At 38.8% G+C, this 72089-nt stretch overlaps 2 protein-coding genes and 1 long non-coding RNA gene across 3 annotated transcripts; all 3 read right to left on the bottom strand.

Annotated features, from left to right (window-relative positions):
• Positions 1–4246: 4246 nt before the first annotated feature.
• On the bottom strand, positions 4247–4684 carry LOC147503338 (uncharacterized). The gene has a single exon (XM_086604795.1). It carries the CDS (start codon positions 4682–4684, stop codon positions 4247–4249), a length of 438 nt encoding a protein of 145 aa, XP_086460921.1.
• Positions 4685–4992: 308 nt separating this feature from the next.
• Positions 4993–5607, bottom strand: LOC147503337 (uncharacterized). Its single transcript, XM_086604794.1, has one exon. The coding sequence runs from the start codon at positions 5605–5607 to the stop codon at positions 4993–4995; it is 615 nt and encodes a 204-aa protein (XP_086460920.1).
• A 32362-nt stretch (positions 5608–37969) lies between these two features.
• Positions 37970–39603, bottom strand: LOC147503336 (uncharacterized). The gene is made up of 2 exons (XR_015220170.1): positions 39408–39603; positions 37970–38916 (listed from the first exon to the last, which is right to left on the bottom strand). It is a non-coding gene; the product is annotated as an uncharacterized LOC147503336 (long non-coding RNA).
• Positions 39604–72089: the final 32486 nt, after the last annotated feature.

The raw sequence follows: 72089 nt of genomic DNA, 5'->3' as shown, positions 1-72089 counted from the left end.
TTCTCTGTGCCAATCATATTTAATTCATCAGTTTGTGTGTGATGTGATGGCAATCATCTCGCGCGTTTTCTATAGCCCCTCGTACCTCGAGCTTCCACGTGTCACCCTTTGGCTAGATCACTTGCCCGACTCTTCAATTTTCCCAACCCTCTGTAATTACCCTTTTGCCCTTCCCCTATTTAAACTCTTCTCATTCTCCTCCCTTTCTCATTTTTGCTTTCGCCATTTTCCTTCGTTCTCTTGCTGCTCTGCCAACTCTCCCATCTCCGATTAGTCTCCGGCTCGCGTGCATGTTCTCTCTTTCTTTGGCGCATTTCTTTCCCTTCTAGCACTCTCTTCAGGCTCGTCATTCCTCTCCTCACTTTCGTAGGTACGTTTTATATGCCCTTCTTTCTTTTGCTTGCACTGTGTATTTGAGTTGATTCAAATTCTCGTGTCTGTTCCTCCCCTTTCCCCATGTCGGGCTACGAATCCGGTGGCTCTTCCTCTTCCCGATTCGATAGGGTAACGTCTCCACCCCCTCTTGCCCCTGCTGCGGTCCCCTACACCTCTAGTCGCCATGTTTCCTTATTGCTGCCTCCTTCTCGGTGTCGTAGACCTAATTTGGGTGCAATTAGGGCTGCCTACGGAATTCCAGTCGACATAGTTCTAGAACACATGCCTTCTATCACCCATTACCCTCACCTGGTTCCTCGACGCCCGGGGTGTCTTCTCATCACTGTAGACCAATTGTCGTCGGTCTATGGCTTCCACTCACCCTACTTGACGTCGAGGTGTGTAATCACTTCAACATCCCCTCCTGCCAAGACATAGGGAATTTATGGAGAATCATGTATGCCGCGAACTCATATAATAAAACCGGAGAACCTAAGATTACGAGCCGCGATATCTTCTCTCAATATTACATCAAGAAAAGTACCAAAGATGTCGGCGTGGGGTACTAGTCCTTTTGTTTACGCCCTCAGAAGCAATCCTTCGTACTCCGTGTCACAACCTCAGATAAAGTGTGGCATCACTACCCGTTATATGTATCGGGGCAATTTTTGTCTGCAGACATTCCTTCTGATTTAGCTCTTAACCATCTCACCTTCAAAACCCGTGGTAAGTGTGTTATCTCTTCCCTTCTCTCTTGATGTGCTGCCCCTGTTATCACTAAACTGCGGTTCCTCTTTGTTTTGTAGGTTGGTGGCCAGATTCCAAGTCCAGAATCTACTCCGACATCGCGTGTCGCATTTTTCAAACCCTCCGTGAACTTGGTCCTGCTCAAGCCAACCGCCTGGGTATCCATCCCACTACCACTACTCCCCTGTTGCTAATCCCCGATCTACACAATATCGGCAGTTTCTCCGCCCCATTTTATCGTCCTCCCCCTCCCAAGGAGCAGAAACCTAGAGGATCTCCTCCTCCAAGGAAAAAGCCTCGCACCCATACCTCCCGCCGCCATCATCCCCGAACCTCCTCACACTCTCCTGCCTCCCTTGAATCTCAGGATCCTCCCAACTCCTCTGCTCCTGAAGACGTCCCTTCATACCACTCTATCTCCAATTGGGACTATTAGTACACTTCTCCCCACTCCCCTCCCGACGATATGGATGTCCACAAACAAAAACTCTTCGACAGTGATTCCGATGATGATGAGGTAAGGGTGGTTCCCTCCACAGAGGTTCGGGCTCCTGTTGACAAGGCTCCATCCAAGAGGTAGAGGACCTCAATATTTGAAGAACCTGCCCCTACCACTCAGTGGACCTCCGCATCCGAAGAACTTGCCCCTATCACTTCACCCTTTCATCCTGTTGTCTCTTCCCCTACACAAGTCGGTATGGCAAATAACCAGTTCTGCCTACTGCCTCGGCATCCAAGCTTGCAACTGCAGAGGACTTTTGTCCTATTTTCAAGGTGCGCAATCATTGGGTGAACACTGCGGACTCCGCTCTGGACAATGCGGCCGTAGCCTCCTCTCTATTTCATAATGCTCACTTGCCCAAAGACATGGCATATGCGGACGGGGTTCCTTTGATCAGCACTGTACTTCTCTGTATACCAACTGGGAGAAGGTACAACCTTTTTTTTTTTTTTTTATCCATCTTCCTCTTTGATCCTAGGTGAGCCTGGATATCTCCTTCATGATCCATGGCCTTTTCAGTGCCAAGACCAAGGTGGCATCCCTGGAGAAAGAACTTAACGGCCCTGCTGGACTAAGAGCTGCCTATGCCGGCCTCCAATCGGATCTAGAAGCTGCTAATTTGGCTAAACTCAAGGCCTAAGACGAGCTCAAGTTCGCAGAGTCATCTCACGAACAATACATAGATAAAGTTAACGAACGCTTGAGCCATCAAAGGGAAGTGCTCCTCTAACAACACCAGCTCAATCTGGATGCCCTCACTCAACAACATAAGGAAGCCGTAGACGCCAAAAATCAGAAGCATCAGGATGCTACCGCCGAACTACTGCAACAGCACCCAACAGACATGGTTGTACTTCGCGACCGCTTCAAGCTCCTGGTCGACAAGAGGGTGGCCAAGAAAATTCAAGAGGAACATGCGCGGCTCATACAGGAAGGTCGGCTTCTCCTCGAAAGGCCTACCACCCTGGTGATCGAATCCCCCGAGGTCGCAATGGAAGAAGTGTCGGCCACTGATGTCTGCGGCGGCCACTGATAAGAACACCGCTGCAGCAATTAAGGAAGCAATTGATGAGATGACCGATGATGAGCCCACCTTGGGGATGCCCTAGAAATCTTTTTGTATTAAGACACTGTTACAAACTCGTGATTTGTTTTGCTCCTTGTTTAGCGACTATTTTGCTACCATTTCGTTTGCGACTATGATGTTTGATTTTGCTCAGTGTGAATGTTGCTTTTTATCTTTGGACTCTATCTACTTTTTTAAATTGCAAAGTATCTCCACATATAGCTTTTCACGTCTTTGGTCAGTCCCTTGCCCTCTCCTTAGTGCACTCTTGAAGTTTACACCCCTGAAGCCTTCTGCACCTTATTAGGGCACTCCGCTGCCTCGGCTGGGTCATGCAAAGCATGCCCGGGTTGGCGGTGCAGCCTGATGAAGGCAAATTTCTTTGCCCCATGTGTCTCTTGCATTGCTTGTCCGCCAGAACACCTAACCTTGGTCTAGGCTCTCTCCAGCATTAGTGTCAGCGAAGGGTTCATCCCCTCCGCTGCCTCTCCCTTTGATGCAGCCTGATAGGGTCACTCTCCTTGCCCCAAGTGTCTCTCACATCTCTCGTCTGTGGAGGGTTCACCCCACTCCGCGGGCTCGCCTAGACCCCGAAGCCTGCTGGAACAACTCATCGTGCTCCATGCTCCTTCCAGCACTAGTGTTAGCGAAGGGCTCATCCCCTCTGCTGCCTCTCCTTCTGATGGGCGTAGAAGCCTGATGGGGTCACTCTCCTTGCCCCATGTGTCTCTCGTATCTCTGATCCACGGAGGGCTCATCCCACTCTGCGGGCTCGATCAGGCTATGAAGCCTGTTGGATTAACTCATCTTGTTCCAGGCTCCCTCCAGCTCTAGTGTCAGTGAAGGGCTCATCCCCTACGCTGCCTCTCCCTCTGATTGGCTTGGAAGCCTAATGGGGGTCACTATCCTTACCCCATGTGTCTCTGGCATCTCTGATTCGCGGAGGGCTCATCCCACTCTACGGGCTTGATCAGGCCATGAAGCCTACTGGAACAACTCATCTTGTTCTAGGCTCCCTCCAGCTCTAGTGTCAGCAAATGGCTCATCCCCTCCACTGCCTCTCCTTTTGATGGGCGTGGAAGCCTGATGGGGGTCACTCACCTTGCCCCATGTGTCTCTGGCATCTCTGATATGCGAAGGGCTCATCCCATTCTGCGGGCTCGATCAGGCCATGAAGCCTACTGGAACAACTCATCTTGTTCCAGGCTCCCTCCAACTCTAGTGTCAACGAAGGGCTCATCCCGTCCACTGCCTCTCCCTCTGATGGGCGTGGAAGCCTAATGGGGGTCACTCTCCTTGCCCCATGTGTCTCTCGTATCTCTTGTCTGCTATCCGCATTTTTATTTAGACATCATACATAGCAAACAAATTTCTTTTCATAAAAGTGTCGTGGTCTTATATATTTACAAACATCTCTAGTCCTTTGCTCTGGACTTTCATTACATTGCTTTGTAACTTCATTACATTCAATTGCAAAACTTTTTCAACATTCTTACATTCCAAGGCTTTTCTATCAATTTGCCCTTCATTGTTGGTAGCTTATAAGTACCAACCCCTCATACTTCCACCACGGTGTATGGCCCTTCCCAATTTGGACCCAACTTCCCATCTTTTTCCCTCTTTGTACTTAGAGTCACTCGGCGGAGCACCAAGTCTCCTATCTTGAATTGCCGCGGCTTGACCCACTTGTTGTATGGCCTCTGTAATTGCCTGTGATACTCTTCTAATTGAATGTGGTCTGAGTCTCTTTTCTTTTTTGCCAAATTCAAATCCCCTACCAAGATACGCCAGTTCGATCCCTCCTCCACGGCCTTGGTTTGCATGGTAGCTGCCACAATCTCCGAAGGAATCACAGCCTCGACACCGTAGGCTAAGGCAAATGGGGTCTCTTTGGTGGTTGTCCGAGGTGTAGTTCGATAAGCCCAAAGAACATGGTTCAATTCGTCTGCCCACGCGCCCTTCTTATCTTCCAACTTCCTCTTAAGGTTGTTCATTATTGTTTTGTTAGAAGATTCGGACTGTCCATTGTCCTCGGGGTTGTAGGGGGCAGAGAACCCCTATTTCACCTTGTATGCCTCCAGAAACTTAGTCACCTTTGCTCCTGTGAATTGTGTCCCATTGTCCACAATGATGGCATATGGCAGCCCAAACCGACATATGATGTTCTCCCATAGAAACTTAATCACCTGCGTCTCCTTCACCTATTGCAAGGGTACAACTTCTATCCACTTGGTGAAGTAGTCCATAGCTGCCAGCATATATCTCCTTTTGCCGCTAGCCATGGGTAGTGGTCCTACGATATCTATCGCTCACATAGCAAAAGGCCACGGACTTGAGATATTATGCAGAGGTTCGTGGGGGTGAATATCCGCTGTGAAAATCTCTGGCACTTGTTACACTTCTTAGTGAATTCCACCGCATCTCTTTTCATGTGGGGCCAGAAGTAGCCCTGTGTCAATAGTCGGTGTGCTGTAGTCCTCCCGACGGAATGGCTCTCACAGTCCCCTTCATGCAATTCTGCCAGCACCTCTAAGGCTAACCGCGGCCCTAGACATTTTAACAATGGCCCATTGAAGTTCTTTCGATACAGTTCACCTTCCAGCATAACATATCTCTGAGAAACCTGTTCCAACCTTATTCTTTCTTTCTTGTCTGTCACCTCCTTTCCCTCCAAGAAATACTTAATAGGATCCATCCACCCCCCTTCTTCTTCTGTAATCTGACACACCTCTATCACCACCTCTGTGCTTGGCTTCTCCAATCTTCCTACCCGTATTATTTCCTCTGAACTAGGTATGGCTGTAGCCACGTATGCCAGGGCGTCCGCATGCCTATTCTCACCGCGACCAAAGTGTACAAATCTGAGCTTCGCAAACTTGTTAGACCTTTTATGCACCACCTTTAAATACTTAGCCATTAGCAGACATCGAGCAGCGAACCCTCTATTTGCCTAACACACCACTAGATTAGAGTCAGAATACACGGTCAATTCCTTCACCCCTAAGTCCTCGGCCATTCTCAATCCCGCTATCACTGCCTCATACTCTGCTTCATTACTTGATGCTGCGAACCCCTAGTTTCATGGTTTGTTCTATTCTATTATTATCAGGTGTACCCAACACAACCTCTATGCCGCTGCATGCGTCAGTGGCAGATCCATCTGCGAATATTCTCCACCCATTCCTCTTATCCCAAGGGCGTAGGTCGGGCTCTACATCCCTCTCCAGTTCCATGACCATCTCTTCTCCCCAAGTGGGATCTTCTGTGGGGAACTTTACTAGAAACTTTGCTACCGCCTGTGCCTTCTCTGTGGTTCTTATCTGATATCATATCTCGTACGAACTAAGTATCACTGCCCATTTCAACATTCTGCCTGACTTCTCTGTCCTTAATGCTTGTTTGAGAGGCAGGTTCGTCACCACCACCACCGAGTGTGACTCGATGTAGGGTTTCAACTTTAGGGTTGAGAAGATTAAAGCAAGGGCATACTTCTCAATTCTACTATACCGCGTCTCTGCATCCAACAATATTTTGCTTTGAAAATACACCGGCTTCTCCATTCTGTCGACTAGCCGGACATGAACTGAACTAACTGCATACTCGGTGGCCCCCAAATACAAGTATAACTTCTCCCCCTACTCTGGTTGTGATAGTAAGGGAGCTTTGCTCAAATACCTCTTCAACTCTTGAAACACCTCCTCACATTCTGATGTCCACAAGAAATTTGGGGTGCTTAGTAAACGATACAGCGGTGTACATTTGTCAGATGACTTGGAAATGAACCTATTCAAAACCACAACCCTACTAGTAAGCTGCTGCACTTCCTTGACATTCTGCGGTGACGACATCTCCACCAAGGCTCTTATCTGTTCGGGATTAGCCTCTATTCCCCGATGAGTAACAATGTATCCCAAGAACTTTCCTGTGGTCACTCCGAATGTGCATTTCTCTGGATTCAACTTCAAATTGTACTTTTGCAGTATCCCGAATGTCTCTCTTAAGCCCTCTAAATGCTCCTCCTCAGACATACTTTTTTTCCACCATGTCATCTATATATATTTCAATCCCCTTCCGAATCTTGCTTTCGGACATTTTCTTTCCCAACCGCTAGAAAGTGGCTCCGGCATTCTTCAATCCAAATGGCATCCTTGTATAGCAATACATGTCGTCTTCTACGACAAATGTTGTCTTCTCCTGATCCGGTCTGTACATCGTGACCTGGTTATATCCCATAGATGCATCCATGAACAAAAATATTTTGAATCATGCTGTCCTATCCACCAATTCATCCACCCACGGCATGGGATAGCTATCCTTCGGACACTCTACATTCACATCTGTAAAATCGACGCACATACGAACCTTGCCATTCTTTTTTGGTACCGCGACCACATTGGACAGCTAATCTGTGAATTCCACTTCTCGTATTATTCCAGCTCCTTTTAACCGCGCAACCTCTTCGCGAATGCCCTCCGCATACTTCGGTCTAATGCTCCACATCCTTTGCCTCACTGGCTTGGCATCTTCCTTCATGTGTAACAGATGACACACGAACTCTGGGTCTAATCCTGGTACATCCTCAATTACTCACGCAAACACATCTTTGTTTTTTGATAAGAATTGTATTAACTTACTATTCCACTCCTCCGGCAAACTGGACCCTACCGACGTGAACCTCTCTTCCTCCCCCTCCCCAATATTCACTACTTCAATCTCATCGAGCATCTTCAGACCCACTGTTGACTCCTCCTCCCCCTCCATAGAGGCATACTGTAATTACTATGCTTGCCTCTTCCTAGGGTTTGAATTATCCCTTCTGGTTCGCAGATCAACTATTTCACTATACCTCGATGACTGTTCTTGGCCGTCACCTGATCTACGTGAACTTCATACATGCCCGTCGGGGTGGGAAATCGTATCACTTGGTAGTACGTCAATGGGACAGCCTTCATCTTGTGAATCTACCGCCTCCCTAAAATCGCATTGTACTGAGAAGAAGAATCTACCACCATAAACCATGCGAAGACTGTCACTGGTCCCATGGTTACAGGCAATAAGAGTTCTCCCATAGGCTCCGTCATACTCTCATTGAACCCATATAAATTGGTTCGCGGATGCCTCAATTGCCTAGGATCAATCCCCATTTCTTCCAAAGCTCCTTTGAACAACAAATCCACTGCACTGCCACAATCGATCAACACCCTCTTCACCATATAATTGCCCATCGCTACTGTGATGACCAACACGTCTTCATGGGGAGAATCCACTACCCGTAGATCTGCACTGCTAAAGACAATCCTGTCTCTGTCCTCCGCTGACCCTACCCTTGGTCACGGCCTGTCTGTCCCGTCATTGATCTGCTGGATGCTCGCAGTTCTCCTCACCCTATCTCTATGAGCATTATGACTAAAAATCACATTAATAGTTCCTAGTATTCGGTCCTAGCGCAGCAAGCGCTCCTCATTCTGTGCACCCTCACAAACTCACTCATCCTCCCTTTTTCCACCAATCTCTGAACCAACCACTTTAGTGCGTAACAATCGTCAGTCTCATGATTTTGTATCTGATAATATGCGCAGAAAGGTTTATCAAGTAGTTCTATTGGTGTGTTCCGCGGCCCTTCATATCCCTGCAGGTTCTTAATCAACGTCAATATTTCACTCAGGGGTGTATTCAGCGGTGTCACTTCTATCTCGCGGTATGGCTTCCTTTCTCTGTTCACCCTTCGAATCCCTTCCGGCTTCTTTCTTCCCTTAGGGGGTATCCACGATACCCACCGCTTTCCTTTTCGGACGCCTCCGCCTTTTGGTGTTCCCTGTCTTTCTCCAACGATAACACTGCTTTTCCTAATCTCTTAGACTCCTTATGTATAGTGTCCTCATACCTGATATATTTTTCCACCCGCGGATATAGCTCATACAAGGTTGCAATCTCGTTCTTCGCCATAGACTGGTGTACTCCTTGTTCCTGGCCGCAACCCTTTTTCAGATGCGATCATTGTGGTTCTCTCATCCAGATTTTCAACCTTCAATGTCTCAGCCTTGAATCGACACAGATACTCCCTCACTGACTCCGCGGATCTTTGTCGAACATTGAATAATGTTGCGATATCCACCACTCACTTTTTCTGGTGTATGAAGTGATCTATAAACACCTGTTCCAACTCTTGGAAATTATTTATGCTTCCCGCTGGCAACCGGTAATACCAATCCGACGCCCCTCCTTTCAGACTAGCCGGGAACATCATACACCGTAGTCCATCATACCGAGCCTTTTGTCATAGAGGCATCTGTTGTCGGAAATGATGGATGTGGTCAGCCGAGTCTCCTTTGCCATCGTATCTTTCGAACCTAGGTTGGTTGAAATGCTTCGGCATCTCTGACGCCCAGATGTTGTCCACAAATGGATTGCGCGATTCAGTCTGGCTACCACTTGGCTAGCCACTCCCCCACGACCCTTTGCTTGCTGCCGATTCGCCTCTCTATCATTATCTATCATCTCCTGAACTTGTTCCATGGTCAAGCCAACCACCGGGTTTTCGACAAGGTTCGGCCCACCCTCTTCATCGTCAGACTCCTCACTTGCTTCTTCCCCTTCTTCTTCCTCCGCTCTTTCTTTTTCGCTCCTCAGTTCATCGTTCCCCTCTCTCAGTCTCACGATCTCCTCTCACATAAGCCGGGTCTCTTATGTTTCATGCTCCTCTTCTTGATCTCCCTCCTCATCAATCACCGCCTCCAGTGTTGGCTCTTGCGCCACTGCCCTCCTTGGTTTGCCTACTCCTCTCTTAACTTTCGGTGCCATTTCTGCCTTATACAATCTCTCCGATTCCCACAGACGGCGCCAAATGTATGAACCTAAAAACTACAAGTAAGAACTGAAGAGTTAAAAACTCAACCTAGACCTAGTCTCTCTCTTTCTCTCTTTTTCTTTCTCTCCTCCTTCTCTTTTCTCACTGTGCAGCCTCCCCCTTTTTTCTCTCCATCCCGCTTCCACCCTGCATCTGGATCGTCTATCTGTCTCCTCATCTCGCGGTTCTCCTTCTCGCCGTACAAATGCCACGTCCGCGGTCACGATCCACTGCTTCCCGAATCCCCCTATTATGTTACATGTCGTTCTTTGTCCCATTGACCTAGTCTATTTCTCTTTATTAGGCCACTACACAAACCAAAGTAGGTTTCCTAAACATCCATCCCAAGGAGCAACTAATCCGAGCCCGGGTTCTACAAAAATTATTTGTCGATATAGTTGTATTTATTTGTTTTTTTTTTGTGACTAGTGTGATTTAAATAATGAATTTGAGGGGGGTTCAGAATATGCCGTAGAGGGAAAATCCAAGTTCCGTGGTATGTGTTAAATTCTTGAGCTCAAAGAGTCCTCGTTGGTGAATAGGGAAGATCAAACACCGATGTAAGGTGTACGAGTTATTTTGAATAAGTAGGATGACTTTTATCCAACTATCAATTTGTTGACCTCCTTGAGTTGTAACAGAGGTCCCAGTTCCTCTATCAAATGACTATCCTTGTTATCTTCTTAAAATTTCATCATTAGGTTATAGTAAACAAAATGGCAAAATAGTTCTGGTACATAGCACATCTCCACCAGAAAGAATGAAGGAAAGTTTCAAGTTGGGTGCGGGCACCACTTCAGATGAATGAAATCACCTGTTCTCCAATCCCTCTACACGACAAGGATTTGTTAGTACTCTGTTCCGAGTAACAATAATTCTCTACCGTCATTGTTGGTACAAGCTATTATACAAGGCTCATACTAGCACCAAGAAGAATAGTGTCAACTATTGACACATGACATTAGCCCATTACAAGGCAAGATGGTCAATAATAGAAACAGAGCTGTATTCCAAAGTGTTACGATCAATAACAAAGTAGTAAAGAAGAATATACATGAAGGCTTATAGCGACTAATCCTGTGTTGACGTATCAGCAACCTAAATGAATAAAACATAGATAGCTGTTTGTTCTTCTGCTATTTACATTATTGTCCCTAAATCATCTCGTAGATGGACACAAAGGACGACCCCTTCCATTAGCTCATACAAGGCAAAAGGTGTTGCCAATTGGCGTGCATTCCTCTGCTGATGCTCATAATGATGAACACAGCCCTCTGGTGCAACAAAATGGTTATTAAATGAATTTGCAAGATTTATTGTTGAAACAAGAGAAGATGAGATGTGACTCACCATCATCTGACAGTCAGCTAGTTTTTCAAGTGCATCAATAATAGCTCTTTCTTGCTCATACACCAAAATCAAAAGTTCAGATGGTATGTAACGATTATGATTGAGAAAATGATAACAAAATTACTTTGCAATTTTGCCTTCTCTACTTGTACCGGGTCGGGGTATTCTCCACTGTAGATCAGCTTCTCAACCAAAGAACAATTTCAGATTTATTAAAGGAACAAAAAAATAGAGAAAAAAACAAAAAAAGAAGAATATCATTTATAAATGACAGATGAAGTGAATCCTACAGATGGGCAACTTGGGGAAGCCTAGCTGGCAGGAGATACTTTATCAGTGAACACAAGCAAACTCTGGTATTTACCACCTGGTGCACATACTGCACCACTTAACATTATAGTCGAAGTAGTTGATATTGATTCCCAGGAAACTGAGCATCCAAATCAAAGGCGTCATGTTTAAAACAAAAGGATGCCATTCATAGGTCAGATAACACGAGAAACTTGAGGCAACTTCTAATTACTACTATGATGGTAGGACAACAGGGAAAGGCACCCCTGTGGCGTGCACAGGGAAATAAATACTTTATGTCAGGGCCTTACAGAAGCTCGACAATCTGGCAGATAGACGAAACAAATTTTACTAGAAAAGATAATTACTTGCACAATTTACAGGACCGAGTGAAAACAAAACAACTCTTGACACATATGGGCTCAAATCTATAAAACACCTGATTATAAACTACAATATAAAGTAGTTTTCTCCAAGATAAATCCTAGGAAACTTGTGCAGTTTCTATATCCTAGTGCAAGGTTATGATTTTCAGAAAATGAATCATTTACAATTAATACTACCAAATAAGTGAAATTTATCCGAGTAATATAAGCTACTTACATTTGATACAAACAATACTATATGCATTTATAATGCTAAATGAAATATAACTCAGATCCTCCAAAAACACAGAGAAAGGCTAAAATGGGCGACCCTGAGAAAGAACAAACAGAGCTAAATGCCTATAAGTCTATACACAATGGAATAATCTCCTCTCAAATATGAGAACATAAAAGGTGTCTGAGAGCAACAAATGAATGTGGAAACCCCAATTTTGCCAATTTTTTCAGACAGGATTCTCCAAACTAAATATTGCTCTTCAGAAAACACAACTTACAACTTTAGCCAAATTGTGCAGTGTGTATTCCACCATCCAATTTTCTCTCCAAGGATATCGTCCACAATAAATATAGAAGTCTCAAAGCTATGTTGCCTGGACACGGCATGGACACCGCTTTGATACTTGATACAAACGGAGTATCAGGTAATGATGCAGCTTCCATATTGAAATAACCATGCAACAGAGCCTCAAAGACTTACCCTACAAGTAGAATTTAATCTTCTCAATGGTTATTTGAAATCCAAAAAAAAAAAAGACGAAAGGCAAACTATTAAAAAGGAAATCGCTTATACGAAAACCATTCATGAATTTAAGGAAAAAAAAATCTTGTTAAGTTTATTGAGAAAAATGTATGTTTGCTTTTTAGGAGATAGATAATTCACTAAAGAGAGTTAATATATAAAAAGGATTATATGAAAATAAACAAGGCTCTTATAGCTTACAAAAATATATATAAAAGATTAAAAAAAAACAAAGACTTACATGGTTGCATAATCCCAAATAAATATAATAAATAAAAAAGAGATCAACTTGAAAACATGGTTCCAGTTTTGAAGTTTGAAAATCTAAGAGTTTATTAATGGAAACATACACTCATAAAACAGCCCTTGACAAGACCTTTCAAGTTATAATAGTTATAATTATGAGTTTATAAAGTTGACATTAGATGTCATTGTTAAATTGACAATTTCTCCATAAGCTCGAACTTATATAAAGGGTCAATTATATTAATATGAGAGGAGGCCCGGGAAAGAAATAAGCGGGACACACCTAGAAATTGGGGTGAAATAATCTCAACATTCTCCCTCAGCACGACACGCTGGAAATAAATTGATGTATACTCGAAGGCAGAAGCAATCTTCGATGATAAACACCAATGAAAGTTTATGGAAATACCCAAAAACTAGGGTTTGAATAGAAAAATGGATTCTCTTAATTCAATAGTAATAATCAAGTCTGAAAATCTTAAGGTTTACATTTGCTTATAAAGAGAACTAGTTGCTAAAAAGAACAAATCCTAATCATAATAGAACCTGGGAAACTAAAATAGAAGCTAGTCTAATTCTAATTAACTAAGGACTCAAAATAGAAATAGAATAAAAGATAAACTCTAGCTGTAGCATTATGCATGTGTTGTGCACATGATAATCTATGCGGCCCTCAAGATCAATCCCCGACTTGAGAAGAGCTCGTCCTCAAGATTAAGTCCTTGTACTTCTGGTAGAAAGTAGGATCCATGAGTTGAAATGCAGCATCAAAAATCCATGAATTTTTTGAAAATGGGCGGTCACACCACTTCACCAAATAATGATCATAAGTACCCTAGCGAGTCGTAGTAGTAGAGACATCAATGACAGTTTCAATCCGATCTGTAGTAGTAGCAGGAACTACACTATGATCTACAGGTAGGGGAATAGGTGGAATACTATCGCCAACAAAAGAAGTGAGATCCGCTACATTATGAGTGTGAGATATACGCATCTCGGGAGGGAGGTCCAATTCATAAGCATTTTCTCCATGACGGGTGACAATGGGAAATGGGCCAAATCGTCGCATCATTAACTTGTGAGATGAAGGCCAACATTCTTTTCTCAAATAAACCATCACCAAATCACTAACCTCGAAAGTCACCAAGCGCTTGTGTTTGTCTGCATTAGTCTTGTACATGGCATAAGATTTCTCCAAACACTTCTTGACATCCTCATGAATAAGTTGAATCTGGGAAGCAAAGTCCTCTGCAGAAGCACAAACAGGAATAGTCGATGGAATAAGAGCAAGATCAAGAACCGTAAGAGGAGTCATTCCAGTTACAATTATGAATGGAGAAAGGCCTGTAGAACGGTTGACAGAGTTATTATAAGCAAACCCTGCTTGTGCTAGAATAAACTCCCAAGATTTGGGATTATCATCAATCAAACACTCAATAGTTCTCCCAAACTACGATTTACAACCTCAGTCTGTGGGTGTAAAGTTGTAGAAAATTGAAGTTTACTCTTAAAAAGCTTCCATAATGTTTTCCAAAAATAGCTAGTAAACTTGATATCTCTTTCAGAAGTGATAGTGCGAGGTAAACCATGCAAACGAACTATCTCACGGAAGTATAAATAAGTAACCTGTGCAGCATCTGTAGTACGTGTGCAGGGAATAAAATGAGCCATTTTGGAGAAATGATCCACAACCACAAAAATAGAATCCTTTCCATGTGTAGAACACGGTAAACCTAACACATTATCCATGGAGACATCAACCCAAGGTTTGTCGGGAATCGGAAGTGGAGTATACAAACCAGCATTAGTGTGCTTACCTTTTGCTGTCTGGCACACATAACATTGCTCAATAAACCAGTTAATATCTCTTCGCATAGTAGGCCAAAAGTACTTCTCCCTAATAGAGGCAATGGTCTTTATGATCCCAAAGGGACCACTCAACCCCCCAGCATGCATTTCAATCATAATCTGATCACGGAGGGAAGAAACGGGAATACAAAGCTGTGAACCCCGAAATATGAAACCATCATGGAGAAAGAATTCACCAGATACACCATGATGTACTAAACAGTCGGCATGAATAGAACCAAAATAGGAATCCTGAGCATATAAGTCGCATAACTCATCAAAACCAAATGAAGAGTAACCAAAAGATGCGAACGACGACTCAAAGCATCAGCAACTCGATTATCCTTTCCAGCCTGAAACTGTAAGTGGAAAGTATATGTCTGCAAGAAAGAGTTCCACTTGATATGTCAAGTACTGACATCCTTTTGAGTATTAAGATAATGAAGAGCTTCATGGTCTGACTTTATCAGGAATTCACGATGAATAAGATAATGATGCCAATGTTGTACAACTTGTACAACTGCATAGTACTCCAAGTCATATGTAGAATAATTCAATTTAGCACTAGTAAGTTTCTCACTATAGAAAGCAACCAACTTGCCATTTTGGCTCAAAACAACACCAATGCCGTGTTTACAAGCATCACATGTCACCTCAAAGAGTTGAGTGAAATCTGGCAAAGCTAAAACAGGAGCAGAAGTCATCTTATTCTTAATAAACTCAAATGCCTCATTAGCTTCAGGAGTCCATTTGAAAGCTTTCGCACTTGTCAAAGCAGTTAAAGGAGCCATAATACTGCTGAAATTATGAATGAACCGTCTATAGAAAGAAGCTCATCCATGAAAACTACGAACCTGAGTCACTGTAGAAGGAATAGGTCACTCAATAATAGCCTGGACTTTGAAGTCATCAACATGAATACCATCAGCAGAAACCACAAAAACCCAATAATATCACAGAGTCAACCATGGAAGAACATTTCTTAAGTTGTAAATAAAGCTTCTCAGTATGCAAAACACCCAAAAGAATCTCAATATGCTTGATATGTTCTGACTCAGAAGAACTGTAAATCAAAATATCATCAAAGTAGACAACCCATAATTTATTCAAATAAGGCTTCAAAGTAGTCATAAGGCGCATGAATGTAGAAGAAGCATTAGAAAGACCGAAGGGCATGACCAACCACTCATATAAACCATCCTTTGTTTTAAAGGCAGTTTTCCATTAATCTCCAAGGAGGATACGAATGTGATGAAGTCCAAATTGCAAATCAAGCTTGGAAAACACCTTAGCACCATGCAATGAATCAAGCATATCCTCAAGGCGTGGAATGGGGAAGTGATATTTCACAGTGATTTTGTTAATAGCCCTGCTATCAACACACATCTTCCAACTCCCATCTTTCTTAGGAGTAAGTCAAGCTAGCATAACACAAGGGGACATACTCTCTTTGACAAATCCCTTAGCTAATAACTCAGTAACTTGCCTCTGTAACTCGGCATGTTTAGAAGGAGCCAGGCGATAATGTGGTAAATTAGGGAGGGGAGCTCTAGGGATAAGATCAATAGCATGTTAGATATCTCGTAAAGGGGGCAATCCTCCATTAGCAGGCTCAGTACAAACATCAGAATATGACTCTAGCATTGGTTGTAACACAGGTGGTATAGTAGTAGGGTTTGCAAGAAATGACTCAGTAAGAGCAAGAAACATACTACAATTATGTCCATATGCTAGAAAACCTGGTTTCACTGGTGGGCGTGGATGAGAAGGTGGGCGGAATGGAGTCAGTGGTGCCAAAACAATTTTCTTGCCACCAGAAGTGAAGTTATAAGTGTTCTCATGCCCATTATGAGTAACAAGGAGATAATACTGCCAGGGACGACCAAGTAACAAGTGGCATGCGTCCATGGGTGCAACAGAACACCAAACATCATCCTTGTATTTAGGATCGATGGAGAAAGAAACTAGATAGCGACAAGTAACCTTGACTGTGGCACCATCCTGTAACCAAGAAATGGTGCAAGGTTCAGGATGTGGCTCATCCTTGAGTTTGAGCTTGTCTACCATATCTTTAGAAACAATATTATCACTGGAACCGCTGTCAATGATAACATTACACAACATGCCATTTGAAGTGCAGCGTGTACGGAAGATATTATGGCAAAGCCATGCCGTAGGATCATGCTTAACAATTGGAGTAACTAAAGAATGACGAACAATCAATTGGGGACAACTAGAATCTGCATAAGTAAAAAAACCATCAATCTCAGTAACTTCTTCCGAATGGGTGAGATTTTCTTCATCCTGTCTTAAACCCACACCTTTGCGCTTACGACATTCACTACGAACATGTCCAATTTCCTTACACTCATAGCATGTGATTAGACCCACTCTGGTAGGAGGAGGTTTGGATAGCGAAGTAACATGGGTAGAAGTGGCACTAGCAGTAGTTGAAGGGGATGAGCGAAGCAAATCTTCAACTTTGAGAGCATATTTAATGGCACCGGACATATCATAAACATCTTTAAAAGCTAATGCCTCTCGAAGTGGTTTGTGCAAACCATTCAAATAATGCCCAACTTTTTGATCGACAGATTCAGACAAATCAATCCGTGTGCACAACAAAAGGAACTCCTCAGTATACGCAGTCACACTTTGAAGCCGTTGTTTCAAGTTTTGGAGGCGCATGAATAAATCCCTTTTATAGTCATGAGGAATACTCAGCGCATCTTATCCCATGTAGTAATCTGGCGGTAGTGTGAGTGTGCACGGGTTTGTTGTAATTCATCCCACCAAACGAGTGCATAACCCTTGACTTTGGTGGCCACCAATTTAACGCATTTAGGATCTTTCATATTCTTGTAATAAAAAAAATTCTCAATTTTGTTCAACCAATCCACAAAAGCATCAGGCTTCAATTGACCATCAAATTCTGGCACATCTAATCGTATATCACCCATCTGAGTTTTTTCTAAAATTCGCAATAAACGGTTAATATCAAAAGTACCTATGGTATCTTGCAAATTTTGTGGAAGCTCGTGCCTTTGGTTACGACCATTGTGCTTATCGTGCCGTGGTGGAGAAGGGTGACACGCTGGAAATAAATTGATGTATACTCGAAGGCAGAAGCAATCTTCGATGATAAACACCAATGAAAGTTTATGGAAATACCCAAAAACTAGGGTTTGAATAGAAACACGAATTCTCTTAATTCAATAGAAATAATCAAGTCTGAAAATCTTAAGGTTTACATCTGCTTATAAAGAGAACTAGTTGCTAAAAAGAACAAATCCTAATCATAATAGAACCTGGGAAACTAAAATAGAAGCTAGTCTAATTCTAATTAACTAAGGACTCAAAATAGAAATAGAATAAAAGATAAACTCTAGCTGTAGCATTATGCATGTGCTGTGCACATGATAATCTATTGCGTCCTCGTATCATAAACACAGGTGGACACTTTTAGTTTTTGTGCCACTTTTACCTGGCAAGACTTGAACCCGAGACCTCTTATAAACCAGAGGCTCCAATACCATATTAAAGATGGGCATCCAACTGAAAACCAATTGGTGATAAGTGGAGCGGCCCAAGATTTATATATTGATTGGCTAGGCTTTAGACTCCCAATGTGGGATTAATCTCAACAGTGATGTCATGGACTCCTAGTATGATCTTACAATATTGTCTTTTTCCCCCTTCATAGACCAATAATGGAATACCCCTCAGAACTTAATTATTTCTCTCCTGCAGCAATTCCTTGTTCTTAACTTTTTAGATAATAAATCATGTGTGTTTCTCACTGCTACATTGACAAGAAATGGATGTTCAACTTTATATAATGATATGTGATCTGCTACTCCTAGCTAACTTCCATAGCAGAGAGGTTGGCATTATTTTGTAGTTTACATCCATCCAAAGAGTGTTGGTTAAGGTTCCATGACACGCTTACGTTTTCAAAATAAACCACTATTTCACATCAAACTCAACACTAAAATAAGCCTAACTTTATAAGCTTGATAACACTGTCTCACCTCATGAATAAGCTTCATTGTTGCACGAATCTCAATTGAGACTGATGTTTTTTTGGCATTGTCAACATCCAAAACTTGATGACCCTTCTTTGATTAGAGTATCATGCCTTTGCCCACAGCTAACGCTTGCCCGTTATGACATACTAGATTCTTAGGCTGTGCAACGCTTTCTTTGCTTGAAAATATAGCTACCTCACCATCATATTGACTACTAAACTGTGTCTGGATGCAGAGGTAAAAGATATGCTATATACCACAAAAGTTTAACAGTCATCTTAGACTTTATGCAGTGCACCCTGAGCTACTATGGATATTACCAGTCAAGATTCCTAAGTTACAAATCACAAACTGATTATTGCTAACTGTAGTGGCCCATTATATAACCCAGGATTAGGTCAAAGACAAAGGGGGGAGGCAGTGTAACAAGGTAGGCTGGGGAGTATGGGATTGTGTCTGCAAAACCTTATAGAATGGATGTGGCACGGGTACGACTGTAAGATGGGCCGAGGGATGGAAGGAAGAGGGACGGTCTAGATGGGGACGTTTCAATGAAAGAGCAAAGACAAAGTCAGCGGGACAAGGAAGAGAAGCAGTTTAATACGCTACCCCAGGGAGCAGGAGAATCGAGCTGCGGAACCCTAAGGGCAAACGTGGCCGAGGTACGGCTAACAGGAGAACCGTCAGATGAGGGGACAGATGGATGGTCTAGAAAGAGAGGGGAGGGGTAGAAAAAGAATAGAAGGAAGACATGAAAAGGAGGCCACGGAGAGGGGAGAAAAAAGAGAGGAAAAAGAAAAGAGAGAAAAATAAGGAGGAGAAAGAGAGAATAGAAAGGACTTCGTTGTTCTATTTGAGAGTTCTTTGTGCTTTAATCAATTGGGGGTTTTTGGTTATTACACTAACCAAATAAATGATCCAATAAAATGCAGCATTAAGATGCAAAGATAGTAAAAAGGGCAGATAATATATTTTGTAAATTCCAATCACCAGACAGTATTGTGAGACCTACTCATGTTCATGCAGTGGCCGTAAAAGGGGGAGGGGGAGCTTGTAGCATCCCCAACTACTTTATCAAGGACATGGACAAGAAAATTTTCCCCAAATCAATAAATCTCTACTCTACAGATTTAAAAAATGACCGAGGCCTATGTTTCTATATCTTCATGCCATGTGTGGACCTAAGCTTTAAAGTTTAAACCCTGTACCTAGAGGTTATGTTGAAGGGTTCTTAGTCTACATTGGTTGAAAGCTTAAACAGATCCAATGCATTAAAAACAACATGACATTCCCTAAAAGTATAATCATGAGTTGACATCAACTAATATATCTAGCAGTCCAGCACTCTAGATTATTGGTTATCATGTCCTTCAATAAAAAGTAGTAAAATAACATCAAACTTCTTCATTTCATTTTACTCTAATGGACTCTACTAATATATCTACTTTTAAGAATGCAGAAGCTAGTTCTAAATTTTGAGAACCGCAAACCACATAAAAACCAATGTCTTTTCTTAATCCGCAAATTTTAATACAAAATATAGCCATGAAGATTAATTACATCAAGTCTTGGACAACACCAAAGAGCCCCCATCACCCCTGATACACCCATAACCAACAATAAGAAAAAGAAAAAAACAACAAACCAAAAACAAGCACGCTTAAAACCTATGGTAATTATAATAGTTAAGAATAATCCTTTGAAGACGGAAGAGGGGTGGGTGTGTGGTGGGGTGGTGTGGTGTGTGTGTGTGTGGGGGGGGAGGATGTCCTAATATAGCCATTTAGTGCAATTGAGTTATCACCAAGAAAGTGATTGTACCCTATATTTAACCAAGATCAATACATTAAATACAGCTAGTGCTTACGTCTTCACATACTGCTTTTGAAGAAGGAAGAGCTGCAGGTAAAGGTTGAGCTATAGGTGAGAAGATTTGATAGGATGATGACAGAGGAACATGCGCAGTTTTCAATCTCTTAGAGGAAACACAGCTCATTAAAACAACTGAAGGAGAAACATATATGTTATTGGAATGCAATTCTTTCTCCCCGACCATGCCTTGCCGCCACTGCCTGCATCAAATGAGAAAATTGGCCTATAATGAGCGATTCACATGCAAAAGTTACCAGATAAAACCAAACTAACCTTAAGAAATAGAAATAAAATAAAAGCACAACAAAATAACAATACGACACCTTACCATAATGACAGAGTTGTCTGACTGCACTTTTGCACGGAGTTCTCTATGTTCAACATCTGAAATCCTAAGCTCCTTCCTCAGAGGAATGGAGTTTTCAATTTGCTCCTAAGAGCATTCCCAATGCAGGGGATTATGAGGGGTTTGTGAAAAAAGTCACCAGTTTTTGGGGAAAATGGGTGTGCAATGCAGAGGTGAAAAATTGGTGACTTTTTTCCCCAGTTGATTTCATGGTAAACCTTTCACCGAGATAGTGGCTGACTTGTTAACTTCGGACGGGATGTTGGATTCCATCTCGTGTGTTTTTTTGAATTTTTTCGGCTTTTTTTTAACTTTAGATAAAATACCAGACGTGATGTTACATTCCATCTCGATCAAAAAGCCTCCAGACGGAATCCAACATCCCATCCAAGATTTTTTTTTCACCTTTGCATTGCACAACTTCACCTTGTTTTTCACCAAAACGGTGAAAAGTTGGTGAATAAACTGCCTACGTGGCGGTGATAAGGGGGGGATTATTTTCACTTGCATTGGGAATGCTCTAATAATATTGTAAATAGATATTTTGTCAAAAGTTGATAAATGTTAGGATGGACAACTATACATACTATGAGAAGCAAACAAATACAACAACAAACCACCATACAAATTCATATCAAACCTGAGCTGAACAAAAGAACTAAGGCAAAAATTAAAATTAAAATTAAGCTGAAGTCCTTAACCTACCCAGGTAGGTCCATCTTGAGCCCTTAGAAAAGTAATGTATGCCTCTAACTCGATAGAATGTAACTGAGAGTCCACGTCAGGTGGGTCCATTTTGTGAGATATCGCCAATGGAGTACCTCTCATAGATCCAACACTTTGCAGCCCTGGTGTTCCTGTCAATACTCAGCATTGGAAAACCTTTATCAGTTTCCCTCATATTGGTACTGAAGACATAGTAAATACATACATTTGACAAAGTATTGTTTAAACACAATAGCAATGTTTATTTTCCAAAACACAAAAAAGACATTACAAAATGTAAAATCTAACAGTCAATAAGATACAGAGTTAAATATCTAAACAAGTAAGAACAATTAAGATATCAAACATGTGTATTCACTCCCGTGCGTCAAGATTTTTTGGTGTTGGCTATCATATTTAATTTCTCTTATGTTGATACCCTTGATTACAAAAAAACAAAAACAAAATGAGGCCTAAATCTTGTTGATTAGTTTTCAACTCGTAATTTACGACGTAGAAAATCTAAAACCCTACAATGCCTAAAACCCTAATAATTAACGCAAATCACAATCACAATCACAATCACAAGAATCTCTTAGGAAATATTATATTCCATGAAATAAAACAATAAATGCAAGAAACACATTCAAACAAGAAATATATAAATAAATAAACAAGAAATGTATTATTAACAATGTTGTATGCTAAACAACTAAGATGGAGATGATCACAACATAGCGAACTTACGTGTGATAATGTGCGGGGAAAGAAAACAAACCCAAACCCTAAACAACAAAGGTGGTCAATTCATGATGGGGTTTTGCAGAATGAGGAGTGTTGTTGTTTGGTTCTTCTTCGCACGCCCATGCGAAAAACGATGATCTCCTCTACGTCTAGATTGTCTTTGATCAGTAACGGGTGGGTTATTGACTTCATTATTCTCCTTATCACCTTGATTTGCATTAGCACTTGTAGTAACCATGATTTTGAATCAAAGTTGAGAGTTTTTTAAAGAACAAAGAACCCAAAAAAATTGGTGGGTGAAATAACCTAGAATTGAAAAAAATTCAACTAAGAAATCAAATCAATTCTGTATGGTTCCTGATAAGAGCCCAAAACTGTAGTTTTAACCCTGTAACAGTCATACTATTAGACCAATTATGTGAGTAATAATTAAGAGTTAACACTGATTACGTGTTTTTATGCATTTTAGCCTTCAAAGTCTATTATGTGCAGAAATGTGCCACTTTAGTGAGATAAAGGAGCAAAGGTCGGTTACTAAGGAGTTCTGTGATTAAAGGCCAAGATTCAAGAAAAAAAAGCCTTTCTAAAGCCCGGTCAAAAGCTGAAAAGTCGACGCTGGGCGTAAAACAAAGACACAAGTCAGCAGAACTTCCGAAGGCCGTATCTTTGGACTTAGCCCTCGGAATGGGGCCTACCTTATGTCAAAACGACCAGCTCGGAAAGATCTTTCCAATGGTCTAAGCCTTGATCTAATCAGAGGAGTAGAAGTGGACGAAACGTCTGTTGAAGCCAACTGCAGCTGAAGAGGCCTTTTTGGACTGAAAGAATTGGGTTTTGGGCCTGATTCTCTGGCCCAAAACATGGCTCCAAGCCCATGCACGATTTTTGAATCTGAAAGTATAAAAACCAAAGCTTAACTCTTTGTTAATGGTAGCTAGTTAGACCTAAAAATAGAGATTAATTCTAGATCTAGTTTTCAGTAGATTAATTAAGTTTAGTTCCATTTTCAATTCTTGTTTTAGATTAAGTCTTTGAATCATTGTTCTTGATTGATTAGATAAATAAAATAGTTATTTTGTCAATTTCAATTTTTGTCATTTCAATTTATAGATCTAGTTTTAATTCTTGTTGATTATCATTTCGTAGTTTAAATAGATTGAAACATTGTTAGTTAATTTAGTTAAGTTAGAATTTTAATATGATGTGTAGTTCTAATTCAATGGGAAATGATAGGTTGATGACTCAAGGCTAAAACCTCCATTAGAGGGGTTGATGAAGCTTTGATGAAAACTTAGTTGTATAGTGCAGAGTCGTTGTAGAATCTATTCCATTCTAGAAGGTCGTGATTCGCCATGAGAATGGGTGGACGACCTCACATGCTAGTTAGTATTTGGTAGAAATGCCATGAACACTAGGGATTAGAACTCGAATTTCTTGCTGTAAGAACGTAAGAATCGAGATACAAGAATCTATGCAAGGTTATTAAGTTAGATTCGAGGTGGAATAAATTCCCCTCTAATTCTTTATCTAGATTCAAAAACAATCATATTTCCATAGCATTCGTAGTTTAAATTCAACATAATCAATTTCATATTGTATCCTAGTATAACACCCTTCGTAAAGCTCTCATTAGACTTAAGACCGATTAATTAGACATAGAAAACATTCCATGCTAGAGAACTAGGAGTGGAACGAATTTGTTACTCCACTCTATTTTGATAGAATTGAGAGTAGAAAACTTTGATAAGCAATCTAGCATCGTAAATAGTTTTAGTTTACTTACGTTTTAAGTTTTATCATTCATTTCGTAGGTAAATTACCTTTTTATCGTTTATCAAATGGCGCCGCTGCCATCTTAGTTTTACTTTAGCATTGTTTTCAAAGTATAATTAGTCATTTTTAAGTCCCATTAAACCCACCCACCCTTGTTTGATTCATACTGTGGTTGTCCGTTTCAGCGTTGAAAAGTTCCGCGACAAAATTACACGGAGCACGACCGCGCCCATAAGCCTGGAACCTTGAGCGCGACCCGCCCCCATGTTGAGCGCGACCCGCCTTTAAACACTGTAACTTCAAGTTACGGAGCGACCCGCACTGGCGAAAATTTGGCATCTAAGCTAAATTTTTTCGGATTTCTACAGGTTTGTTTCGAACTTCGAGTTTTAAGTTTTTCAGTGTTCTAACTTGTTATTTACACTGAACACGCGTAAACAAGACGTTATTCATACGCGAAGCAAGGACGCTATCAGGTATTCCTTTCTTCCATACCTCGCATCTCAAGTTAGAGGTTTATACTAAAATATCAAGATTGGTTGGAGTGTTGTCGTGTTTTAGATTTAGACTTTGCATGAGATTAAGGTGCCGGTGGGAGAAAAACACCGAACATAATTAACCGTCAACGTCAACATACAAATCTATTGAGTATACCAATCACTACACCTCTAGCTACTATCCCACCAACCACACCTGACATAATGGCTGAAGAAAGAGAGACTCCTCTCTCCGACTTCTACAAAGCCTTGAGCGATAGCCCTAAATCTTGCATCGTTCTAGCAAACCTAGTGGGGGATTTTCGAATTCCCCCAAACATATTTAATTTGTTACCCGTTTTCCATGGTTTAGACCATGAAAAACCTTACCAACACACATCGTAGGATTGAACAAGTCCTTACAACATTCCATCATCCTACGGTTGGTGCGGAACAAATTAAAGCGAGGGTATTTCCCTTCACCTTAGCCGATAAGGCAACGCGTCTTGGTTAAGCGCCTGGCGCTAACTCTGTGGACTCATGGGCTAAACTTGTTCATTTGTTTATGGAACATTTTACCCACCCCTAAAGACGGATGAGATGCTTTCCAAGATTCATTTTTTCCGGCGAGAATCCTCATGAATCATTTTCGAGGCTTGGAATCGTTTCACCCGATCCGCTTATAGAGTGTCCACACCATAACCTAGCAAAAGACACGTTAGTTCGTGCCTTTTTCAAAGAACTTCAACATCACCATAAAGAAGTCCTTGACATAATGAATGGGGGTAGTTTCCTAAGTAAAGGAGCCTCGGAGGCTTACAAATTTTTAGAAGAGCAAACTAAACGTAATAACAATTGGGGGGTAGTGATGATATCCCCCGCCTCTGCTAGTTCTTCTTCAACAGTTTAAGGCGCGCGGTATGTTTGAGATGAAATCCGATCCAGAACTTAAAAATTTAATAGAATCTCTAACTAAAAAGGTTGAGGCTATTTCTGTTCAACAAAAGCCTATCCCCGTCATGAATGTAAACTCCAACCCATGTAATTTCTGTTTAAGTCTTGAGCACCCTGACACCTATTGTCCTCTCGCCTATGAACAACAACAATTAGAGCAAGATAATGTTTGCTCCATTAATAGCTATCCTATTCCTAATGCCCCATGGAGACAACATCCCAACTTTAGTTGGTGAAACAATCAACAAGTTTCACCTCTAGGGTTTAATAACCAAAATGTTAGGCAAGAAAACAACTATAATCAAGCTCCACCTAGGCAAGGACAGGGACAAGGTCAGGGAAATTATAATAATTATAACAACCAAGCGTAACCACGACAAGGTGTAGCACAAGTTCAGAGTAATTATAATAGTTATAATACCAATAGAGGTATCGTTCCGGTTAACAATAGTAACTATCACAACCCACCCATAAATAATCAACGAGAGATAGTTCCAGTCGCACCACCTGTGACTACTACACATACACAACCGGATCGTATCGACGCCTTTATACAGGTTACCCAACAACTTTTCCAATCAATGACGCAATCAAACCAACAGATCTTACAATCCATAAATCAGGGCATACAACAGTTAGCCCAAGAGAAAGCCCAACCAAAAGGCGTGTTTCAGGACAAGCGATACCAAACCCTAAAATGGCAAACACAGCCTTTGAGGTAAACGGTAATACTAGTACGGAAACTACAATCGTAGGTGACCTAAATGCTATCACCACTCTCCGTTCTGGAAGAGTGGTTGATAACAATGTAACTATGCCTATAGTTATCCCATCAGTACTCCCTACACCGGATATCGAACTAGATACCAAAATAGAAACTGAAGAGCCTACCACTGTAGAGGTACCAGTTAAACCACAACCTAGGAAACCAAAAGCCAAGGTTACACATCAAGTCGAGCCATACGCGAAATATAGAGCGAAACCACCGTTCCCTAAAAAATTAGCCATGCTAACCAGGGATACAAACTTTGAGGAGATTAGGAACGTTTTCAAGAATCTAACGATAAACCTTCCTTTTCTCGAAGCTATTAAAAAGCTACCTAACCACGCTAAGTTTCTTAACGAGTTGTGCACTACTAGGTGTAAGACCAACATACCTAAAGACGCCTTTCTAACTGAACAGTTCCCAACTTTATCCGAAAATAATGGAATTGTTAAGTACAAAGACCACGGGTAGATCCCTATGTAAAATGCACCTTAGGAGATTCCTACACGACGACCGCGTTATTAGACCTGGGGGCGAGTGTTAACTTACTCCCATATTATTTGTATAAACAAATAGGTCTACAGGAAATGCAACCTACAAAAATAACGTTGCAATTAGCGACAAAGGTCAATTAAGTATCCTAAGGGTGTAGTGGAAAACGTGCTTGTTAAGGTTCAGGATTTCTACTATCCTGCTGATTTTGTTATCCTCGATACATAAGTCGCTAACGACTCTGTACCGATCATCTTAGGGCGCCCCTTCTTGGCCACTGCCAACGCGCTTATAAATTGCCGCGATGGTAAGATGTCCTTATCTTTTGGCCATCTTACTATTGAGGTAAATGTTTTCAAAATGATGAAACGGTTACCAGATTCGTCTATAGATGGGGAGGTTAGCATGATCGAGAGCTTAGCTCAAGATTATTTTAACAACACGTTTCCCGAAAACAATATGTACAAATTCCTTTCTTTTGAAACTTCAGATTTTGTAAATGACTCCTACTTAGAGGAAGTCAACACCACCATAGAGTCCACACAAATTGTAAACCCTTCGGTTGCTCCATATACTGAGTATGAAGACTTGCTACCTAAGCAAGTATTCATTATGCAAAATGAAGACCCAGACGAAACATCTATTGATTTTCCTTCCACCCCAGTGCTTAAACCTCTTCCCCCGGACCTAAAATATATTCAACTTGATCCGGATGGTAGTCATCCGGTAATTATATCTTCTCTGTTATCTAAGGATGAAGAGACACGTTTAATCCGGGTGATTAGGGAACATTGGTCTGCGATTGGTTGGTCCCTAGCCGACATTTAGGGAATTGACCCTAATGTTTGCACTCATTGTACCCATTTGGAGGATAACGCGAAGACTTCTCGCGAACCTCATCGTCGCTTGAACCCTGCCATGAAAGAGGTGGTTAGGGAAGAAGTCTTACGATTACTCGATGCGGGTATCATATACCCAATCTCTGATAGCGAATGGGTAAGTCCCATTCATGTAGTTCATAAGAAATCGGGAGTTACCATGGTACGTAACGGAAAGGGTGACTATGTTGTCACACAAGGTCCTATGAAATGGAGGATCTGTGTTGATTACAAACGTTTAAATGCTATGACACGGAAGGATCACTTTCCTTTACCTTTTATAGATCAAATGCTCGAACGCCCTAGCTGGTCATGCTTTTATTGTTTTTACGGATGGCTACTTTCGGGCTATTTTCAGATTATTATTGATATTGATGACCAAGAAAAGACTACCTTCACATGTCCCTTTGGAAGCGTATGCTATAAAACGAATGTCTTTTTGGCCTTTGTAATGCTCCTGGTACCTTCCAGCGGTGTATGCTTCATATATTTAGTGACATGGTAGAGCGCTTTATGGAAGTTTTCATGGATGATTTTTCTATCTATGGGGATCCCTTCACAGACTGTTTGTCTAACTTGTCAAAGGTTTTGACACGGTGTGAAGAAAAGAGCCTCGTTTTAAATTGGGAAAAGTGTTATTTCATGGTGAAAAAGGGCATAGTACTAGGTCACATTGTATCTAGTGATGGCATCGAAGTAGATAAGGCCAAACTAGATAAGATAGCGACTCTACCTAAACCACGGACTGTCCGTGATATTAGAGCCTTTCTAGGCCATGCAGGTTTTTATAGGCGGTTTATTAAAGACTTTTTGAAAATAGCTAGGCCTTTAACGAATCTGCTTTTGAAAGATGCAACCTTTGGTTTTAATTTTAACTGTAAGCAGGCTTTTGAAACTTTAAAAGCCACCCTAACCTCTGCACCAATTATACAGCCTCCCGATTGGTCTAAACCTTTCGAACTCATGTGTGATGCTAGTGACTATGCAGTTGGTGTAGTCTTGGGACAAAAACTAGATAATAAGTCCACTGTTATTTATTATGCTAGTAAAACCTTAAACGATGCTCAACGGAATTATTCAACTACCGAAAAAGAATTCTTAGCCGTCATTTATGCTTTAGATAAGTTTCGTCCTTATTTGGTTGGTTCTAAAACTTTAGTTTACACGGACCATGCAAAACCTTAAGTACCTTCTTGCAAAGAAGGATGCTAAGTAGAGATTAATCCAATGGATCCTTCTCCTGCAAGAGTTCACATTAGAAATAAAGGACAAAAGAGGGGTCGAAAACGTAGTTGCCGACCACTTATCTAGACTTACAAACGACGATAATAGTGATTCTAAGTCCATACCGGACTCTTTTCCTGATGAGCATCTGTATGCTATTTTTTCAGCACCATGGTATGCTGACATTGTAAATTATTTAGCGGCTGATGTTATGCCTTATAATTGATCAAGAAATGAACGTAAGAAGTTCTTGGCCAGAGTTAAGTTATACTACTGGGATAAGCCCACCTTTTTAAGTATTGTGCGGATCAGATTATTCGTCGTTGTATTCCCCAGTGGGAATATAATGAAGTTCTATCGTTCTGCCATGACAAAGAGTGTGGTGGCCATTTTAGTGGGATGAAAACAACCGCTAAAGTTCTTCAATGTGGATTTTATTGGCCTACCCTTTTTAAGGATGGCCAAGTGCATTACAAGACGTGTATTCGATTTGCCAACAACTTGGGCTTAATCCACGAAGGCGTAATATGATGCCATTAAATCCAATCTTGATAGTAGAAATTTTTTGGCGTTTAGGGTATTGATTTCATGGGTCCCTTCCCTGTTTCCCACGGTTTCATTTATATTCTAGTTGCCGTGGACTACGTGTCTAAATGGATAGAGGCCCTAGCTTGCCGTAGCAATGACCATAAGACCGTTGTATTTTTATTAAAGAATATATTTTACGTCGGTTTGGCATTCCTAAAGCCATCATTAGTGATGGTGGAACACATTTTGCAACAGAGTTGTTGTATCCCTAGTGAAAAGTATGGAGTTACACACAAAGTAGCAACTCCTTATCATCCACAAACTAGCGGACAAGTAGAAGTTTCTAATAGGAAATCAAAAAGATTTTAGAAACAACTGTAAACCCCGATAGGAAAGATCGGGTGAAGCGTCTATCGGATGCCTTATGGGTGTATAGAACTGCTTTCAAAACTCCTATAGGTATGTCTCCCCTTTAGACTTGTATTTGGGAAACCATGTCATTTGCCGTTAAATTAGAGCACCGTGCTCGTGGGCTATAAAAGCCTTAACTTCAATATTGATGAGGCAGGTGTCAAACGCAAGTTGCAATTGAATGAGCTTGAAGAAATCCGTAGCGATTCTTACGATCTCACGAAGGATTATAAAGCTAACATGAAACGTGTTCATGATAAGCAAATCTTGCGCAAAGAGTTTGTGGTCGGTCAAAAAGTCTTGCTTTACAACTCCCGTCTACATATTTACCTAGGGAAACTAAAAACCCGTTAGTCTAGTCCTTTTCTGGTTACTGAAGTCACCACTTACGGGGCAATCACCTTGGTAAATCCCAATGACAACAGTACCTTTCAAGTTAATGGTCAACGGTTAAAACATTTTCACGAAACCATCGTCACGATGTAGAGGAAGTCCTTTTACAGGACCCTGTCTATGAGGATTGACCTTTGTCATTTGGTGTACTTCCTTCCACTTCCATATAGTGGTAAGTGCACCATCCAAGTAACCGGGCCCTCCCTATGGAGTGTGTGGCTATAAGTACCGGATCCTAAGTCCACGTTTCACATAATTCACGTTTTCCACTTTTGCATGTTTTCTCGGTTTTTGAGTCATGTTCCTCTATGGGGTGAATTATGTATTTATTGTTTTTCGTTTTTCTTATAATAAACTAATAAAAAAAAAATCTAAATTGTAGAAATAGCAATCCAACAAGTCTTGGGAATCTGACTTTAAATGACCCACGTTAGAACAAATTATGTGTTTAAAAATTTGTTTGGGGGTGGGTAGTAGGTCTTTCCATCCGGACTGCTCGAACTTCCCATTTGTGTTGCTTAGGCCCAGTAGTGTAGTTCATTTGGGTTGACGTTATCTCAAACTTAGATTTCCTTCGTTCGCATAACTTACGTCAAACACGCACTTTTAGGCATTTTTCCACCTTCATATACGTCACCCATGGTTGGAATTGAGTGTTTTATGGATCATTGGATTGGAAATTCTCTCCTGATCATTTCTATAACTCATTCGCCAAAATCGGGCCAGTAACAAAGCGGCAATTTGAATTTGAAATTGCGTGAAAAATCAGAAAATTTCGGAATTCAAATTGGGCTTGGGCCCAAACCGCACGCACGTCTGTGCGTCTCCTTCCTTCCCAAAAATGCAGAGTTGTTTCCTTTTCCAATCCCACCGGTTACCAAGGTTTAAAAAACTTAAAACCTTAAAAAAAAAAAAAAAAGAAAAGAAAACCTAACTACACCCACGCCAAGTAATTCAATCCAACTGAAATCTTCTCCAAACCATTACCACCACCTACCCCAACAAATTTTACAACTCCGAAAACAACATCACCAATTCAAGTCCCAACCTGCCATCGTACCCACCACCGCCACCACCGTTGTTTCTAGTTGTTTTTCATCAAACTCGCCTCCCCCACAGTCTACAAAACCATTGGTTGTTTCAAAAACTTCAATGGCGCTACGACGAAGAATTTTGCCGGAGCACATGTTTGCTTCCAACAGCTTCGCGCCATTTTACGACGCGGAGATGATGAGGAGGGATTGGAACGGACTGTGGTACTCAACTGAGGAATTCTATCACTATGATTTGGTAGAACAGTTTTATAAGAAGCGAGAATTGGAGGGGGATAGGATTTTTATTAAGGTAGGAGGAACGAGGAGAGAAGTAACGAGACAGTTGTTGGCTGAGCTGTTAGGAATTACGCTTGAAAGCAACCTAGAAATGACCATTCAGGAATCGATATCTTTGGAGTTCCTGCTTTGATGAAAGATACTGTCGTGGAGGGTGAATATAATCCGACATCTCATTGCGTCCGCCAGTCAACCCTGAGAACCAATCAACTGGCTGTAGCTCAGTGGATTGGTAGGAACGTCCTTGGGAAAGACAAAGTCAGTGATATCGGTCTGCAATGTCTGCACGTTCTCTGGATTTTGCAAACAAATAAGTATAATTTCTGCATCATCGATTTAATGTTTAATGTGATTAGAGGAGTGGGAAAGAGCTTGGTGCCTCTTACCATATTGATCACTAAGATCATGCTCTCCTTTAGAGCTGTCGCAAAATCTGCTCCTATTAAGATCAAATTGCATTCTAATGCAAGTATCTATACGGATTGCATCTAAGAGACTTGGCCGTTGTCTGAAGGAAAGGTGGTGGAGTCGGAGGATGAAAGGGAGGATATGACATGTCTGGATGACGATGCATTAGATAGTTGTAGTTCTAATTTAGAACGCATGCAAGTGTTGCAAACTGCCTTGCGTTGCATTTATGGTATTTGTGAAAATATCCGAGATAGACAGATTGTAGTTCGAAATAAGCAAACGAACCTTCAGACGAGACTTGAAATGCTCGAAAGGGGTCAGGACGATATCTTGTCTAACTTGGAGACTATCCACCAGCATCACCAAGCCTAGTATGCAGTACTCAGGACTGAGATGGAAGCACAGCGCTTGTTCCGAATAGAGATGCTACGACGCATGCCACCCGTGGAGGATTCTGTTTTAGCCGAGTTTGAAAGGCATGAGCGTCGTCGTCGAAGGACAAGATGGTTCAAGCCATCTCCATCCCAGGGCCAATCTCCATCTCAGGGTCCATCTTCATCACATAACTAGGTGTTCACCATCGGTTTGTGTTATTTGTTATTTCATGATTTTGTTTTATTAGTTGGATTTTAATTAGGTTGTTAAATTTAAATATTAAGGTGTTTGTTTTATGTTGTTTGGTTTTAAATTTTAGTTTTAATATAATTGGTTATTTTCGAAGTTCTTTTTGTTTTTATCATTAATCCTACCTTCCGACTTGTTTGGGGGTGGTAATATTTATACCTAGCATAATTCGTTATATGATCATCTTTGTAAAGTTGTCTTGGAGGAAAGGTTGAGAATTTGGCGATATCGGCATATCTATGATTTTTGTGTGGTGGTAGCATGAAATCTAAGAAAGTTTAGAAGTTACTATTCTAAATCCAATTATGAAAGATACCGGATTTTTAGAAAATCAAGAAGATGGTTTGTTTTCGTTTTGGGTTTGGAATTTTTCTATTTCGAAATTGCCTTAAAACAATTTGGGAACTTGCCGATTCGTTTTGGAAGCTCGGAACCTATTTAAACTCCTTCATTCTACACTAACAAACCACACTACACCCCACCATCATCCCGCACCTTTCACTCCAAGCTTTTCCTCTTTTTTCCTCTAAACTTTTGTTTCAAAGACTTACGAAGCGCTTATCTTTTAGAGCGCACATGCCCCTATTACACTTTCAGCAAGTTTACTTTCGTGAGCGCGAACCGTGCCCTCCCTTGAGCGACTTCGCCCAAACACTATAATTCCAAAACCCACGAGCGACCCGGCTTCAAAGCGGCGCACCAGCTACCGCCATCTGTAAACACGGAAATTCCAATTTTTCGAGGGTCATTCCAGGATTTTGGAACTGTTCAAAGAGTTGTTGAGATGACATCTCCTATAGTCATACACGAACAGTCTTTTCGAAGGCGTGTTGGGAACGAAACCTATGGACATTGGTTCCGGACCACGGGATCTATGATTAGGATGGCGTCATCTACGGTAAGTGATGACGATTCATATTCACCACGACTTCGCTTATTTCTACGACCACGTTAAATTCTATTGTAATCAGGATGGAGAACAAGAATTCTCCGTCGTAGTCGATGACACGACACATAAATTCAATAAAAATGTGGTCGCTTTAGTTTCGTGGATTACCAATACCGATCCCCGTTCACACATGGGCATATATGACCGATAATGCATACCTTTATGATTATACATATTTCCATGAGTATTATGAGGGAAGGGTATTTCGAGTAATGGACCAGGGGCGAAATAGCATTGCCCTTGGTAGCCTTTCCCTAAACGTAGGCACCACCATGTTATTCATCCTGATGAATATTTTGGGGGAATGGCAGTTCATTTCGCAAAAACAAGATCTGGCTGGTGACATTTTCCTCACTTTAGCTGAGGGACGTCGCCGATATGACATTCCCCGAGTTTTAGTCGCTAGTCTTAAGAGAGCCCAAAGTATGAGGCGTAAGTATCTTCTTATGCCTGTTTTGGTAAGCCGCATCATGCGTAGTTGTTTACCTATATTCTGTACACAATTCACAGATTGGAAAAGGGTTGAAGTCATGAGACCCACCAATTGGGTGGTTCGCTCATTGCGAATAATGACTTGGCCGGGATTCCAAGTGCAGCCTCATTTGGTCGCCCCGTACATCCCAACGGACATAATAACACTTAACAGGTTAGCATTAGTAGATGATAAATGGCGGCAAGCTTGGCAAGTTATAATGGACTGGCAGGATGCGAAGGAACCTTATCTCTTTAATGAGGAGGAGGATGTTTAAGCGGGAGATAAGGTAAGTTTTTAAGTTTTGTTATTGTCTGCTTATGTCCCAAGCAATTTAATTCTGTTAACCCCATAATGGGTGGAACTTTTATAGAGTTGCGTCAGTATTTTTATTTCCTATATTAGTATGTTCTAACCTTGTTTTGCAGATGTTCCAAAATTTCACGCGTTTCCATGATATTTTTCTACCCTATTTATTTAAATGCTTTGAGGACAAAGCATGCTTCTTGTTTGGGGGGGCATAGAAACACGTGTAATTAAGGCATCTGTTAGGATATATATATGTATAATATGCATTTGTTTTCAAGTTAAAATTTTCAAAAATATAAATAAATAAGTTTATGCTATACACTTAGGAATATTGGTATTGTTTTCTTTCTCTATGCTCTTAACAATCTAGAAGTCTCACGTAGCTTTTGCATCAGAATAATTGTTAGAAACTTAGGTTAATATGTAGGTAATAATCTTTGCATCTATCTATAAATATATTACATGAGTATCTATGACTGTTAGCAATAAGTTTCTGAAATCTAGGCTAGAGTACTTATTCTACAAATCCTGTGAGAATATAGCCTAAAGCCTTATATGAGCGAAACATTTGAGAAATGACACAAGGGAGAAGTAAAATCTGGATAGAGAAATCACACGTCCACTTGTTTGATCACTATGTCGTATCCTAAGTGAGAATTTAGGCCCTCTTTGGATCGATATGGCCAGAAATTCAAACCTATGAATTATTTTCCGCTAGTCGCCCCCTCTGAGCCTTTCTTTAGCCTTTCATAACCCACAAATCCTTTACCCTGTTACAAAAACAAAACAAAATAAAAATAAATAAAAATAAAAAAATCAACCTACCCAATTTAGAATAAGTCTGAGAATAGAATGAGGAAGAAAGAAGAAGAGAAAAACCGGTGTAAACAAAAGTTACTTAATTGCTTCAGAAAAGAAGTTTCCATCCAAAGAAAAGAAAAATAAAAATAGAAATAAAATAAAAAGTCCGAAAAAATAGAATAAAAGGAGTTAAAAGCCAAAGAAAAAGAAAAAAAATATGGCTAAGAATGGAAACAAAGTGTAGAAGCAAAAGTAAATAACAAGGTTTTCTCTAAGTTACATAATATGAAGACTCTACTATCTCAAACTTGTTCTTTTGAATATCTATTTCCTTCCTTCTTTAACCATCTCCTAATCCCCGCAACACCTAATAAAGACCTCTAGCTCAATTAGGAATAGGTTAGTGTGATAGTAAGTGGTAGATGTGTTTGATCTTCCTTGTTGTCATTGAGATTGTAAGGTAAAGTGTGCCCACTGCACACTGGAGTAGCGAAACTTGAGCGGAAAAATCAGAGTGGTTTTTGTCTTGACATTTATGTGAGGACCTACTTAAGGACGCTATTCCGAGTTTTTAGAAATGAACCTCCTAGGCATTTCATAGTATTACTCATAGTATATATATTTGTATCATAGATGATTGATTATTATGCATATATTAGTTTAGGTTTTTGACTTGGTTATTCTTATTCAATTGCTAGTGAGATGTAAAGATAGTTGAGACATGAATGAGGAAACAATAGTTTTATTTCTTAGTCGTTGTAGTATAGATGAAGTTTGTGAGTACCTTCACTGGAAAACTCTCACGAGGCTATAACTTCGTCCACTAGGAATTCCTAGCGGTTTAAGGTCTTGTTGCATATGGTCAATGCAATCGCTTTTCAAGTAAACGAGAGTAGTTAGAACTCCATTTTGGTCACTTATTCTAATTTCTCATCTTTGCTTGAGGACAAGCAAAATGCTGTTTGGGGTGGTTTGATAAGAGCCCAAAACTGTAGTTTTAACCCAGAATACATCATACTATTAGACCAATTATGTGAGTAATAATTAAGAGTTAAACGACACGTGTTTTTATGCATTTCAGGCTTCAAAGTCCATTATGTGCAGAAATGTGCCACTTTAGCGAGATAAAGGAGCAAAGGTCGGTTACTAAGGAGTTCCATGATTAAAGGCCAAGATTCAAGAAGACAAAGCCTTTCTAAAGCCCGGTCAAAAGCTGAAAAGTCGACGCGGGCAGAAACAACACACAAGTCATTAGAACTTCCAAAGGCCGTATCTTTGGACTCAGACCTCGGAATGGAGCCTACCTTATGTCAAAACGACCGACTCGGAAAGAGATTTCCAATGGTCTAAGACTTGATCCAATCAGAGCAGCAGAAGTGGACGAAACGTCTATTGAAGCCAGCTGCAGCTGAAGAGGCCTTTTTGGACTGAAAGAATTGGGTTTTGGGCCTAATTCTCTGGCCCAAAACATGGCTCCAAGCCCATGCACGATTTTTGGATCTGAAAGTATAAAAACCAAAGCTTAACTCTTTGTTAATGGTAGCTAGTTAGACCTAAAAATAGAGATTAATTCTAGATCTAGTTTTCAGTAGATTAATTAAGTTTAGTTCCATTTTCAATTCTTGTTTTAGATTAAGTCTTTGAATTGTTGTTCTTGATTGATTAGATAAATAAAATAGTTATTTTGTCAATTTCGATTTTTGCCATTTCAATTTATAGATCTAGTTTTAATTCTTGTTGATTATCATTTCGTAGTTTAAATAGATTGAAACATTGTTAGTTAATTTAGTTAAGTTAGAATTTTAATATGATGTGTAGTTCTAATTTAATGGGAAATGATGGGTAGATGACTCAAGGCTAAAACCTCCATTAGAGGGGTTGATGAAGCTTTGATGAAAACTTAGTTGTATAGTGTAGAGTCGTTGTAGAATCTATTCTACTCTAGAAGGTCGTGATTCGCCATGAGAATGGGTGGACGACCTCACATGCTAGTTAGTATTTGGTAGAAATGCCAAGAACACTAGGGATTAGAACTCGAATTTCTTGCCGTAAGAACATAAGAATCGAGATACAAGAATCTATGCTAGGTTATTAAGTTGGATTCGAGGTGGAATCAATTCCCCTCTAATTCTTTATCTAGATTTAAAACAATCATATTTCCATAGCATTCGTAGTTTAAATTCAACATAATCAATTTCATATTGTATCATAGTATAACACCCTTCGTAAAGCTCTCATTAGACTTAAGACCGATTAATTAGACATAGAAAACATTCCATGCTAGAGAACTAGGAGTGGAACGAATTTGTTACTCCACTCTATTTTGATAGAATTGAGTGTAGAAAACTTGATAAATATAGACTCGTAATAAGTTTTAGTTTACTTACGTTTTGAGTTTCATCGTTCATTTCGTAGGTAAATTATCTTTTATGTTTTATCAGTTCCCCAAAAACAGCGTCAATTGTGTGTGTGATGATTTTTCCTAATCTAGAAACACAAGTATTTTGTTGATGATCAAAGAACAATGAGAAGTATTGAACCAAGAAAAAGAAGAGATCTAGAAGATGATGAGTTGAACCACGCTCTTTAATGGCTGCCTATGTATCCTGTGAAGAAGAATCAAACTCAAAACGTAGTTCAACTATTCTATTTATAAGAATAGATTAGGTTTCCCATAATTACTTGTGAGCTAAGTAATTAGTGTTTAACTAGGAAACAATCTTTTATTAAGTCTTATCTAGACTTTTCTAGAAACTCATATTTCCCAAGTCAATAATTCTACTTTATTGACTTGAACAACAAAGAAACGTGTTCAGCTTTACATTGGGAGTTGAAGTTCCGAACTTAGTAGTTCCAGATTTGGAGATCCTAGTCTGGAAGTAGTTCTCCGAACCTACTACTCTAACTAATTCCGAATCTTTTCTTCAAACTAGTTGAATTTTTGTAGAGATGATATTTATGGTTAGTAGATAATATCCACCAAAAATTGGGATTTAATTCATTTTGTAGGTGAAGTTATGGGTTATTTTAGATTTGGTACTTATTTTAAGGTCCTTTTAGGAGCCGAGCTGTTGAAACCATTATATGAAATAACTAAATTGATATATATTAGTACATCAAATATATATATATACAAAATTCCTAGCCAACAAAAATCAACTGAATTGCACTTTGGACCATGCAAGTTAGCTGTAATGTAAGTTTTTTCTCTACATAAAAATGATACATGTCTTAGTAGGCCATGGTGCTCGAGAAGCAAGCTCCTCATCAGGCCGACAACATTATCAACATACCTATGTGGGAACAGTTGATACTTGATAATCCTCCCCACAACCCCCTTCTTATCCCACCAAGGACTGAAGGCAAGTCCTTTGACATACTGAATGCCAATAATTTACCTTGTGAGGATGATGCTCAGCCAGTTAACATCAGAGCCATGATAATTTAAGCTTTTGAAATGTTGGAGAAGCTCCCTCCTCATGGTGCTGATAACATCACCTCACTCCTCAAATCCCTCCCACCAACCACGTGGTGACTGAAATATAAGCCCTGTGAAATATCTATACCAAAGTAGTTGGCTGTGAGGATGCTCAAGCTCGTCAAAAGAGACTACACGCCAGCTTTTGCCCACTTCAAGTTCTCAACATCGTACCAGAAATCTCCACAGGAACACAGTCCATTTCCAAAATGATTAAATTTGTTGTCCCTAACAATTATCTTTCTCCCAACAACTGTAGAAATAAACTTAATGGTAGAATGACAATCCATCTCTTGACATGCTCTCCAATGGTGATATATTAGATTCATTACACAATCGAAGTTAAGCTCTGACGGTGCTTGAGAAGCTCGCTCCTCTATCCCACACCTGTGTTGGAATAGTTGACACTCTTCCATACACCCTTCTTATACCACCAAGGAATGAAGGCAAGTCCTCTGATATACTGAATGCCAATTACTTGCCATGTGAGGATGATGCTGAACCAGTTAAGCTCATCAGAATATGATCTCAATGAAAGTTAAGCTATTCAAATTCTGGAGAAATACAAAGTAGAGAAAGTAAACTCATTAGGTTCGATTCCCTGCCTATTCAACTCAAGATATCAATTTGATCTTTCTCAACATACCCATCAATTAAAGAAGTACAAGACACCACATTCCTACATTCAGAGTTAGTCTCAGGCACACGTAACACACTCTCCAAATCTCCAATTTTCGAGTACATATAGTGAGAGCATTGCCAAAACAAATCTCTAATTCAAAACCCAATTTCACTATAAATAAATGACTACTTTTTCCTAATTCAATTATCTTGAAAAATAAGTAAATTACAAATTGCATAGCAAACTTGTAAGAAATGACCAAACCAATTACAAATTAAGTAGCAAAACAATTATCAAAAAAGTCTCCACTGGTAATACAGTAAGCGGATTGAGCTAGAATATCAGCTACCAAAAAGCTTCTCTTCTCAGCATTTGTGACCCTCTTTAATCGAAAAGTCAAACATCGAATTGAAACTTTTTTACCTTGAAAAGTTGGGTTGATGAGCCTCCTCCATGTCAAATGGAATGTCTAAATTTGAAGGCTGCACGGACTGTGTAAATTACTAATTGTAATAACTAGTTTTTGGTGCTGAACTATGACCAGATTTAAATGCCATTTATTTATTTTATAAAATATTTGTTTTTCATATCTACATCCGGGGTTTTCAGGAACCACCCTTCAACAATCGAATATCGAATATGCTAATTCTAATGTCTCATGTTTTACAATTTAGAAACACCTCCCTCAATTATTCTAATCAGCTCCTACATTTTAAACAATTTATAACAAACTCCCTAATTTCCCTAAAATTAGAATTAACTTCATATTATTTAAAATAATTTAGAAAACCTTATTCACACTTCACTGAAATTATATTCAAACCATCCTAATGTTTTTTTAAATTAGAACTAGAATTCAAAAAACCATACTACCCGAAAGATGTTAGAGATGTTAGAGTGCCAGGTTTAAATAAAGATTTGAAAAAAACCGATGCGTAATATAGTTAGCATACTTGTGTAACTAAAAGAAGAAACTCGGCCAACTCCTAGTATTTCACCTAAAGATTGGTTTTTCGTAGTAGAGGTCGTTCAACTCTTTCAAGTTTAACGTTTTAGTTCTCTCCCACCAATAAAAGTCTTTGATGAATCACATGAATCGAACATGTATTTTTTATTTTTATTTTTTTAGCAAGCTTGCTTTAAATGAGATAATTAACTCTTTGATGCTGGCGGGATTCGAGCCCCAGACCTCTGGTATCAACGTCCAAAGGTTTTACCGACTTTACTAGTCAGCACCTACGAACATGTAATTGTTTTGGAATTAATATTGATATATCTTCCCAATACCTGATAACCCCAAATTAGTTGAATTCTTTGAGAGTAAACAATTATTGTTTGGCATTCTCTAAGCAAGGATGACATAATAAATAAACTACAAATCATCAAAGCACATAGTGTAAGGACAATATATTTCTTCTGCAACACTATCAAAATCTATTGGCCCGGCCACTAGCAACATTAAATGGAGGACATTACTGAGTTGATTCTAATATTATTAGGGAGATTTAGGTATAAGGAATTAGACATCCACTATCTATATACTAAAGTGGAGACCTCTAATGGAAGATTTTCTCTCTTCTTATGTGGCACTCTAATATGAGAGTTATTTTTCTCTCTCCCCTATGTGGCACTCTAATATGAAAGATAATCTTTTCTAATAGCCTACAATCCCACGTATATGGAACCTCTTTGGAGAGTTGTGTATTTCTAATTCTTATATTTGGAAAGTTTGAGTGTATTTCCAATTCTTATATATTTGATCAAATAAAAAAAATTACTAAAAAATAGGTGATTTGTAAAAGGTAATTTTCTATTATGAATCAAACACTTTTAGTATTCCAATTCTTATATATTTGATCAAATAAAAAAAATTGCTAAAAAATAGGTGATTTGTAGAAAGTAATTCCCTATTACAAATCATACAATTTTAGTGTCTATGATAAAAACACCGACTTATTTCGAATATATCCTTAACACGGCCTCAAAACATAGTTAAAAACAATTATACAAAAAATAACATCACAAAATATATAATAGAAAATGAAAAAAAAATAAGGGCAAAGCAATAATGACAAATATTTAAAAAAATATATAATACTAAATGAAACTAACGACAAATAATCGGAAACTAGATACAAATGCAACTTTATCAAATAATAAACGAAAAATCGGAAACTGGATGCAAATGCATTAAACTAATCTCACAGAATAATTAACGAAAAATCAGAAACTAGATGCAAATGCATTGAACTGACCTCAAAGAACAATTAACAAGAAATTGGAAATTGGATGCAAATATATTGAACTAATCGAAAAAAATAATTAACTAGAAATCAGAAACTGAATGCAACTGCATTGAACTGATCTCCAAAAATAAATAACGGGAATTGGAAATTGGATCCAACTGCATTGAACTAACCTCAAAATATAAACAATGGAAAATCAGAAACTGGATGCAAATGCATTGAACTAACCTCAAAACATAGTTGGATTATATGTTGTGGGAATGTCTCGATAAGTATAGTTTTGCATTTAAAATTGTGTTTATCTTATCTCTTTCCGTATGATTGGGAACTCCTTGCTATTCAAGTAGCTTCAAATCCTTCAATATATATGAACTTCACCTTATTAGGCAATCTCACAAAATTTCAATCAAACTTCTATTATTAAACAACAAAATGAAGTTGAAGGGTTTAATCAAAAGTGAGTTCCTTTTTTTTTTAATGGAGAGTGAGATTTTCACGTTATAAGAAATTTGGTTGAGTGATCAATATAATATTAATATATAATAGTTCTGCATATTTGCAAATATTTTTAAGAATAATTAATATAACAACACCAGTTCGTAGATAATATTTGAAGATTCCACATAGTGAGTCATGCATAATTTAAAGAATAATTAATGAGAAATCGGGAACTAGATAATCTTCGATGATCCGACATAGTAAATCAAGCATAATTTATTTTTTATGTCATGTTTGCAAGGACACTACAGATGGATCAGTAGAAGTTGGTATTACACACACATTGGATAATTAAAAGGGAATCAGAAACTGGATTCAAATACATAACTAAGCTCAAAAAGTAATTAACGGGAAATTGAAAACTTTATGCAAATGCAATAAACTAAACTCAAAAAGTAATTAACAAGAAATCGGAAACTGGGTGCAATTGCATTAAACTAACGTCATATACTAACTAATGGGAATTAGAAATTGGATACAAATCCTTGAAAAATATTTAATGGGAAATCGGAAACGGTATGCAAATACATCAAACAAACCTCATATAATAATTAATGGGAAACCGAAAATTGGATGCAAATGCATTGAACTAAACTCAAAAAATAATTAACAGAAAATGAAAAACCGAATGCAACTGCATTGAACTAACCTCATAGAATAATTGGTGGGAAATCAGAAACTAAATGCAAATGCATTGAAATAATCTCAAAGAATAATTAACGGGAAATCAGAAACAGGATATAATTGCATTGAAAAACATAAATAATCATAAACTAGATGCAGATGTATTGAACTAACCTTAAAGAGTTATTAAAGGGAAATAGAAAACTGGATCCAAATGCAATTAACTAATCTCAAAGACTAATTAACGAAACATTGAAAAATAGATGAAATTGCACTGAACTAACCTAAATTAATAATTAATAGGAAATTATAAATTTGATGTAACTGCATTGAACTAACCTCAAAAAATAATTAATGGGAAATCGAAAACTTGATGCAAATGCATTGAACTAACCTCAAAGAACAATTAACATAAAATAAAAAATTGGATGCAACTGCATTGAACTAACCTCAAAGAATAATTAACGGAAAACCAAAAATTGGATGCAACTGCATTAAACTAAAACTAGAGATTAACTAACGGTAAATCAGAAATTGGATGAAAATGCATTGAAATAACCTCAAAAAATAGTTAACTGGAAATCGAAAGTTGATTGTAACTGCATCGCACTGACCTCAAAGCATAAATGTCCAATTTTTTAGCCTTCTCACATTAGTAGTTACGAGTAATTAGGAACCCAAAATGAAAGTGAGTTTATAAAAATAGACTCTTACATGTATGCAAACTGTATAAAAATTGTAAACTATCAAACTAAGCTAGAAAAACAATTAACAGGAAATCAGAAACTGGATGCAGATGTATTGAACAAACCTCAAAGAGTAATTAACAGGAGATTGGAACCTTGGATGCAATTGCAATGAACTAATCTCAAATACTAATTAACTAAACATCAAAAACTGGTTGCAACTGTACTGAATTAACCTTAATAAATAACTAATGGGAAATCATAAAGTAGATGCAATTGCACTGAACTAACCTCAAATAATAATTAATGGGAAATTAGAAACTTGATGCAACTGCATTAAACTAATCTCAAAGAATAATTAATGAGAATTTGGAAACTGGATGCAACATACTACATTAAACTAACCTCAAAGAATAATTAATGGAAAATCAGAAACTTGATGCAAATGCATTGAACTAATAACCCTAAAACATATTTGTATTATATGTAGGGGGAATAAATGTCTCGTCAAATATAGTTTTGCATTTTAAGTAGTGTTTATCATAATTCTTTTATTGTGATTGGAAATGCCTTGCTATTCAAGTAACTTCAATGTTATCTTCGCCACATTGGGCATTCTCACAAAACTTCAATCAAACTTCTATTGTTAGACCTAACAATAAAAAGAAGTCAATGAGTTTTATCAAGGTTTGATGCTTCCTTTTTATAGAGAGTGATGCAAAAAATTTAAATGAGTAATTAATATAATTTTCATATCTCATAGCTATGCATAGTTGCTAATATTTTTTAGAATAATTTAATATAACGATACCCATTCATATGACACGTTCATGTGATAAATCTTTTCAAGTGGTAGTAGTGTATTCTTTGAGGATATGGAAACAATCAATCTATTTTAGTGATTTGTACACATTAGTACGTAAGCTGAGTGGTGATGATTTACTGCTAAATCACTATAAATCTAATAAAACTATTATACAAGCTAGATCGAGAGTCTAAGATAATTCCATTTGAAAATTACGGATTAATATCATAAACCACAAAGTGAAAAGACTATCTCATTTTGATCCCTTAGTTTCCAAGTACTTATGCACCATAATCGCTACTCATTAACGTATTTCGGTTTATTTTCAATAAAAATATATTCTGATTCGAATATTTGCTGCCAAATCACCATAAATCTAAGAAAACTATTATACAAGCTAAATCGAGTTTAAAATAATTCTATTTGAAAATTACGGATTAATATCCTAAACCACAAAGTGAAGAGGCTATCTCAATTTGATCATTTAGTTTTCAAGTACTTATACACCATAATCACTGCTCATTAACGTATTTCGGTTTATTTTCAATAAAAATATATTCTTATTCGAAAATTTGCCGCTAAATCACCATAAATCTAAGAAAACTATTATACAAGCTAGATCGAGTTTAAGATAATTCTATTTGAAAATTATGGATTAATATCCTAAACCACAAAATGAAGAGGCTATCTCAATTTGATCCCTTACTTTCCAAGTACACTTATGCACCATAATCGCTACTCATTAACGTATTTCGGTTTATTTTCAATAAAAATATATTCTGATTCAAAAATTTGTGTGAGACATTTTGTAAAGCCTTTCAGCACACAAAATATTTAATAGATCCTGGGCGTATGCCCGGGTCCAAAATCTAGTTAAGGACTAAATAGACTAAATAATGTGTATTTAAGGATTGGTCTAACTTCCGTCTGTGGACAAGTTTGGCCGTGAGAAATCTCATTATATCTGTGAAATTCTTATGATACCCTTCACTTAGTTGTTGTAATCCAACCGTAGTTAACGCGGGAAAACAATGATATACTTGAGATATTGAAACATCGAAATTTCGGTTCGAATATCAGAAATAGTGGTGGAATTTGGCCATTCTCTCCAATTGCTTATTTGCTTCACAATACCACACCGTACCATTACATCGTCACCTATACACCACCACCGCTACTTCCACCAGACCACCTCCAATGCCTCCACCGCCCACCCGAAACAAATTAACCTCTAGTCCCATACAAATTTCTTATTAGCTATTAAATTTAAGGATCCACTAGGCCATCTCTTTGATGAATTCTTGTGCCACCCATTTCACCTTTTGTTTTTTTTATCAAATCTAGTTGTTATCCTTAGCTCATCCTCTTTCAAAAATTCCCACTCCCAAATACCCCCACGTCCCACCCAAATCACATAAATGTTAATTGTTATATTGTTTTTTTTTATGAGAAATGAATTGGGTGGTTTCTTGGTGGGGTTTGACATTCGAGGTTGGAATCTAGAAATGGATTGGGTTGTTGCATGTTGGGGTTTAATATTTGGGTTGAGAAATTTGTTAGAGTTAGTAAAGCCCCCTTCAATTTCGATGTTAGAAGTTAATTTCGACTATTTTTAGAGTTGAATGAAGAAGACAATCTATTAGCCGTTGGATTATATGTAAGATTATTACACGTGACATCTTTTTAATTGGGGAAATATTAAAAAAAAACATGTGTTTGCCATGTGATGGGTATTTCAGACATTACACCAACTTTTAACAGATGATTTGAGTCAAGCAAACGGAGCCCATGGTCAAACTGGTCAAGTGATGGGAATAAGTCCAATCCCTAAATACACATTATTTAGTCCTTAATGTCTAATTCCCTATTATCAACTAGGACCAATACCTAAATTAATCTCCCATATTATTATTTAGATAATGCTGTAACATTCCACTCTCGTTGTATTAGATAATATACATAATATACAAGGTAACTTCTTGAATCGGACGTTGACTTAAAGATTAGGACAGAATAGTCTGTTGAATGTGGTAGAGAAGATTTATTCCACTTTCAGACATGGCCCCCACTTGATGATAGTATAAAATATCCCTAATACCCTTCCACAATATTTATATTTAAAGACATTGTATCTCATATGTACAACATTATGTAGTGTTGTAACATTCGTATTTGGATAACTTGAAAATACACGTTTAACTGAACTAATTATGATCATAGTAAGACATTATAGCTCACTTTTACGACATTATGTGGTGCTTTTAAATTTGTATTTGGATAACTTGAAAATACACGCTTAATATGGTTTTCATTCCTATTGCCACTACTGCTTTAGGTCTCTTTCCAATAATCCAGTACTCATCAAATACTCCCATCTCTACATGACTTTTCCACCAAAAGTTGGCTTTCATTCTCAAATAATTTGTATTTTGATAACTTGAAAATACATGTTTAACTGAACTAAATATGATCATAGTAAGACATTGTATCTCACATGTACGACATTATATGGTGCTGTTAAATGACACATTTAACTGAACTAAATATGATCATAGTAAGATATTGTATCTCACTTGTACGACATTATGTGGTGTTATTAAATGACACGTGTAACTAAATTAAATACGATCATAGTAAGTGGTGCTATTAATTTTGTTAGTCCGAAAGTTATGGCCATGGCTAACCATCCCCCCATCAATACCCTCAAACAGGACCTCTTGACAGGTGCCTTCCCTAAGATTGCCCCCACTCCTCCAGACACCAACAAAGCCAAGCTTGCTGCACCAGCTACCATTCCCAACCTCACCTTATGTTCTCTTATAAATGATACACCAGCATACAAGTTTGAAGTACCAAAACTAAAGAAGATTCCATCACCTAATTAAACATTCAAAACATAAGTCACTCGATGCAAAACAACCCACAAAGCTCTAAAAGGGAAATATCTTATTGATCGAGGCTTCCCAAAATCCCATTTAAGATCTTGCACATTCAAACCTGGTAGAATGGATTGCTTCAACATATCTGCTTTCTCCATGTGAAACACACACAGAGTGTAATGGTACTTGGAGCAGCAAACCTTGAACTTGACCGCATCTTTGCTCTTCTTGATTTTCACTAATTGTGCATCCTTCCTTCTCGTGAGAAGAAATCCTTGATCTCCTAAGTTTGCTTTGGCATTTTTCATGGCTTGTTAAGTTTCGGCAGTGGAACCGAGAGAGAGAAAGAGAGGTGGGAGTCTGGGAGAGAGAGAGAGTAGAGTGAGAGAGAGGATGAAAAGGGTATTAACTAAACAAATGTTTTTCTTAAAACCACTTTTGGTGGGGACCACGTCTGCATTTGGATTAAAACTTCTCTGCACTTTCAATGGGCCATTTTGTCCTAAACATTTATTCAACGTCCGATCCAAGAATTCCCCGTATACAAGGGTACAATATCATGACAAGAAATTCTATTTATAGCTTGTAAGCTCAAAAATGAGAAGTGAAAGTGTCATGCAACACTGGTTGAACTTGACAAGTTAAACAAAAGTTGATAGGTTGAGCGGTGGGTAAGATACCCAAGAAAATATTTTACTTTTAATCGAGTAGTGCTGCATGGACCTATTTTTTAGACCTACTATTGTAACTCACTATTTGGATAATGTTGGTTTGCATTGCAATACACACGGACACGTATCTCTATGTAAATCAATGATTAGGTATTTTGACACATCAATAGGTTCAAATAGTAGGTCAAATAAGTGGGTCGGTATAACATTACTGCTTTTAATCCAACATGATAGATTGATAGCATTCCAGGAAAGTTTTGTTGTAGGGAGAGGATTGTAATTTTGTTGACAGCGTATTAACCATCCCGAATGCCTTTGTTTTGATGTGTCGAATACTTATGTAGTATACTCTTGTCAAAACAACCATAAAACTTCGATACCAAGCAATCGCAAAAACTGGTGACCGCTACATTTCACTGTTATTGATTGGTAAAACATCAGTTTGCAATAATTCACTCAGAACTAGTGACCGTCTCCACATATTTTAAAAGTTATAGAGAACAACAAGATGAGCTAAAAATTAATGGGTGATTTTCTCACAGGCTCTTATAGACAAAAAGATGATGAGCAGCACGCAAATTTGTTCAAGTTCAGATGGTGCCAAAAATAGGAACTAAATCTCAAACTTATTGTGGATTAGCTTCTAAAGTTTTCTGCTCCAAATAACTAGCATAAGGAAACAATGAGATTAAGGTATCTGTCATTCCAATAATAGTTTTGCCCATTACATTTAAAGTTTGTGTACATGCATTTTATATAGGAGACCAAAACATGGTCCAGAAAGTATATTCGAATGACGGCAGCAAAAAAAGAAAGAAAAACTCACTCATAAAATACCCAACCAGACAACTAGTACTTCCTATCACTAGTGCCCATTACATAGCAATTGGTTTATAAGACAATCCCAATTGATGAGAGGAAACACTCTTGCCGTCAATTCTTGTGCTTTTTTATCAAACTTATCTTCTTCAAACTTCACACTAGACATCTTGGGAACCATTTCTACAAGTCACACAAAGTAACTCACACGAAAATTTCACTTAGAAATTTTACCAAACACTTTCTCTTCACAAACTTGAACACCTTAGGAATTAACCCAAAATTCAAATTCAACACTTTCTAGGTCTTAACCATAGAGCTCTGATACCAATTATTGCGACTAAATGTGGAAGCGTATAACAACAACAAGATCAACCACAAAGGTGTGACCTTTAATCAAGACAAATGTTCTAACAATACCCAAGTACAACTGAATAACCAATATCAACTAGCAAAGCATAAAACAAGTAAAGAGAATGTAAATAACACACATACACAATAACACACGAGATTTAAGGAGGTTCAGCGAGATGCCTATGTCCACACACGGCGAGATCGATGGTTTCACTAAATGAACAAGAAGATCGATTACAAGAGGAGTTCTCAATCACTCACAAAGAATGAATCACTCAATCACTCACAATGAATGCTCTCACAAATCTCTTTTTAGTTCTCTTTCAAAAAAACCCTAGAAAAAAGTTCTCTCACTCTCTCTAAAAAAAAAAGTTTTCACTCTCTCTCTTTTATATTCCCTTATATACTGGGTACAAAAAAACAAATGAGGAGAACATATCGTAAAAAACACTTTGCGGTCCTGCCCGTGACGTATTGCAAAAAACACTTTGTGCCATATCCATATCGCAAAAAACACTTTGTGGTTAATGTCTGGGCGTACGCGCCTCATGTTTAGGCGTACCCAATTCCCATTTTCCAACAGTACACAAATTTGTTTAAGTACATATGGAAAATATACGTAACACTGATTCTCTGCAAAAGATGGTGTCAAAAACAGGAACTACATCTCGAACTTATTGTGGATTAGCTTCCTCAATTTTCCGCTCCATATAACTGGCATAGGGAAACAAAGAGAATAAGGGATCTGTCATTCCAATAATAGTCTTGTCCAGAATATTTGAAGTTTGTGTACATGCATTTTATATAGGAGACGAAAATATGGTCCAGAAAATATATTCGAATTGAACGACTGCAGCAAAAAAAGAAAGAAAAACTCACTTATAAAATATCGAACCAGGTGGTAGGAATTTAGTCTGTCTAAATTAATATACTAATCTAACCCTAGTTAAACCGCAAGCGTACAACTATTGTTGAAAATTGTTGTGGCAAACGGGTCGATCCCATAAGGAATGCAATTTGTAAACAATCGAGTACTATAAATTACTTAACTAATTCGAACAATATTTATAAGATGGAATGGAATTTAACTAACTACTTAAATTAATTAACTAATTACTACAGAAAGAATATAAAGTAGATCGAACGATTTGATAGAGATACTAGGGCAGTCGAATCCACCACCATTAATTTCATTGCTATAATTATTTATTTGTTTAATTTCTTACTATTTTAGAGACGCAATACGAAAGGGTAATCGTTGCTATGATTGTGATAACATTGTAGAACAAAGATTGATTTTTCTTTGCTTTAACAGTTTAAACCACAAACATCCTATGTATCCAAATTACGAAAAACACAAAATATTCGACAATCAATTGAAGTAAATAATCATTAACATTGATGCTCATAGTTTGTAGGAAATTCAACAGATAAATAATTGAAACAAATTCATTAATGGGGTTTCATCTAAACCCTAGCAAAATATTTTAGCTACACATAACAATTGAACTTAAACAAAGGTAAGGGTAAGAAGAACTCATGTCGATGTTGGGGTTTAATCCGATACCAATCGATCCCCACTATACAGATAACTTGTAATATAAACTCAATAACAACTCCAGACAAATTTTAAACTTTCACTACAACCTAGCTAACATGCCCAACTCTCTAAACAACTATCAACAACAAATAATAATGTAAAGAGAATATAAAGCATACCACAACACCAGATGTAACGTGGTTCAGCCAATGATGCCTATTTCCACAAGAGCTAATCCTTTTATAAAGTGGGAAGGACGATTACAATCACTCTTTTCAGTTTCTCACCTTACTAGATCACTCCTCTCTCTTTACTGGCCTGTCTCTCTGTAAAAGTTATCTCTCAATCTTGATTGCTCTCAAGATTGGGTTTTCTCTCTCTTGTCTTGTCTGGTTCGTGTGTCTTTTGGTTTTGCCAAAAAACCCAAAAAACTTATGCTGCAAACTCGCGGTTCTCCAAAAATAGAATTCTGCTGAAAATAGACTTGAGTGCGGGTGCGCCCTCAGCAAGGCCATTTCGAGCGCGCGCGCGCCTGCATGAAAAAATCTCAGAAAAGTCCAGTACCGATGTTTGGAAAAAGTTGAGAAAAAAAACTATGTTCTTTTTCTCCAAGGCTCCTTGAGCAAGACTAGTTTCGAGCGTTCGCTCGCTCAAACTCCTTTACGCAAACATCTCCGAAATCTCTCCTTCTTCCTCATGTGAGGGATAACTTCACCAATCTCCTCCTCCTAAACAGTGAGGGGGATACCTCCATGCAATTTCCAAATCAACAGGAGGAGTTTGCTACCATTTCGGCGGTAGCACAACAAACATCAAACTTACCTTTCGGTAAGACTTTGGTCATCATATCCGACCCGTTCTTGTCGGTATAGATCTTCTCAATACACAAATGCTTGTCTTAGAGTACTTCTCTAATCCAATGGTAACGCACATGTATGTGCTTGGATCTAGAATGAAAACTCGGATTCTTGCTCAAATGGATGGCGCTCTGACTGTCACATAAAACTACAAACTGTTTCTGCTTTAGTCCTAGTTCATCGAAGAACTTCTTCATCCATAACATCTCTTTGCAACAATCAGTGGCTGCAATATACCAGGCTTCTGTAGTATAGAGGGCAACACACTTTTGCAACTTAGATTACCAAGAAACTGCTCCCCCTTCAAAAGTAACTAGATAACCGGAGGTGGACTTCATCGAGTCAACACCACCTGCCATGTCTACAATAGTGTAGCCTTCAAGTAAGGGCTTACTCCCACCAAAACACAAATACGCTTTGGAAGTGCCCTTGAGATATCTCAATATCCACTTAACACCTTCCCAATGCTCCTTCCCCAGATTTGACAAAAAACGGCTTACAACGCCCACGACGAAAGCAATATCCGGTCTTGTACACACCATTGCATACATTAAGCTACCCACTACAGATGCATAAGAAATCTTTTCCATCTGACTCTGCTCATGCTCACCCTTTGGACACATCTTTTTGGTCATGTGGAACTGGCCACCAAGCGGACAACTGACTAGCTTTTCTTGATCCAAGTTGAATCTCTTCAATACCTTCTCAATGTAGCTTTCTTGAGAAAGCTACAACTTCCCACTCTTTCTGTCACGAGTGATCTACATTCCAAGTATCTGCTTTGCTTGACCCAAATCCTTCATCTCAAAGGACTTACTCAAGTCTTTCTTCAGCTTGGATATCTTGTTGATATTCGAGCCAACTATCAACATATCATCCACATACAACAAGAGCACTATGAAATCCCCATCTGGAAATTTCTGAACAAACACATAATGATCAGAAGCAGACTTCTTGTATCCATACTTTGCCATAAAGAAATCAAACTTTATATACCACTACCTCGGTGTCTGCTTCAACTCATACAAGCTCTTTATCAGCTTGCATACTAGGTGCTCCTTACCTTTGACCTCAAACCCCTCTGGCTGGTCCATGTAGACATCTTTTTCAAGGTCTCCATGAAGAAAAGTTGTCTTGACATCTAGTTGCTCAACCTTTAGGTTCATTCTTGTGGTCATACTCAATACCACCTGGATAGAAGTCATCTTGACTACAGGAGAGAAAATCTCATCAAAGTCAATACCTTTCCTTTGACCAAATCCCTTCACAACAAGGCGAGCTTTGTGCCTTGGTAGCGGATTGTTCTCCTCATGCTTGACTTTGTAGATCCGCTTATTCTTGAGAATTTTTCTTCCTTCCGGTTTCTCAACTAAATCATAAGTGTGATTATTATGCAAAGAATCTATCTCATCATGCATGACCTTCAATCAATTTTCTTTGTCCACCTTCAAGAGCCTCTTGATAGTACATAAGTTCTCCACCATCCAATAGTAGAACATACGTATGTGGTGGATACCTGGTTGAAGCTTATCTCTCTCTATCTGACCTCCTTGTCCCATCTGCTGGTGCCTTAGGAAGATGCACTTCTGCTTGTTCAGGTGGTGGTTCATGAACTTCATCTGCATCTTCTATATCAATAGGTTCTATCCCATCATGAGCTTTAGGCCCATAGTTCTCTGCATTCTCAATGCCTTCTGCACGTTCCACAATAAGAACTTCTGGTTATGCATCAACAAGATCATTAGTGAAAGCGTGTAGCTTCTCACCCTCCTCGAAATCTGCTATGGTTTGGTCTTCCAAGAACACAACATCTCGACTTTGGATTACCTTCTTGTTAATCGGATCATAGAGTTTGTAGGCAAACTTCTCATCCCCATAACCCAGAAAAATGCACTACTTGCCTTTGTCATCAACATCTCTGGATAATCACTATTCAGAGGCTTTGACGGTGATAGGTTGATCACATGTACGACTGTGTGCATTGCTTCTACCCAGTAGCTTATAAGTAACTTAGAGTGAGACATCATGCATCTCATCCTCTCTACAATGGTACGATTCATTCTCTCAGCTATACCATTTTGCTGCAGAATCTTGGGAATGGTTTGCTCATGACAAATCCCATGACTCTGGTAATACTCATCAAATGGCCCTATGTACTCACCCCATTATATGAGCGAATATACTTCAAAAGTTTCCCTATCTCTCTTTCCACCATGCTATGGAATTTCTCAAACACGCCAAGTACTTCATCCTTGTTCTTCAGACTGTATGCCCATACCTTTCTTGATGCATCATCAATGAAGGTCACAAAGTATAAAGCTCCCTCGTGGGACTTTACTTTTATAGGACCACATAAGTCAGTGTTAACTAGCTCAAGGACATTGTCCTTTCTGTGAGACGGGAATCTTTAGAAAGACACCCTGTGTTGCTTTCCTACCAAACAGTGAGTACATCTATTTAAATGTGTACCTTTGATATCTGGCAATGCCTTTTGCTTGGCAAGAACTTCCATGCCCTTTTCGCCCATATGACATAGTCTCTTATGCCACAGTTCGGAGGAAGCTTCTTCTTCTGCCACATTTACTTCTGCATTATACAAATTAGCCTGTGTTTTGTAAAGAGAGCAAGTTTTCTTCCTTCTGGCTACTACAATGGATCCTCTGCTTAGTTTCCATACCCCGTTACCAAACAAGTTTACAAAACCATCATCATCTAACTTCCTAGCGGAAATTAGGCTTAGCCGAATGTCAGGGACATGTCTTACATCCTTGAGTGTCAAGGTGTAGCCGACATTGGTTTCTATATGAACATCCCCAATGCCTGCAATCTTTGATGAGACTCTACTGCTACCCATTTTCACTTCACCATATTCACCACAGCTGTAGGTAGTGAAGAATCTCCTGTGCGGTGTGACGTGATAGGATGCTCCTATATCTATCACCCACTCTGTATCCTGGCATAAGGTACTAAGACATCACTCATCACATTCTGACACAATTTCCACTAGACCATCATCGACTAGTGCGGTAGTATATCTGCCTGAGTTTCCGTTCCTCTTTACCATGTCTTCATGTACGCATTTATTCTTCTCATCCCTCTTCAGTGTTCTGCACTCATACCTGAAGTGGCCCTTAGTGGCACAATAGTAACATTACCTCTCTGCCTTAGGAGTTCTAGCTTCACCCCTAGATTTGCTTCTGTCATCACCTCTAGAATGAGATGGTTTTCTGCTCCTAACTCTCCCCCGTTTCTCTGTGACAAGGATCTCTGAGTGAGAGGAGCTACTTCTTGAACTCCTTCTAGTCTCCTCATTCAACAAAGATGCGGTAGCCATCTCCATGGAGATAATTCCATCCTTAGCTGATCCGTGTAGAGAAATTGCTAACGTCTCCCAACTTTTGGGTAGAGAGATAATAGAAACAAAGCCTCAACTTTGTCTCCCATTTTAATCTTCATCAAATGCAACTGATTGATGGTATTATGTACTTTATTAAGATGCTTAGACATTGAAGAACCTTCTTGGTATTTTGTGTTGGCAAACTTCTTAACGAGCAGCACATTGTTTTCGCCCGACTTCTTCTCATAGAGGTCTTTGAGTTTCTTCCATAAGCTAAAAGATGAACTCTCTTGGGATACATGGTGAAAGACACTATCATCAATCCACTGTCGAATGTACCCAATTGCTTTTCTATCAAGCTTGCTCCACTCAGCCGTAGCAACCGATTCCGATTTTTCTCCTCCATTTTCAATTGGTTGTGCCAAGTCCTTGCAGTAAAGTAAGTCTTCCATCTTGGCTTTCTAAATGGTGTAATTATTCCTATTCAGACTTGTCATACGAGTGTTCACGGAATGGTCCATCTCTATAAGTTATTTAAACTCAAATCTTCTCTTAGGAATTTTGTCAAACACCTTCCGACCAAGATTTGGATAACACCCTAGGTTACACTACTACATAAATGCACATTAGCCACGGTTGGTAAAGTGGTTTATACCACTGTTTCGCTCATAACAGTGGCTTATAGTTATTTAGCATAGTACAAAACAATTTTCTAGTTTAGGAACAAGCAAATACCACTATTTTTGTAAAACAGTGGTATATATTTCAACATATACCACCGGGCTATCAAATATAGCCTAATTTATTTTGTGGTATTCGTATACCCCATTGTTCCTTGAAAACGGTGGTTTATATTTTGGACAAAATTACACCCACCGTGGATAAAGCCCGTTCTCAAAAAATGAAAATAAAAGAACCCAGGAAAAGGGAAAACTATATGTCTGTAGAAAAACCCCACTTCTCCTTCTCCACCTCCCCAATTTATAACGATGGTGTCACTGCATTCGCTTTTACTTCAAAATCAAAGCATCGACGTCTTCATTTTGAGATATGTTTGGTCACCGCTTGCTTTGCATCATTTGATTTATGTGAAGTGACCACTACCTCTTTTTGTGTGTTTAGATGGTGTATGGATGATGTAGATAGATGATGATCGTTGAACAAAAGAGAAGCGTATCAAAACCTAATTATCCCTCACTAAGTAAAGGATGAGTAGGGTATCGTTCCACTTTTAAGTGTATGTTATGTGAAGGACAGGACTGGAAAGGGGGTTTGAGGGATTAAAAACTAATGTTGTAGAGATTGTAGATTCTAATGCTAAACTAAGCTAAACTAACTAAACTATTGAAAATTTATAAGAGAGAGAATTCAAGAGATTAGAATCCACCAATACTTTTAATCTATGACCTTCTGCTTCATGGTTGTTCTTATAAGTAGACTACAATTAGGCAATCGGCGAAAGTGCCGATGCCCTTTGGATGAAACATCGTTAACAATTAACTCTACTTAAGGTTGTTCTTATGTTTATGCTATTAATATCTTCTTTCCTTTTATGTAAGCTCGGGCAGCCATTCAATGTATTACCAAGAGCAACATCAAGGAGTACTTCCTAATAGGGCAGCCATTCAATGAATCACCACTTAAGGCAAAAACACAAAGAATACTTCCCTAGGCACCACTCCCCTGAGCTACCCCTTCTAAGGCAACACAAAGAATACTTCCCTAACTCTAAAGAATTACACTACTAGAAGAAAAGTAAAGAACACTAGCATGATATTAATATTGCAAAACATAAACCCTATTCTATACTTCCATCCCACGGTGTGGGCAATGGAATTAATAACTACAAACATAAAGAACTAACGATTGAAGAACACCATGAACCGGAAGAATCATTAAACCTTAAGCACTGGCTTCATCTCCTCCCTTGAAGGAGAAGATTAGCCTTCCATATAGAAGGAAGAACACGAAGAACGAGAAGAGGAAGAGTTGAAGAACATAAGACTAGAAAGACTAATTTATTAAGACTCAGCTAGTTAAAACCGATCTTTTATTATTAATCTCTCTCTGCCTCAAGTTCTGGAGATAAGAATATAAGTGAATTGGCCAATTACATGAGGCACTTAGGTCCTCTATTTATAGGGGTTACAATGAGTTCTAGAAGCATTCCAAACCGTCATTTGTTTCCTAATACAAATAGGTTTCTTTTCGAGAGTCCGACCGTCTTTCAAACGAGAAGGAATTGGCTACGATTGTCGATTCATGCGTCGGGCGCATTATCCATGCATCCCAGACTTAATCAATGCGTCACGGGCGATTTCGATCTATCGCCCTAGATGCAATCAATGCGTCTGGACGCTCGATCCATGCGTCCCAGACGCATAAGCCGATTTTCTCTCTTCTGCTCTATCCTTCTATCCTCTTTTGCGGGCTTTGGTCCAAGCAACGAATCCTTTGGCCTTGGGCTTCCAAATAGACTTTAAAATAGGTCCAAGTCGCATATTTAATAGCTCCAATTCCTTGGCCTTCTCCATGATTGTCCACGGACCTCCCATGTGATCATTGATGCTCCGAATTGCTTCGTTTTACCCCATTTTCTCTAATATTCTACAAAACTCTCTTTTTCACCTGTAGAATCTTAAAACACAACTTATAAACACTATTAGTCCACTAAGATGGCTAAACAAGAGGCATAATCGAGGGTTAAATAGCACTTTTTGAGCACTTATCATGAAGGTAAAATAATTCTTGTTCCTTCAAATGATTTTGTTCAAGGTTAATTTTCGCTTAGTTATCATGAATGGTGAAACTGACTTCTAGGTTTGTTTAATTTCTGAATTGAAGAGAGGCGAGAACTTGTTAGGTTTAAGGAGTTGATTAAGATTTTTTTTGTTTTTCTGTTGATTGGTTGGCTTTGGTTCTACAGTGAAGAATTAGTATATAGTTTTGAGATTATTTGGAACTTGGAATATATGTAAATATTCAATGCATTCAAAGAGAAATTTCACTGTAAGTGCATCTCATTACTTCGATTAAGATTTGCTTCTCTGGCTCTTATTTGTTTCTAATGCTCACCGTCCATCTGATCAAAATTCATATTAGTTGTAGTTATTTTGCTTTGATTGTGTTTCGACACTAATACTTACAAAGAGGAGACAAGAAATCATTCTGATGTGATTCATTGACTTAGAGGTTTTATTTTTCAGGTTTGTGTTTCAATGATTTGGAGTTTTGCAGAGCAAGTGAAATGTTCAAGCAAATTGTTCTTTTACTTTCTGCGGAGGTGATCTCATCTCGTTCTTTATAAACCCCTATGTAGCTATAGTAGAATGATGAAATTTTATCATTGTTTTTTTTTCTATGATATATTACAACTCATTGAATTGGCATAAACATAAAATCATTGCATGTTATAGATCTTGCATGTATTAGTCATTTTCATATAATAACAATGCTTGTTGATAAACGTAAAATGAATAGTTTACCTACGAAATAAACGATGAATTCAAAACGTAAGTAAACTAAACTTTTGATGCTCTTAGTTTATCAAATCTTTCTACTCTCAATCCTATGAGATATAGTGGAGTAGATTAAGTTCGTTCCACTCCTAGTGCTCTAGCATGGATGTTTTCTAATCTAACTAGTCGTTTTTAAGTCTATGAGAGTTTTACGAAGGGGAATTAGACTACGATGCAACTACCCACAAGATGCAACTAGTCGGTTATCAGTCAACTAAGGGAATGCTCGTTGATTCTATGATAAGGAGTTAGAGGGGATTGATTCCACCTTAACTCAACTTAATCCACTAACGACGATTTAATCGTAAGTAATCGAATTGAACTGCCAGCAGAACAATTGGTTATTCCTAATCCCTAATTATACATGGCATTTCTACCAATTCATAACTAGCATGTGAACAATTAAACCCATTCTCATGGTGAACTAATCATTTCTAGAGTGGAATAGAAAATCGGCGACTCTCTACGATAACCGAATCAAGCTTTCATCAAGGCTTCACAACCCCTCTAATGGTGGTTTAGCCTTGAATCATTCATAATCATTTCCATTTAGATTAAAACTAAACATAATATAAAGCATTGAAATTTACTTAATTTAACAATAATGAAATCTAATTAATAACTAAGAATTGAATGATAACATGAATTGAAATTAGATCTAGAATTGGAATTGACAAAATCGAAATTGATAAAGAATACTACTTTATTGATCTAATCAATTTGAAGAACAAGATTCAAAGGTTTAATCTAATAAGGGATTTGAAACTAATTAAAGAAAACAATTAAATCTAGATCTAGAAGCTATTTTAATGGCTACTTTCTATTCTAAGCTATGAACCCTAATTCTCTACTAATTAATCTACCATTAACAAAGACTTAAGCTTTTCTTCTTATACATTCAGATCCAAAATTCGTGCATGGGCTTGGAGCCATGTTTTGGGCCAGAGAATCAGGCCCAAAACCCCATTCTTTCAGTCCAAAAAGGCCTCTTCAGCTGCAGTTGACTTCCACAGACTTTTCGTCCACTTCTGCTCCTCTGATTGGGTCAAGGCTTGGACCATTGCAAAGCTCTTTCCGAGCCGGTCGTTTTGACATAAGGTATGCCCAATTCCGAGGTCTGAGTCCAAAGATACGGCTTCGGAAGTTCTTGACTTTTGCTCCTTTATCTCGCTAAAGTGGTACATTTTACGCACATAATGGACTTTGAAGCCCGAAATGCATAAAAACGCGTAATCGTGTTAACTCTTACTTATTATTCACATAATTGGTCTAACAGTATGATTATTAAGGGGTTAAAACTACAGTTTTGGGCTCTTATCAAACCACCCCCAAACAGCATTTTGCTTGTCCTCAAGCAAAGATGAGAAATTAGAATAAGTGACCAAAAATGGAGTTCTACCTAATCTTGTTTCGCTGAGTGCGATTGCATTGACCATATGCAACAAGGCCTTAAACCACTAGGAATTCCCTAGTGGACGAGTTATAGCCTCGTGAGAGTTTTCGAGTGAAGGTACTCACAAACTTCATCTATACTACAACGACTAAGAAAATAAAACTATTGTTTCCTTATTCATGCTCAACTATCTATACATCTCTCTAGCAATTACATAAGAATAACCAGTCAAAGCCCTAAGTTAATATATGCATAATAATCAATCATCTACAATACACATATATACAATGAGTAGTACTATCAAATGTTTAGCAGGTTTGTTTCTGAGAACTCGGAATAGCGTCCTTAAGTAGGTTCTCACAATAATGTCAAGAAACAACACTCTGATTTTTCACTCAAGTTTCGTTACTCCGATTAATACGGTGGGCACACTTTACCTTACAATCTCCATGACAACAAGGAAGCGGGGTCAATCAAACACATCGCCACTTTACTATCACACTAACCTATTCCTAATTGAGCTAGAGGTCTTTATTAGGTGTTACAGGGATTAGGAGATGGTTTAAGAAGGAAGGAAATGGATATTCAAAAGGACAAGTCTGAGATAATAGAGTCTTCGTATTATGTAACTTAGAGTAAACCTTGTTATTTTCTTTTGCTTCTACACTTTGTTTCCATCCTTAGCCATATTTTTTTTTTTTTTTTTCTTTTTCTTTGGCTTTTGACTCCTTTTTATTCTATTTTTTTTTTGGAGTTTTTATTTTATTTCTATTTTTCTTTTCTTTGGATGGAAACTTCTTTTCTTTATTTTCTGAAGCAAGTAACAAATTTTTTTTTTTTTTTTACACGAGGTTTTTTCTCTTCTTCTTTCTTCACTCATTCTATTCTCGGACTTATTCTAAATTGGGTAGGTTGATTTATTCTTTTTTTTTTTATTTTGTTTTGTTTTGTAACAGGGTAAAGGAATTGTGGTGTATGGAAGGCTAAAGAAAAGGCTCGAGTGGCGACTAGCGGAAAATAATTCATAGGTTTGAATTTCGGCTATATCGATCCAAAGAGCGGCCTAAATTCTCACTTAGGATATGGTATAGTGATCAAGCAAGTGGGCGTGTGATTTCTCTATCCGATTTTACTTCTCCCTTGTGTCATTTCTCAAATGTTTCACTCATATAAGGCTTTTAGGCTATATTCTCACACGATTTGTAGAATAAGTACTCTAGCCTAGATTTGAGAAACTTCTTGCTAACAATCATAGATACTCATGTAATAAATTTATAGATAGATGCAAAGATTATTACCTACATATTAACCTAAGTTTCTAACAATTATTCTGATGCAACAACTATGTGAGACTTCTAGATTGTTAAGAGCATGGAGAAAGAAAACAATACCAATATTCCTAAGTGTATAGCATAAACTTATTTATTTATATTTTTAAATTTTTTGAAATTTTAACTAGAAAACAAATGCATATTATATATATCTATATCCTAACAGATGTCTTAATTACACGTGATTCTATGCCCCCAAACAAGAAGCATGCTTTGTCCTCAAAGCATTGTAAATAAAGAGGGTAGGAAAAATACCATTGAAGCGCGTGAAATTCAGAAACATCTGCAAAACAATGTTAGAACGTACTAATATAGGAAATAAAAACTGACGCAACTCTATAAGAGTTCCACCCATTATGGGGTTAACATAATTAAATTGCTTGGGACATAAGCAGACACTAACAGAAACTAAAACTTACCTCCACTCCCGTTGTTATTCGTCATCTTCGTCATCCTCTACTTCTATAAAGAAGTGAGGTTCCTTCGCGTCCTGCCATGCTATGATAATTTGCCAGGCTTCACGCCATTTATCATCTATGGTTGCTAACCTATTAAGTGCCACTTGGTCTGATGGGGTGTAGGGTGCAACCTGGTGAGGTTGTATCCGCCACCCATGCCAAGTCATTGTAACGGAAAGATCGAATAATACTATTGGTGGGTCGCACCGTGTCTACCTTAATCCAATCCGTGAAACGTGTACAAAAAACAGGAAAGAAACATAGCATAATACGTGAAATTAAAACAGGCATAAGAAGGTACTTATGCCTCATGGTATAGGCTCGTGCTAAACTAGACATCAAAGTTCTGGGAAGGTCATAGAATCGGCGTCCATTGGCTAAAGCAAGGAAAACGCTGCAAGTGGCGTCATTCACGGAAGAAAACGCCATTCCCCTAAAATGTTTAGCATAATCCAAAACATAACAGTTCCTATGTTCATGGACGGGCTACCAAGGTACAGCGTTATAGTCCCCTTGGTCCTCAATACGGAAAATGCCTGCCCCATAAGCCTCGTGCAAAGACTCATAGGTGTAGACATGCATATTATCGACCCAATAGCACCATGGGTCTTGTATCTCAGCGGGCATAGCAAGTCCAAGAACAAATGCTAGCAAGAACACGGTAATCTCCATTGGTTCATCGTCAATGTTGATGGAGAACACTTGTTCTCCATCCGGTCTCTCAAAGAAAATGCAGTTATTATAAAAATAATATGCAAGTCTTTGGAGAATAAAGTTCAACCCGGTCTTACCATAAGAGGTTCCCGGCCAACATATGTGATCACCTCATGAAACCAAGCACCGTAAGTAGTACTTTGGAACAAATCTTGAAAAGACTGTTCGGTATCAATATTGGAGATGTCATCTCAAAATTACGCTTTGGAATAGCTACGAATGATCCGAAAAACTACGCTCGAAAAACTGGAAAATTTCTGGTCGAGAAGAAGCGCTGGCGCCATTAACTTACTTAAGCTGGGCGCTCTTTGTATTTTGATTTCTAGTAACTTAGCGGGTGGTCGCTACTCGACTAGAAGGCGGGTGCTCTCGACAAATTTTTCCTCGAATTGTAGAGTTGGCGGCGCTTCAACTAGAAGCGCTGGGCGCCTCGAATTCTGAGAATTGCGAAAATGAAGTCGAAACGTGGGAATCGCGGGTTTGAAGGGTGAGTGATGGAGTTTAGGTGTAGTGTGAGTTGTGAGGATAGATTGTATCAAGTTTATATAGGCTTAAAGTTGCTAGAATGGATCGGAAAGTTGCCAAAACTAATTTCGGTTTTCCGAAATCCTAAAATTTCCAAACTCGAAAGCGGAAACAACTCATATCCCGGATTCTAATTCAAACCCAATTATCTCTTATTTGGATATTATGACTGAATGTACCTATTTAATCTAGATTTCATCCTACAATGATTCTCAATCATAGATATGCCTATCTGACCATATTTTCACCTTGCTCCATGATAAATTCTAACACTAGGGTTTTTATAAAAAAATAAAGCGTGAAATGATCAAACCACCCCAAACAAGTTTGGAAGGTGGGATTAATATGAAACAAGCACACAAACTGAAAATAACCCTTATATTAAAATTTTCATTGAATTATCACTACAAAATTCACATTCTTGAAATAAAATTACATTACAATAAAGACAACAAAAGTAAATAAAACAACAACTACTAAAACATAAATAACGGGACTATCACTCCTCATCCTCTCTAAACACCTGCATGCCATCGGTGGCGAGGGTCTGATCTCTAGTGGTGGCTCACGGGCTCCATAAGGTCCAAAGAAGTAGATGTCGTCCTCCGTCGACGACGCTCATGCCTAGCAGCTGTGTCCTCAGAGGCAGAGTCTGTATGAGGTGGGAAGCGTGCTAGCATATCCACTCTAAACTGGCGCTGGGCTTCTATCTCAGCCCTCGCCTGCTCCCATCTCTCATCCTCCCTCTGGGTGCGGATCTCGAAGTTGTGGTGAATGGTCGCCTGTCGAGTCCGGAGGTCTGCACAGAGAGTGTTGAGTGAACGCATGCCCCTATGTAGCATAGTCATGCGCTCAGCATCAGACCAACACCTCTGGAAGGCATCCGTATCAAAGCAAGTGCCATCCTCCTCATCCTCCTCCGACTCATCCTCATCTACCCTCTGCTCCTCCTCCTCAGCCTGTTCCCTATCCTCGGGCAATTTCCAGACTTGTTGGACACACTCCTATAGATCTCGCGGGTTCCGTGCGGGGTAATGTAAATCCTCTCGAAGCCGGAGTTGCCTTCATCTTCAACATGATCTTAGTGATAAGCGGGGAAGAGGTGCCAACGACCGTCGAACCTCGATCATGTTCAGCAAAAACTCGGGATACAGAAATCGTACTTCCGCTCTCCTGGAGTATCCATAGGGCGATGGAGGCGAGGTCGAGACCGATGTCAGCGACCTTGTCCTTGCCTAGGACATTCCGACCAATCCATTTGGGCTGTAGCGGTTGGTTGGTCCTCGAGGGATACTGGCGCCACAATGGGAGTTTGGATTGTAGCTCCCATTGATGGCGAGAACGCCTATCAGCGGCTCAACCCCCGTCAAACTGGGGATCTGTAAAAGCGGCATCAGATTGATTCTAGGCGGAATGCCTAGAATCTCGACCAACGATCCGTAGTCAACTCCTCCTCTTCTTCCTCACCAACACAAAATCTTACTCCCCTCCAACTCCACGGTGTTATAGAACCGTCTGACCAAGTCTTCGTGATAGAAGTCCTCGGTCGAGTACCACAGACTACTCCAGTCTCTACTAGCCATTTCGTCACCGTAAAACGGCGCAAAATGGTCGGCAGTGAACACTTGCTCCGGAATAATTCGGCGTTGTTGAGCCATCTAGTGTTTGGAATAAGAATTGGGGTTTAAATAAGATGTGGTGGTGGTGGTTTTACTTGACCGACTTGAAGAACAGTGGAGGTGGTGGAGTGGTGGCGGCAGCAACAAATTTTTATAAATTTCGGTGGTTTTTAGTGCTTTAAATTGGTGGAGTTTGTTTTGATTGGTGTTTGCAAACAAAAATGGGTTGGGATATGATTTTGGGCGTGGGTTTATGGTATTTCTTTTTAATTTTTTTTCTTTTTTAGGTTTTGGAGCTTTGGCAATGGCGGAATGGAGAAGATGAACTGTTGCGTGAGCATGTAGGATGGCGTGCTCTCCATGGGCTGGTCGCGAGTGAAGTTAAGCCCAAAATCGAAATTTTCGATTTTTCGATTTTTTTTATTTTTTTTTTTTTATTTTTTTTTTTTCGCGAATTTCAAATCAAAATTCCCGCTTCGTTACCGGTCCGATTTTTGCGAATGAGATATGGAAATGATCAGGAGAGAATTTCCTATCCAATGATCCATAAAACACTCTATTCCGACTTCGGATGACATACGTGATAGTGGAAAACGCCTCGAAGTGCGTGCATGACGTAAGTTATGCGAACGAATGAACTCTAAATTAATAGATCATGTCAATCCGAATCGTAATACAATAACACGGCCTAAGCAACTCTAATGGGACATAAAACATTTAGTACGAAAACACGAACACCCCACCCCCAAACAAATTTTTTACAAGAATTTTAGAAAATTTGTTTTTAGCAGTGGGTCTTTTAAAGTCAGATTCCCGAGACTTCGTAGATTACTATGTTTATTTTATTTTATTTTATTTTTTTTTTTTTTTTTATATATATATTTTTTTTTAGAAGGAAAAACAATAAGCAATAAAGACATAATTCACACCATAGAGAGACATGACTCAAAAATCCGAGAAAACATGCAAGAGTGGAAAACGTGAACTATGTGAACCGTGGACTTAGGATCCGGTACTTACAGCCACACACTCCATAGGAGGGGCCGGTTACCTTAATGGTGCACTCACCAATATATTGGAATGAAAGGAAATGCACCAACACAGAAATTTGAGTCGTTTATAGTCAGATACTCAAGACTTTATCTAAAACATATGTATGAACATGCAGTTGATCATATATCAACAACCGAAATAGTTGTGGATCATTCCATAAATAAATATCAGAGGAAACATATCCAAATACAATGAAACACCAAGATTTCCTACGACACAGCCTAGTGGAATCCAAATGAAGTTGGATAACCTTATTGTGTAACCTATCATGCACCTTCTTTTTCATTTTTGAATGAGTGGGTGTTCTTGTAAATAAGTGTGGAAAAGTGAATGGTTGTGAAGGATATGGTGGATATGGATAAGTTGTAGAAAGACAGCCTGTACACAATGAGGATGTGGTTTTAGCACCAAACTCATTCATTGTGTGTGTAGGGACTGTCTCAATTCTGAAAATGAAGGTGTCACAAAGTTTGTCCTACGGAAAGTATCTGTTTGCTAGGAGGATTTAAAAATTATAGAGCCTGAAGAAGAACACAAGGATCGAAAGTGCAAACTCGGGGTTCCTTTGAAAGGGTGGAAGGAGGGGCATCGAGGTGGTTGTTGTGCAAGTTAGTTCTTGATAGGGTGAATTGTCACCTACTCGAAGAAACTCATCGAATTCCCCATCTAGATTGGTCATATCCACATTACTATGGTAGTCCTCTACGTCTTTGAGAAAGTCATCTATCCCATCCTCGTCAATAACATGTGTATCGACTAGTGTAGGAATGAAAATATTGGAGTCTGACTTTCCAAAGGAAAGAATTTTGGGCATATGACTATCAGGGAACGTGTTGTTGAAATAATCTCGAGCAAAGCTCTCGATCATGCTAACCTCTCCATCCATAGGCTAATCGGGTAATAATTGTGTCCTTGTTTTAAACACATTGACTTCAACAGCTAGATGGCCAAAAGTCATGGACATTGAACCATCGCAATTAATGAGCGATTGGCGGTTGCGCCGGGAAAGGGCGCCCTAAAATAATCGGACAGCCAGTCGTTAGCGACTTACGTATCGAGGACTACAAAATCAGCCGGATAGTAGAAATCGAACTTTTACCAACACATTTTCGACTACACCCTTAGGATACTTAATAGACCCGATCAGCTAATTGCAACGTCATTTTAGTGGGTTGCATCTTGTCTAGACCTATTTGTCTGTACAAATAAAATGGGAGTAAGTTAACACTAGCCCCCAGGTCTAATAAAGCGGTCGTCGTATAGGAATCTCCTAAGGTGCATTGTACAGTAGGACGACCAGGGTCCTTGTACTTAACAATTCCATTATGTTCAGATAAGGTTGGGAATTGTTCTGTTAAAAAGGCGTCTTTTGGTATATTTGTCTTACGCCTAGTAGTACACAATTCCTTAAGAAACTTAGCATGATGTGGTAGCTTTTTAATAGCTTCGAGGAAGGGAAGGTTTATAGTTAGATTCTTAAAAACATCCCTAATCTCCTCATAATTTGTATCCTTAGTTAACATGGCTAATTTTTGTGGAAACGGTGGTTTCTGTCTATATTTAGCAATGGTATCACCTGGATGTTTTACCGTAGCTTTCTGTTTCTTTGGTTGTGTTGTAACTGGTACCTCTACAGTGGTAGGCTCTTCAGTTTCTATTTCAGTATCTAGTAATATAGTAGGTGTAAAGGGACTCTTGGTGGGGTAACTATAGGCATAGTTACTTTGTTATCAACCACTCTGCGAAGCGAGAGTGGTGATGGCATTTATCTCACCTACATTTTCATATTCATTACTAGTATTATCGGTGACCTCAAAGGTGTGTTTGTTGTTTTAGGATTAGGTATTGCGTTACACGGAAACACACCTTTGGGTTGGGCTTTATCTTGAGCCATTTGTTGGGTTAAATTATTTACGGATTGTAGAAGTTTTGTTGGTTGGATTGAGCCATGGTTTGGAAAAGTTTTTGGCTCACTTGTATAAAGGTGTCTAGACGATCCGGTTGTGTGGGTGTAGTGGTCACGGGTGTGGTGTTCTTTGGAACTATTTCCGTGAATTATTTATTGGTGGATTTTGATAGTTATTATTTATTTAGGAACGATACCTCTATTAGCATTATAATTATTATAATTACCTTGACCTTGTGCTTGACCTTGTCGAGGTTGCACTTGGTTGTTATAATTATTAAAATTACCCTGACCCTGTCCTTGTCGTAGTGGGGCTTGGTTAAAGCTTTGCGTAGGCCTAACATATTGATTATTGTACCCTTGAGGTGTGACGTTTTGGTTATTTCTCCAACCGAAATTGGGATTTTGTCTCAGTTAGGTTAGGTTCACTATTAATGGAACAAGTTTGTTCATAGGCAATAGGACAGTGTGAATCGGGATGCTCAGGACTCCAACAGAAACTACATGGATTTGAATTTACATTCATAACGGGGATTGGCTTTTGTTGTACAGATATGGCATCTACCTTTTTTTAGTGAGGGATTCAATTAGAGTTTTAAGCTCGGGATCTGATTTAACCTCAAACATACCGGTAGTCTTAAGCGTGGAAGAAGAACTAGCGGATGGGGATATCATCACTACCCCCGGTTGTTATTTTTCGCTTAGTTTGATCCTCTAAAAATTTATAAGCCTCGAGGCTCCTTTACTTAAGAAACTACCCCATTCATTATGTCTAGGACTTCTTTATGGTGATGTTGAAGTCCTTTGAAAAGGCACGAACTAACGTGTCTTTTGCTAAGTTATGGTGTGGACACTCTATAAGCGGATCGGTGAAACGATTCCAAGCCTCTGAAAATGATTCATGAGGATTTTGTCGAAAGAAATGAATCTTGGAAAGCATCTCATCCGTCTTTAGGGGTGGGTAAAAATGTTCCATAAACAATTTGAACAAGTTTAGCCCACGAGTCGAGTCCAATTAATTAGGCTTGAAGTTAACAAAGGCGCCGCTTTATCGGCTAAGGTGAAAGGGAATACCCTTAATTTAATTTGTTCGAACCAACCGTAGGATGGTGGAATGTTGTTAGGACTTGTTCAATCCCTACGATAATGTCTTTGGTAAGGTTTTTCATGGTCTAAACCATGAAAAAGCGGGTAACAAATTAAAAATATTTGGAGGGATTCTGAAATCCCCATTTGGGGTTTGCTAGAACGATGCAAGATTTGGGGCTATCGCTCAAGGCTTTGTAGAAGTCCGAGAGAGGAGTCTCTCTTTCTTCCCCATTATATCGGTATGGTGTGTGTGTGATAGTAGTTAGAGGTGTAGTGTGTGGTATACTAGATAGACTTGATTGTTGATGTTGTTGTGTATTTACGTTCGGTGTTTTTGTACGACCAGACCTTAATCTCATGCAAGACTAAGTCGAGCTTAACTACACATGCAACACTCCAAACAATTCTGATATACTAGTATAAACCTCTAACAGGAGATGCGAGGTGTGGAAGAAAGGAATACCTGATTGCGTCCTTGCTTCGCTTATGAATAGCGTCTTGTTTACGCGTGTTAGGTGTATATAAGAGAATAGAACACTGAAAAACTTGACCCTCGAAGTTCAAATCAAACTGTGGAAATCCCGGAATTTCGAGAAGTAGCGCTTCTATCTTCTGGGTCGGCCAAGGCAAAGTCGAGCTCCATAAGAAGATAGCGGGCTGGTCTCTCTCTTTGAAGCGTGGCGCTTTCGATGTATAAACGAAGTCCAGAAGATAGCTGGTCGGCTCTCTTTGAAGCGTGCTGGCTTCAGTCGCGTTTTCTCGCGGAATTTTTCCAAAACTGAAACGGCAACCACAGTATGAATCAAACAAGGGTGGGTGGGTGAAATGGGACTTAAAAATTACTAATTCTATTATGAAAACAATGCTAAAGTGCAACTAAGATGGCAGCGGCGCCATTTGATAAACGTAAAATGAATAGTTTACCTACGAAATAAACGATGAATTCAAAACGTAAGTAAACTAAACTTTTGATGCTCTTAGTTTATCAAATCTTTCTACTCTCAATCCTATGAGATATAGTGGAGTAGATTAAGTTCGTTCCACTCCTAGTGCTCCAGCATGGATGTTTTCTAATCTAACTAGTCGTTTTTAAGTCTATGAGAGTTTTACGAAGGGGAATTAGACTACGATGCAACTACCCACAAGATGCAACTAGTCGGTTATCGATCAACTAAGGGAATGCTACGTTGATTCTATGATAAGGAGTTAGAGGGGATTGATTCCACCTTAACTCAACTTAATCCACTAACCATTTAATCGTCGTAATCGAATTGAATCGCCGCAGAACAATTGGTTATTCCTAATCCCTAATTATACATGCCATTTCTACCAATTCATAACTAGCATGTGAACAATTAAACCCATTCTCATGGTGAACTAATCATTTCTAGAGTGGAATAGAAAATACGACGACTCTACGATAACCGGAATCAAGCTTTCATCAAGGCTTCACAACCCCCTCTAATGGTGGTTTAGCCTTGAATCATTCCGCAATCATTTCCATTTAGATTAAAACTAAACATAATATAAAGCATTGAAATTTACTTAATTTAACAATAATGAAATCTAATTAATAACTAAGAATTGAATGATAACATGAATTGAAATTAGATCTAGAATTGGAATTGACAAAATCGAAATTGATAAAGAATACTACTTTATTGATCTAATCAATTTGAAGAACAAGATTCAAAGGTTTAATCTAATAAGGGATTTGAAACTAATTAAAGAAAACAATTAAATCTAGATCTAGAAGCTATTTTAATGGCTACTTTCTATTCTAAGCTATGAACCCTAATTCTCTACTAATTAATCTACCATTAACAAAGACTTAAGCTTTTCTTCTTATACATTCAGATCCAAAATTCGTGCATGGGCTTGGAGCCATGTTTTGGGCCAGAGAATCAGGCCCAAAACCCCATTCTTCAAATTCAAAAGGCCTCTTCAGCTGCAGTTGACTTCCACAGACTTTTCGTCCACTTCTGCTCCTCTGATTGGGTCAAGGCTTGGACCATTGCAAAGCTCTTTTCGAGGCGGTCGTTTTGACATAAGGTATGCCCAATTCGAGGTCCGAGTCCAAAGATATCGGCTTTCGGAAGTTCTGCTGACTTTTGCTCCTTTATCTCGCTAAAGTAGTACATTTCTGCACATAATGGACTTTGAAGCCTGAAATGCATAAAAACGCGTAATCAGTGTTAACTCTTACTTATTATTCACATAATTGGTCTAACAGTATGATTATTAAGGGGTTAAAACTACAGTTTTGGGCTCTTATCACTTGTACCTATATGTATTACTCTAGACTAGTTCTAATTAAGGGTGGTTGCCTTATTATTGGGTGGACTTAAGTTTGTTTAATCGTGCTAGAGGTGTGTCTTACAACATGGGGCGTCCAATAAAATAGTAAGGCATTATTGTTCAGTTTTTAACATTACTAAGTATATGTGAATTGACAAAGTAGGGACTGGTCTTGGACAAAGATGCACTGATTTCTCATTCATCTTGGTGGTGAAATACAGTGATTTAGTGGACTGAGGTATAGTTATCTTTGTGATTGAGAATTGATTATCTAGTGAACTGTTTTGTGCCAGCTTTTGGGCTGCATTCCTCACAAGAATGAACTTTCTTTCAGGCACCTTGTGGCAGCTACAAGGTTATCTACTGGGATCATTTTCTTGCAGTTTCTAATTGGCATATGTTTTTCTAGTTTCTTAACTTCAATTATTAGTTTCTAATTGTTAGGTGGTAGATTTGAGATCAATCAACAAACTGGGATTTACCAGTTAACCAACCTGTGTTGCTGAAAAATTATTAGTAGGTATGTTTTCTTGATATTCAAATTTGATTTTCTTGTGATGTATGATTGATTTTTAACTATAATGGTGTTCATTTGAATGATATGATAGTACCTACCAATTATATAACCATTTCTTTGAGGACAATAAGAAAGTCATCATTAACATAAAAAAGGCTTTACATGTCCCGCCTCTCTTAGACAAACTTGATATGAAGGAGATATATCATGTCTTTAGTACTTGAAACACAAACTAATTAGCAACATAAATTGCAGTAATTACCATAAATCTAAGAAACTAGGTAAGGTATGATATAAAGGATTAACATTTCACTAAGAATTGTAAAGGGCGCTGACACAAATTTCATGTTTTGACCTGCTTCAAACAACAATCCATTTTCCAACGCACATCCAAAAGATACATCAAGTCTTCCACGTCCCACTGCGTGTGGCATCATGTTCCCAACCTGTAATTACTATCTACCTTAAAGTGAGCATCCATATATAGAGTTGCATTTTGGGCATAAAACCCATCCATCACTATGAAGTACATATCCTCTGACGGTTTCCAATGTTGTTTCCTTTGCGTTTATGAACCAGTTATTTATCTGTTTCTAATCCAAACCAGTTGATTCTGCTGAAGCAACCTTCTGTGTCTCTGATGGATATGGTCATTTATAGTGTAGTTCCCACCAATTGAGTATCTTTTGCTTGGCTTCCTTTGGCAATTTGCCTCTTTTTTCTTTCTTTGAAAGTTCTTGCTTGAGGCTGCCTAGGTAACCACTATATTTTTTATTTTTTTTCAATAGGTGATTCTTTAGTTTTATGTCATTGGTGCAACATCAAGAGCTGTAGGGTATAAGAAACTCCCTTTTGAAGGTGTGTTCGTGATTACTCATTTGAGAATAATCTTCCATGATTTTTTTTTTGTGTAAGTTTTAGGGTTAAGGCAGACTAGCTTTGATGAAGATGTTATTCAATTTGTTATTGTTATTTATTTTTTTGTTGAAGATATATATTATTTAATGGGGTATGTAACCAGTACGTGGAAGTGTTCATGTAAACTAGTTTGCATATATAAGACAAAATCATATTGGATTTCTAGTAACATTCAATTGGGTTTCTCATCTAAGTCTCTCCAACCTGCTTGTGGACAAATTAAACAAGTTAGAACATGGCAGGGGTTGTTTGATTAAGCATTTCCTCCCTAGGGGTTGTTTAATATATTTGACATTGATATGCTCATGTAGTTAGTGGTTGTTTAATATATCCGACATTGATATGCTCATGTAGTTTCATTAATGAGACTAAGACTTAGTGAATCTAATGATTGGGGTTTGAAATGGTTAAAGTTTCATTTCATTTAGTTGAAGTGTGATTTCACGAGTT

Source organism: Coptis chinensis, chromosome 4 (genome assembly GCF_015680905.1).
Source record: "Coptis chinensis isolate HL-2020 chromosome 4, ASM1568090v1, whole genome shotgun sequence".
NCBI lineage: Eukaryota > Viridiplantae > Streptophyta > Magnoliopsida > Ranunculales > Ranunculaceae > Coptis > Coptis chinensis.
The sequence above is the reverse complement of the archived record's forward strand: the minus strand, read 5'-3'. Positions and strand labels throughout refer to the sequence as shown.

Excerpts from the sequence above, each read along its gene's own strand:
- LOC147503338 (XM_086604795.1), bottom strand. The coding sequence starts at position 4,684 with ATGAACAACCTTAAGAGGAAGTTGGAAGATAAGAAGGGCGCGTGGGCA.
- LOC147503337 (XM_086604794.1), bottom strand. The coding sequence starts at position 5,607 with ATGGCTAAGTATTTAAAGGTGGTGCATAAAAGGTCTAACAAGTTTGCG.